Source organism: Spermophilus citellus (assembly GCF_964194105.1).
Source record: "Spermophilus citellus genome assembly, chromosome: 10".
Classification (NCBI taxonomy): Eukaryota; Metazoa; Chordata; class Mammalia; order Rodentia; family Sciuridae; genus Spermophilus; species Spermophilus citellus.
The window spans coordinates 69,604,359-69,675,917 of record NC_138197.1 but is presented as its reverse complement, the minus strand read 5'-3'; the positions used below and the strand labels follow the sequence as shown (position 1 = coordinate 69,675,917).

At 46.9% G+C, this 71,559-nt stretch overlaps 1 protein-coding gene across 1 annotated transcript; it reads left to right on the top strand.

Annotated features, from left to right (window-relative positions):
* Positions 1-35,526: 35,526 nt before the first annotated feature.
* Positions 35,527-65,289, top strand: FAIM2 (Fas apoptotic inhibitory molecule 2). The gene is made up of 12 exons (XM_081310330.1): positions 35,527-35,649; positions 38,070-38,265; positions 41,767-41,870; positions 42,244-42,308; positions 42,687-42,740; positions 48,204-48,254; positions 48,540-48,579; positions 49,048-49,085; positions 49,617-49,704; positions 49,925-50,020; positions 51,630-51,683; positions 63,922-65,289. The coding sequence occupies exons 1-12, from the start codon at positions 35,635-35,637 to the stop codon at positions 64,069-64,071; spliced, it is 951 nt and encodes a 316-aa protein (XP_081166456.1). The 5' UTR covers positions 35,527-35,634; the 3' UTR covers positions 64,072-65,289.
* The last annotated feature ends 6,270 nt before the right edge of the window (positions 65,290-71,559 follow it).

The following is a 71,559-nucleotide window of genomic DNA, read 5'->3' as shown; positions in this document are numbered from 1 at the left end:
AATAGAAGCATTCTTTGGTGATGAAAAGGTAAAAAACTATTATTTACCCCAACACTACAAAGGATGCAACTGAAGTCCAGAGAGGGAAAGAGATTTTCCCAAGGTCATATAGTAAACTGTGGATGGATGTCAAATTTGAGGACAAGTCTTTAATTCCTGGACCACAGCACTTTCCACTAGTCTACCTGCCTTCTCTCCCCTCCAGGGACTGCAGACATCCCCCCCCCCCCCCCCGTTCTTACATGAGTTACTCCATTTTACATTTGTAGGTCCCCATTCCTCATGAGAGCCTCTGGTTACACAGTTGTGTTCAGTTGGTAAAAATGCATCACTAAATACATGCATTATAATGTATGTTTGTATACTTCAATTGAAAATTTAAATTCTAAATTTCGTGTGTGTGTATATAGTGCTGGGGATTGAACTCAGGGCCTTGTGCATGTGAGGCAAGCACTCTACCAACTGAGCTATATCCCCAGCCCCTTAAATTCTAAATTTAAGGGATTAATAAACACTTGTCTTGATGAATGGAAAAAAACACACTGGGGCTACTTCTAAGTAAAGCGTTAGATATTGGTGAGCAATCTGCAGTGCTGGAGAGACCCTTCCTCTCCATAGTTTGGCCTAAAGGCCAGCAGGGCAGATGGAAAATCCTTCATGTGGCAATCCCCAAGCTTCATCAGGACCAGTACCCTCTGGCCTGGTTCATGAGGGGCCTCCTGGGATTTGGGCTGCAGTGAATTTGCAGTGGGTCAGGACCTTGAGGGGAACACAGGGGCTGGCGACAGGGAGGTAGCAGGCAGACAGGAGGCAGCTGACGGTAAAGGCCCTCCTGAGGAAAGGACAGCTGGAACCCAGGCCTGGTGGACCTGTGAGTTGTGGGCTGACTCAGGTGAACACCATGACATCTTTCAGTTTCTGCCTTGCCCAGATCTTGGGAGGAGAATGTGTCCATTGGTACAAGCACGTTCCTGTGAACTCGCCCTTCCTCCAGGTGTTCCCTCTGCCAGGAACACCTTGTCTACTGTCCGAAAGCCTCATTTTTGTCTCTTCCTGTCAAAAATCTAGGCAAGCTTGAAACTCAGTTTAAAAATGTGGTGTGGGTTGACACCTCCCTGCCTCCCAGGCCAAAAGAATCCCTCCCCTTGGCCCATCGTGTGACCTAGCTCTCGCCCTACTGATTCCAAAAGTGGTCACCACTTCTGGACTGGTTGCTCCTGGTCGCAGGGGCTCTGTAACCCTAGCTCTTTCCTCAGGATTGCTTAAGGGTCAAATCCGTGCCTAGAGCTCTGGGAGCACATATTAGAATGGACTAGGACCTATCCCTCTGAACAAAGAAAATCATTAGCAGATTAATTGAGAGTCCTGTTTGGAGTGCTAATTCGAAGGCTAATAATCTTTTAGCTTAAGCAAGATCCAATGCTTTGATAAGAACTATCATTGGGTTAAAGTATTGATTGAACCTGGGCCCTGGCTGTTGAATGCCTGAGTGTGCAATTCATACATAATTCCTCAAGTAATTTGGGCACATTTTTCTCTTATTGACAAGCATTATAATGACTATAATAAACTAAGGAAACCTCAGGTGAAACAACACATGATTACACTAGTCAATAGAGGTGTAACCATGAATTTAATGATTGCATTTCCTAAGTCCTTCTTTGTTATGAATGTTTGCCCAGGTTCTGATCAGAATGTGTACCGTGTGAATGACTCAGTAGCATTCATTTATTTATCCACTCACTCATTCATTTGGCACATCCTCAGCCCCACCACGGTCCTGGGCTCCATGCCAGGGGCCATGGGAAATACTTTCAAGTAAATGAGCCATGATCCTGCCCTCAGAGGGCTCATGTTCCAGTAAGACAGATGATCCCCACAGCCTCACTTGAAGAATAGACCCTGTCAGAGAGGCACTAAAAAGATGTCCAGAGGAAGGCAGAGCCCCAAAGGAGAGTCTGGGGAAAGTTGCCTAGAAGGAATAGCACCTGGGTTGGAATGAGTTGAATATGTCAGACTTTGTTAATAGTAACATATTTTTTTTCCTTCTTTGAAAGTAAGTCATGCCAGTAGAAAGAGACTTACATTATTACCTGTATACAGGTATGATTACACTACTGGAGTGACTCTGAACCATGTATAGCCAGAGGAATGAGAAGCTGTGCTCCATTTGTATACTGTATGTCAAAATGCATCCAACTACAAAATTAATCAATTAATTAAAAAAAAAAGAAAGAAAGTCATGCTTCAGAATGACCAGAACAATCATGAAAAAGAACTAAGTTGTAGGAATCACATTTTCTTATTTTAAAACTCACTATAAAGCTTCGGTGAGACTCTATATCAAGCACCAAGATTATAGTACTGCATAAGGCTATAATATAATAGATCTATTGATGGAATAGAATTGACAGAAATAAACCCAGATATTTATGAGCAATTTTCAACAAAGATTTTCAACAAAGGTGCCAGGACAATGAAGAAATTAGTACAAGTACAAAAAAACTTTTCAACAAATGATGCTCGGACAACTGGATATCTACATGCAAAATAATTAGTGTGGACTTCTAAACAAAAATTAGCTAAACATGATCAAAGACCTAAATAGAAGACTCTCAGAAGAAAATATGGAGGATTCTCTTTGACCTTGAATTATGCAAATTGGCAATTTAGATATCTACAGCATAAATTTTTTAAAAAAAGATAAATTTCACCAAAATTAAAACCTTTTGAGGACTGGGGATGTAGCTCAGTGGTAGAGCACTTGCCTAGTGTGTGCAAAACCCTAGATTTAATCTTAGCACCACACAAAACAAAAAATAAAAAACTTTCGTGCTTTGAAGGACACCATACAGAAAAAAATTTTAAAAAGAACCCATAGAATAGGAGATAATATTTGCAAATCATATATCTGGTATCCAAAGATATATATAAAAAACTTACAACTCAATAAGAAAGACAAAACAATTTAATTTTTAAATGGGCAAATAATTTTTTGTTTTTGTATTAAGGATTTTTGTACTTGTATCCCAGTGTTCAAATAGGGCTACATCCCAGCCCTATTTGTTTTTTTTTTAACTTTCATTTTGAGAAAGGTCTCACTAAGCTACTCACACTGGCCTCGAACTTGCAATCCTCCCACCTCAGCCTCCTAAATAACTGGAATTATAGGCTTGTGCCACCATGACTGACTCAAGCAAATGATTCAAATAGACATTTCTCTAAAATACACATGCATATGGCCAATGAACATATGAAAACATGCTCGATATTATTAGACATTGGGAACACGTAAATCAAAACCACAGTGGGATATGACTTTACACCCATTACGATGGCTATAATAAAAAATACAAAAAAATAACAAGTGTTAGCAAGAACACAGAAAAATTGTACTCCTCATTCATTGCTGGTGAGAATGTAAAATGGTGCAGCCACTGTGAAAAACAGTGTGGTGGTTTCTCAACAAATGAAACAGAATTACCATATAATTCAGCATTTCCACTTCTAGGCATATACCCCAAAGAACTGCAAACAGGGATTCAAACAGGTACTTGTATCCCAGTGTTCATAGCACCATTATTCTCAACAGCCAAAAGGTGGAAGCAACCCTAGGTCCATCAACAAATGAACGGATAGATGCAGTGGTATATCCATGCAAGTTAGCCTTAGAAAGGAAGGAAATTTTGAGACATGCTACAATATAAATGAATCTCAATGACAGACGACCAAGTGAAATGAGCTAATCATAAAAGGCCACATGTTTTGTGATTCCATTTATAATATAAAATATCCTAAGTAGGCAAATCCACAGAAATAGTAAGTAGGTTAGTTGTACCCAGGGGTCAGGGAAAGGGAGACTAGGGAGGGACTTCCAATGGATATGGAGTTTCTTTCTTTCTTTCTTTCTTTTTTAATAATCAGTAAGCACTGTGCCACTTCCCCAGCTCTCTCTTTTTTAAAAATATTTTATTTAGAGACAGAGTCTCACTGAATTGGTTAGGACCTTGCTAAGTTGCTAAGGCTGGCTTTGAACTCTTTCTTTCTTTCTTTCTTTTTTAATTATGGTACCTTACTTTCTTTTACCTTTGAGAACAAGTCTACAATGTTTAGCTTCTTCTTTTTTTTTTTTTTAGAGAGAGAGAGAGAGATAGAGAGAGAATTTTTTTAATATTTATTTTTTAGTTTTAGGCGGACACAACATCTTTGTTTGTATGTGGTGCTGAGGATTGAACCCGGGCTGCACGCATGCCAGGCGAGTGTGCTACCGCTTGACCCACATCCCCAGCCCTCTTTCTTTTTTTTTTTTGTTTTAACATTTATTTTTTAGAAGTAGTTGGACACAAACCTTTATTCTATTTATTTATTTTTATGTGGTGCTGAGTATCGAACTCAGAGCCTCACACGTGCTAGACAAGCGATCCATCTACCTCTGAGCCACAATCCCAGACCTGGGCTTTGAACTCTTGATCTTCCTGTCCCAGCCTCCCAAGCTGTTGGGATTACAGTGCCACTATGCACCACTGTGCCCAGCTTGGAGTTTCTTTCAAGGGTAATGTAAATGTTCTGGAATTAGATAGTGGGGATGGTTGCACAAAAACCACTAAATGGTACACTTTTAGAAAATGGTGAATTTTAGATTATATTAATTACATTACATTACAAAGGATAATTTGTGGGCTGAGGTTGTAGTTCAGTGGTAGAGCATTTGTCTAGCATATATGAGGCACTGGGTTCCATTCTCAGCACTCTGTATAAATAAATAAAATAAAGGACCATCAATAATTTTAAAAATATTTTTAAAGAAAGGGTAATTCATGTTAAATAAATCATGCTAAATTTGGAAACAATTATTTCATAAAAGAAGAGAAAGCTTTCCTCACATTCTCACCTGAAGGATATTATGGTGGGAGGAAGGATGGGGTGAGTGTAGCTGGTGTGGGGTGAAGTGTATCACCGTGGAAGGCCTGAGGCCAGCTCAGCAGTCGGGCTGACACTGTTAGGAGGTCATTACCATGAGAATGTGAGCAAGATCCTGGCCAAGCTAGGACTTGATTTATAATAAATCTATCTGTCCAAAAGCAAAGTTACCTGCCTAATACAGTTGGTAATAGCGAACATTTATCAAATGTTCCTACATGCCAGGTGTCAGATGCCTATGGAGTCCTCTGAACAACCCTCTGAGGTAGTTACCAGCATAATTACTCCCTATGTAGGTTAGCAACTTACCCAGGCTTCTGATTTGGAATTGATGGTACCTCCATCAATAAGTTGGCTTCCCAAGCTCAGGTCATGACCACCTTTATCAGCACAGCCATGAGGTATGTGCTTACCTCCTTGACACTTGGTGAGTTGTGGGCCAGGCACTGGGCCAAGCACTAGGGATGCAGTGGTGACTAATGTAGGGTCCGCCCTCAAGTAATGCACAGAACTGAAGTGGGATGTACAGATGGATGTTGTTCTCATTGCACAAGAGCAAAAACTGAAGCTTTTGAGTGTTTGAGAAGCATTTCTGAATTTTACACATGATAAAGCATGTCCAAGTCTTAGAAGAGTGCCTGACACATAGTAAAATTTAATAACATCAGCTGCTGTTATTATTTCTAAGGTTGCACTAGTCCTCAGACCCAGCTCTTCTGCTAGGTGCAGTGGTGCACACCTGTAATCCCAGTGACTCAGGAGGCCAAGGCTGCAGGATTTCAAGTTCAAGTCTAGCCTCAGCGACTTAACAAGACCTTAAGCAACTTAGAGAGACCCTGTCTCAAAATAAAAAATTAAAAGGGCTGGGGGTGTGGCTCTATTCCCAGTAGAAATAAAAAGAATCCAGCTCTCCTGGCTCAAAATCCTACTTTCTTTCAGAGAAGAGCCTGAGCAGGGGGAAGCCCCATTCTGTAGAGGTGAGCCCAGGTTGTGTGGGTCTTGAAGCTTGTACATCTGAGAGGAGGTCTTTAAGAAATACAATACGAGTTACAAAATTTACAAAAATATATGACCTCACAAACACATTGCTAGCGTCTCTTGCAAGGTCCCAGAAGGGCCTAACCAAGTCAGAGGCACTGGAGCATCAGCTTCATGAGCTCCATGATCAGCTGCCCCTGCTAGGGTATGTGGAAGATCCGCGGCTGAGTGGTGCACCACCCAGGAGCCACTGAGGTCCTTCTGAGACGGAATTTGTGATTCTGTATCTTATTGTCCATGCAGAAGCACTGCACTTAAACTCAGACAAGCCAGAATCCCACTTTTAGGGTCCTGCCACATCACAAATCAATTAAGGAGCAGGACACTCAGGATGCAGCATGGCCCTGAACCTAGGCATCTACCTCATGACCAACCGCAGTCAGGCCCCAGGGAAATACTTCTCCACGTCTCTTACCCTGAGTCCCAAAGCAAAAAGAGGCAGAATCCTAATGATAGGAAGGTCTGTGGGTCATGCTCCTGCCAAGCGGGAGACAGACACTTCTCTCAGGGTGGAGCACAGGAAGGATTTGAGCACAGAACTTATTACTAAAGGAACAGTTCTGGCTGAGGCTGTGGCTCAGTGGTTGAGTGCCTGCCTAGCATGTATGAGACACTGAGTTCGATGCTCAGCACCACATATAAATAAATGAATAAAATAAAGGTCCATCCATCTAAAAAAATATTTAAAAAAAGAGAAAGTTCTGTGGGGAACAGTGGTGCCTGCCTGTCATCCACCTACTCCGTTAAGCAGGAGAATCACTTAAGCCCAGGAGTTCAGGAGCTGCCTGGGCAATGTAGTAAGACTGTCTCAATTAAAAATAATATTAATTTAATTAAATAAAAATATAATTCACCATGCAAGCCTTTGTCCCAGAGCACATGAATGTCATAGACTTCTAGCAAACAAAGTATTATTCTCAGAAATGCCAAATGTTCACATTCTTCTCTTCATGTTCCAATGTGTAGTCCTGGCTGTATTCATGATTTAGAGCAGTATTCATAAAAGTTGTAGTTGAGTAATGTTTCATAAGAGGAATTCTTATAACTCTTTTATTTGTATGCTTATAGTTCTAGATAAAACCCATAGCACCATACCAGTCCTTTACAGTGCTCTATGGCACTAGTTCTCAAAGAATGGTCTGAGAACTCCTGGGTTTCCTGAATCCTTCTAGCGGGTCTGAGAACCCTCTGGAAATGTCAAACCCATTTTTCTAATAATAACCGAGGTAATTTGCCCTTTTCACACTAATCCTCTCAAGAGTGTACAATGGAGTTTTCCAGAAGCTACTTGATGTGTGATGTCACCACTGCTCTGATGACTGATAAAGCATGTGCTTTGGTGTTTGTTTTGTTTTGTTTCCTGGTGCTGGGGATGGAACTCAGGACCTCGAAAATGCTAGCAAGCACTCTACCTCTGAGCTACGTTCCCAGCCCTCGTGTTGTGTTTTAAAAGTAATCAGTTTGACTTTCTAATATGGTAAATATTGATAATGTTGTGTTTTAAAAGTAATCAGGTTGACTTTCTAGTATGGTAAATATTGATAATCATAATTTACATAACAAAACTCCTTGTGTTTCTCAATAACTTTTAAGGCATTCTGACTTCAAAAAGTTTGAGTGCTCACTTCAGTTGCACATACTACAGTTGGAGCAATACAGAGAAGATCAGCATGATCCCTGTGCAAGGATAACACATATTTGTGAAGCGTTCCATGTTAATAAAAAAAAAAAGTTGGGAGAGCTACTGATCTATAGATACAGTTATTCCCTTAAGAATTTTTCTTTTTCTTTCTTTCTTTCTTTTTTTTTTTTTTTTTAATTCTGGGGATTGAACTTGGGCTCTACCACTAAGCTACACCCCTAATCCTTTTAATTTTTATTTAGAGATAGTGTCTTGCTAAATTGCTTAAGATCTTTTTAAGTTGCTGAGGCTGGCCTTGAACTTGTAATCCTGCTGCCTCTGCCTCCTGAGTCACTGAGATTACAGTCATGTGCCTGACTTGCTCTAAGAAACTTTCATGATGTAAGGAATAGCAGTTTAGGGGCTGGGTTGTGGCTCAGTGGTAGAGTGCTCACCTAGCATGTATGAGGCACTGGGTTTGATTCTCAGCATCACATAAATGTAAAAGATTGTGTCCACCTAAAACTAAAAAATAAATATTTAAAAAAAAAAGAAATAGCAGTTTATGGAATGAAATAAAAACACTGTAATTTTTTTGTGTGTGACACAATAATTTATCATATGCTTTCCCGTTAGTGTATTTTACATGATACATAAAATCAATGGTTTAATTCTACATCCAACTATTGCTTCAAAAATTATGTTGATAATAATCTGAAATTCACTTAAAAAATCGAAACTTATGACTCAAGAAAGATTGTCTAATTTGGCTTGACTGTCAACCAGAATTTAAATTGTATAAAAATATTGATTATGTACATGTGGGAAAAATAAGAATTCATACCCCATTTGAACAAATGTATGATATATGATATGTCAAGATCAATGTAATGTTTTGAGCAACCAATAAAAAAAAATATTGATTATGGGGCTGGGGTTGTGGCTCAGTGGTAGAGCACTCAGTTTGATCCTCAGCACCACATAAAGATAAATAAAGGTATAAAGGTATTGTGTCCATCTACAACTAAAAATATTGATTATAATTATATAATTAGTAATTTTGTAACAAAAGCAAGAAAAATAATTTTATTGAATATGCAAGCATGTAGTAGTTTTCAAATTATGTATACATTTATTATTCAACTGAATATTTCCAGCCCATCATGTAAATAATAATTAAATTTAGTCTTTTGATGTTTTGTCACCTCTCAGCTATATAAAAACTATAACAACTTTATACATTTAAAAAAAAATTGGGGGCTGGGGATGTGGCTCAAGCGGTAGCGCGCTCACCTGGCATGCGTGCGGCCCGGGTTCGATCCTCAGCACCACATACAAACAAAGATGTTGTGTCCGCCGAAAACTAAAAAAAAATAAATATTAAAATTCTCTCTCTGTCTTAAAAAAATTTTTTTTTAGTTTGTAGATGGAAACAATACATTTACTTATTTATTTATTTATATTTCTATGTGGTGTTGAGGTTCAAACCCAATGCCCCACGCATGCTAGGCAAGCGCTCTGCCACTGAGCCACAACCTCAGCCCCAACTTTATACATTTTTAAGTTTTGTCAATATAAAAGTATGTTGTCAAGGTAGGCATATAAGACTTGTTTTAGTTAACATTTTGTTTGTATAATTGATAATATTTTAAATGTGAAGTCACATAGTAGGAGAACTTGCCTGGGTCCTACAGGAGTTAAGCTGGGCCTGGTACTGTGCATAGGGTCATCATTCCTCACAGAAGTAGGCAAGAGTTTGTAGAATGTTCAGATCCCAGGTAGGCTACCTCTTACTCAAGCTGGGAGTTCTGCCACCCCAGAGAGAGAGGAAGATACAAATCAAGACCTCAGCTAGAGTCATGGGGCTCTGGAATTGTCTGAGAAATGTGAAAATTCACCACCTGGACACATGGGAACCCCTTGGAGCACACAGTGTAGGCAAACACTTCCCATTTGCAGAGACCAGGGCAGGGACCTTCCATGGAAACACCTCCCATCCTGCAGCATCGCCACGTAGGTTCTGAAGTCCTGGGTGAGAAGGAAGGGCAAAGCCTCTTGCTCAGGCAGGATGATCCTCAGGGGTGGTTGACCCAAATCCTAGCAGGAGGTTAAAGTCTGAGGCCGTGACTAGCGCCGAGAAGCCCCAGGCCTGAGGTTTCCTGTGGCTTGGCAGGTGTGGTCCCTGAAGTTTGGCTTGCCCTGTCAGTTTCCCAGCCCAGGTTGTCCATCAAGCCAGGAAATCTGGGTCAGAGGACTTGCCCAGACATCAGCTCTCTTTCTAGAAATTGCCCAGAAGAAGAGCAAGATGGAGAGTGGAGAGTAGAGGGCACAGAGTAACAGTCCCTGGGAAGCCAGCTTGTGTCTACGTCACAGGAAGGCATGTAGAGGAAGCCCCATCCCACTTATATTTCCAGCTTGACTTCACTGTCTACATTTTACTCTTTTCCCTCCTGGCACAGGATGGGAAAAGTGGGAAAGAGTGATCGCATCAACCTCTGCTGGCCCCTCTGCCCACAAGGAGCATGGGAACATGACTCAGCAGAGGGTCACAGGACAGAGAAAGCCATGACTATGGACCCTCCTTCTCCTCCTTACCAGTTACTACTAATGAGCAGCCCACACTGGGTACTGCACAGGGGTCAAAAGTTGATGCCATTCCCTAACCTCCAGGCGTCACAGGGCCCAGAGACTTGGAGAACATGTGCTGTCCCCACCCACTGTGAAACTCCAAAATATTTGGGAACTGATTGGACCAAGAAGAGGCCCAAGACGGAAGGGTGGAGGAAAAGGCAGAGTGGTTATGCTGGGCCTAACCCTGAGAGTGCTGGGTAATGGTGGGGCTCGGGTGTGGTGAGGCTCGGCCCAAGGCTGAGTCCATACCCTGTCGCTAATTCAGTTCTCATGGACAGCTACTACCTACAAGACCTTATTCCAAGAAAATGTGTCCCTTTCCTCTTAATGTATACAAAGTTTTCAGCCAATATACATTTATTGAACACCTATTGCATACTGGCTCAGAGCCTGCTACCAGTAATCTCAGAGACTAATACAATTCTTTTTTTTTTTTAAACAGTACTGGGGATTGAACCCAGGTGTGCTCAGCCACTGAGCTACATCCCCAGCCCTTTTTATTTTTATTTTTTTTAATTATCAGACAGGGTCTCACTAAGTTGTTGAAACTGGCCTCAAACTTGTGATCCTCCTGCTTCAGCCTCCTGAGTAGCTGGGATTATAGGCATGTGTCCCCTGACCCCCTGTGCCCAAATCTAATTCTAAGGAGTTTACAATAAAGTGTGAGAGTCACATGTGTACACAGATTAAGTACTAATTGCAGATTGGAGTAAGTCATTAACTTTGAGAGGACCTGAATTTTCTCATCCATAAAACGAGGGGATTGGGGCTGGGGTTTGTGGCTCATTGGTGAAGCGTTCGCCTAGAGCCTGCGGGGCGCTGGGTTTGATCCTCAGCACCACATAAAAATAAATAAAATGAAGGTATTGTGTCCAACTACAAATAAAAAAATATTTAAACAATAACAACCACACAAAACCGAGGGGATTAACTGTCTATAACTTATACCTTACCTGCTTCCAAAAGATTTTGAAATAGTTTCCCAAAAAAACACACATTTACATAATTTTGTTAAACTAAAATTAGAAAACTAAAAAAGAAATGAAAGGAGAGAAGCCAGCTAAAGCAAAGAGGAGAAAAAGGAAAGAGTTAAGATGTGGTTATGGGCTGGGGATGTGGCTCAAGCGGTAGCGCGCTCGCCTGGCATGCGTGAGGCCCGGGTTCGATCCTCAGCACCACATACCAACAAAGATGTTGTGACCACCAAAAACTGAAAAATGGATATCAAAAGTTTCTCTCTCTCTCTCTCTCTCTCTCTCTTTAAAAAAAAAAAAAAAAAAAAAAAAGATGTGGTTAGATTGGGCTGAGAAGTCAGATGCCAACTATCCTATTTATGTCATTAATTGTCATGGATCACCAAATATGGTTCTGAGCTTTCTGGCAGGAGAAAAGGGAAACAGAATCGTTTATATAATTATCACTATGTGGTAAAATGAAACATTTCAGATCTTCAGCAGAGAAAAGATTTTCTTGATAGTAAATGTTAAAGATATTATACTGTGCAGGTTCTTCATACGTAAGTAACACCGACTGCCATAGTAGACAATGCCTTTGGTGGTAATTTTTTCAGGACAAATAAAGAGAGGGTTTTTTATGTGGTCATTTCTTCTGCCAAACATCAAGAGACTTCAAAGGTAATATTAAAATGAAACTTGCTGAAGGCATTTTTGTTGGGTTGCTTAGTTAATGTGGTTCAAATATGGTTTTCTGGGGCTGGGGTTGTAGCTCAGTGGCAGAGCGCTTGCCTAGCATGTGTAAGGCACTGGGTTCGATCCTGAGCACAGCATAAAAAACTAAACAAATAAAGGCATGCTGTCCATCTACAACTATAAAATATAAATTAAAAAATATATAGTTTTCTGGTGATTTGAGCTAATACAAAGATAGAACTCAGAATATGAGAGGATCAGCTAATAAACAGGCTTTCATATTGCCAGTCCTCGGTATCAACAAGTGTTTTCATTTTTGATAAACAGAAGTAAAAAAGTGATGTCAAAATTCCAGTTTTATGGGCTGGGGATGTGGCTCAAGCGGTAGCGCGCTTGCCTGGCATGCGTGCAGCCTGGGTTCGATCCTCAGCACCACATACCAACAAAGATGTTGTGTCTGCCGAGAACTAAAAAATAAATAAATATTTTAAAAAATTCTCTCTCTCTCTCTCTCCTCTCTCACTCTCTCTTTAAAAAGAAAATTCCAGTTTTATTTTGCATTTCTAGAATAATGAGTGATATCAAACATCTTTTTGTATCTTTATTGAACATTTATATTTCTTTTTCTACAAACTACTTATACATATTCTTTGATTATTTTTTAAACTGCATCACTGTCCTCCTCTATTAAATGGAGATAATAATGCCTAATTTATAGAGTTAGTTACTGTAAGAATTAAATAATATATGTATACTTAAAATTGTGTCTAGCATGTAGGAAATCATCATTAAATATTAGCAGTTACAATCATTAAACTCTTTTCTTATGCATTAGAATGAGTTTATTTGTAAATTAAGGAAATATCCCTTTGTTGTGTGTTTTCTGTTATTGGGAAAAAATTTTTTTTGTAGTGTTAGAGATGGAACCCAGTGCCTTGCTCATGTTAGGCAAATTCTCTTGGAAAAATAGCCCCTTGATAAAACACTTATATGGTAGCTTTTCACATAGAAATTTTAAAATAAAATTTTTATGTGATCTTCTGTATCAATCTTTTTCTTTTATTTTCCCATCCTGATTAGAAAACTCTTCCCATTCCAAAATTATAATCTATAATTATATAGATTATAGAACTTAATCTATAGTCCTTATAGAACTTACCTGGCTTTATTATACTTAACTCTTTGCTCTGGATGGAATTTGCTTTGACTTCAGTTTTATTATCCCCCCACCCCAGCAAAAATCCAGGTATCCCAACACCTTCTATTGAATACTCTCTTTTCCCATGAGTTAAATGAAAATGTCTAAATCTTCCACTAGATTCTTCTAGCCCTTTCCTTAGCTTTCTTTCTGTTTCTTTGGACTCTAATATGTCAGGAAGAATGCCAACCCACTGGATGACACAGGCATAATTTCATAATGGTGGACAGAGCCCTGGATTGGGAGATTCTAAGCCTCTGTATTATTTGATCAACATGTGGTCTTAAGTCATTTATGCTTGCTGGGTCTTTGTTTCTTCTCCATAAACAGAGGAGATAAAACTAGATTTTTCCCAAGGCCCTTTCCAGCTTTAATATGATTTGACCCTAGAGATCATAAAGCGAGACTCTGGAGGCTGAGGCAGGAGGATCACAAATTGGAGGCCAACAAATTATCAAGATCCTGTCTGAACAAACAAACAAACTCCTGTGAGATTCATTATCTGGGTGACTCTTACCTTGCAGAGGTTGCCCAAGTTAAGTGGTAGAGCAAGCCTTTGAACCCAGGTCTGTCCCACCTCAAAATTTAAGAAATTTTCCCTCCTTCATGTGTCTGTGTTGTGGAAAGCTGAGTGTGTGTACATTTTCTCAGTTTTGTCCTGACTTTGGAGAGGGCTTTGCAGCCCAATCCAAGTCCTCTTCTCTTGGATGGGTCTGGGCCCCGGAGACAGTGCTCACACAGGGCCGGACTCTCCCGGTGGGGGGCCTGAGCCAACTGCTTCTCTCCCTTAATTAGCAACTTCTCTTGGACTTGGCCTCCCCTGCCAGGACCAGGATCTCTTAGGATGGAAGGCAACTGGTTCCCAGGCCCTAGGGCTTTGGGCTGGGGAGTGTGGTCATGCTGAGAGGGTATGACTGTCAAGAAAGGGACTGACAGCTGGGTGTGATGATGCACGCCTGTAGTCTCAGCAACCTGGAAGACTGAGGCAGGAGGATCCAAAGTTGAAAGCCAACCTTAGCAACTTTTAAAAAAAAATTTTTATTATTGGTTGTTCAAAACATTACATAGTTCTTGACATATCATATTTCATACATTTGATTCAAGTGGGTTATGAACTCCCATTTTTACCCCGTATACAGATTGCAGAATCACATCGGTTACACATCCACTGTTTTACATATTGCCATACTAGTGACTGTTGTATTCTGTTGCCTTTCCTATCCTCTACTATCCCCCCTCCCCTCCCCAAACCTCAGCAACTTAATGAGACCCTAAGCAACTCAGCAAGACCCTGTCTTAAAATATAATAATAATAAAAAAAAAAAGGGCTGGGAATGTGGCTTAGTGACTAAGCACCCTGGTACCAAAGGGTGAGGGGACAAAGAAAGGGACTGCTTCCATTCTCCATTCCCACTCCCACACTCCTGCATCCATTCTATAATCTTTTCTCTTTCTTTTTTTTTCTTTTCAGTATTAGAGATTGAACATAGGGGTGCTCTACCACTGAACTACATCCCCAACATCCCCAGTCCTTTCTTATTTTGAGAGAGGGTCTTGCTAAGTTGCCCAGGCTGGCCTTGAACCTGTGTTCCTCCTGCCTCAGCCTCTGGAGTAGCTGGGATTACAGTCCTGTGCCCCTGCACCTGGCTCACTCTAGTTCATTCTTAGTAAGCCCGTCCTATTTAGTAAGCCTAGTTGGACATGTGTTCAGACATTGAGGGAAGAAAGCCTGATTCTGATGGACTCACTAGCAAATAAAGGCTTAGCACTGTCTTGTGTGCTCATGATCCCACAGCCCCGGTGGGAGTCTTAACAGTGACTCATCCTTTCCTTCCTTGATTCTGTTCCAGACAGCCTCCGCAGAGCCCTTTCTTGGCTTCACAACCCCGTAATCCTCAGCCAATCAATAAGCTGCCATCAATAAGGTTGCCGGATGAAATCTAGGACACACAGTTAAATTTGAACTTCAGGTACACAACAACTGCTTTTCTAGTAGGAGTATGTCCCAAATGTTGCATAGAGCATACTTATTCTTAAAAAAAAAAAAAGTTTCTTGTCTGAAATTCAAATTTAACTGTGTATCCTGTATTTTTATTTGCTAAAGTTGGCAATCATAACTATTGATCACCCATCCCAATAAAAGCAACAGCTAATGTTTGTGAAACACTTAAATTATCATTACATCAGCTGTGTGCTGCCCTTGGTAGGCAAGGTCACATCCATTAGCTGGTATGCTCTTCCTTTCAACAGGTATGACCAGGTAGCATGCTTGACACCACAGTGAGAGAATGTACAGACACTGCTGAGGGGAGGGTCCAAAGATGAGGAGGGGTGGGGGCCAGGCTTGTTGGAAGTGGGCTACAGCCTGGCTCTGGGGAGCTCTCAGTCAACAATAGAATTATTATTACCCCCATTTAACATGCAAAGAAACTGAAGTGCATTCCTTTAATAGGTATGTATTGAGTCAGTGCTTTTCAGAGCCTGAAGGAGAGGTTAACTGATTTGTACAGGGTCCCCCAGCCGGTAGACAGTGGCCAGCTGAATTTTGCAACCTTGAAGGGAGTGGTCACATTCCCCCTCTCCACAATTCGCCTGGTGAATCCCAACAGTACACCGTGTATGAATTAGAATTTTCTGGGTTTGTGTTTGTTTCTTCCCTTACCCAGCTCCATTCCTCCCACCTCACCCCAGCAGGGAGCCCCAGAGGTCAAGGGTATTCTTGTTCACCATGGAGTTCCCAAGGAAAGCTCAGAGAAGATGCCCCCAATTACAGAGAAAGCTATTGATGGATCCTCCCTCTTCCCAGATGCTTCATCCTAAACTATTGCTTCCCTGGGACCATGCAATGATACAGCCACACATTCTCAGGAGGCCTGTTCCCCTGCCTCCAGGTCACACATACTTGGAATGCCTGGAAGGAATCAGGAAGGGCAGGGCGGATACCTTGGTGGGACGGGAGAGGCTGAAGACTCTGAGACTAAAGGAGCTAAAATACACACATACCTAGTCAAATAACATTGCGTTGGTATGGCAGTTCTGGCATTTACTGTGATGGGTAGGTCCTTAAAATTAAAGATGAGTGGAGAGGGGTCAGGGCAGGGTCAGGCCCAGGGTCAAGAGCAGGGTCAAGACACTCAGAACAGTGCTTGACATGTCTTAGAATGTCGGTACGTAGAAACAGCATTCCACGGCTGTCCCTGTCTCACCCTGACTCTGAGCCACACAGTTCCAGCCACATTGGACACTTGCAAGCGTGCTCCTTTGTCAGGACCCTTGTCTTTGTCCTCCACGATCTCCCCCATACACTCACTCAGTGGCCTCCCTTGCTTCCTTTCAGTGCCCTTTTCAATGAGGCCAGCCCTGCCCGTCACCTGTGTCCTGTAACTGTCCCCACCCTGCACTCCTCATCAACTTGCCCCAAACCACTTTCCTCTTTCCATGGCACCTCTCATCACCAGAAACTTTATTTACTTATCTTTCTGTTTGTTTGCTGATCATTCCCCGAGACTTTAGAACCACACCTGGCATAGTGAGTGCTCAATAAACACATGTCGTATTGAACTTACTGAACAATCTTGGTAATCTAGTTATTTCCAAGCAGGTATGCTTTCAGAGGTTCCTGTGGAGCTTGTTAAGACACGTGAGCCAGAGTCCCTTCCCTAGACCTCCTAAGTCAGCTTGAGAAGCTCCCCTTTGAAAACTAAAACACTGGTCCCCTAACTGAGCAACTGGCTTGCCAGAGACTCCCAGAACAGCCTGCCCTGTTCAAGGTCACAGGGGAGTTAGGGGCTGAGCCAGTTCTGCAGTTCTCTCAAATGGTAGCCTTTTCTAGCTCTTTGGGCTGAGGAGGGGGCATCTCCTGATCAGGCCTGGGGCACACTCGGTTCAGAATATTGGTTATGAGAGAGAGAGTGCTTGGTGCTATTGTTCTCTGTCTAGTTTTCTCCATGGTTGGAGCTCATGAATGGTCCTTCTATTACTTACAGTCATATTCTTGGTGAGTAGAAATGCCTGGGGCCTGGGCATCATCTTCATCTCCCACTCCCCGTGAGGCTGAGCAGGAGTAGGGCTGGAGCAGTCAGAACTGAAAGATGCCCCTAACTCTTTCATGAGGCCCTGATTTTTAGAACAATGTCCTGGGGTCACTGCGGCAACTTTTTATTGCAACTGAGCAGATCTCATTCTGAATCTGTTTCCTGATGTATAAAATGAGCTAACTAGCTCGGTTCCGGGGGCGCATGCCTATAATCCCAGCAGCTTGGGAGACTGAGGCAAGAGGGTTGCAAGTTCAAGTTTGGCCTCAGCAACTCAGCGAGATCCTGTCTCTAAATAAAATTTTAAAAAGGGCTGAGTCTGGACACGGTGGCATACTCCTATAATCCCAGTGGTTTGGGAGGCTGAGACAGGAAGATTGAGAGTTCAGAGCCAGCCTCAGCAAAGGCAAGGCACTAAGTAACCCAATGAGACCCTGTCTCTAAATAAAAAATACAAAATAGGGCTGGGGGTCTGGCTCAGAGGTTAAGCGCCCCTGGGTTGAATCCACAGTACCAAAAAAAAAAAAAAAAAAAAAAAAAGAGCTATCTCCCAGGACTCCATGAGGATTCCTCCAATAACGTATCTTTGGAAGTTCTTCGTAAACCAAGCTCATCAAACAAACCTGTCACACAGTCATGGCCCATGTAACACCTCCAGCGATGCCCTCTACCTGGTACAAAGCTCCAGATCCCTGGCCTGGAACCCAGGGTTCTTCCTCCTTGGCCCCAGCCCCTAATCCCTCCCCACATTTGCGCCACTCCTCTGTCCACACCCTTCACTGCAGCCACAGTGTTAGTCACCAACCTGCATCCCACACTGCCTCACACCTCACTCTTTGCACAATCTGTTCCCTCTGCCGGGAATGCCCCCCTCCCCTGCCTGGAGAATTCCCGCATCACAGGCCTCCCTCCCTTTGCAGACCCTGTGTTTGATGTGGAGTTGGGCAGCTGGGTTAGACTGCTGCTAGCCACCTCCTGGCTGAGTGACCTCAGGCAAAATTGCTTAACCACCCTTAGCCTCAGTTTTCTCATCTACAAAATGGAGAGGATAACCAGCCACACCTCCCATTGTGAGGGTGAGCTAAGAAAGGGCAGGGCCCTGCTGGGCATGTGGCAGGGACTTGGGAAATAGTGTCGGCCACTGCTGCTCTTATCCATAGCTCACCCTCCCCACTGCACCACTCAACCCCCACCCCCACTACTGCCACCACCACCAACTAACTCTGGAGAACCAGAGGGAAATTCCCTGCAGTCAACCCTGATCCATGGAGCCATAATGGCCGTGGCAATGGAGCTCGCCAGGAACAGGTATGCTCTCAGGCAAGGGTCTGGGTCACAGCAGGTGAGGTGGGGAATCTGGGGAGGCAGGGAGGATATAGCTGCAATAAGGGTTTCACCCGCCCCCCATGTGCCAGGCCTGACTGTGCTCTACTCCTGAGGGGCTCTGAGTACTGCCCTGCTCTCCCCCTCTGTCACCTCTTTTGCCCCATCCCTTACTCCCATGGTGGTTCTTTCTATGACCACTGGTGACTCTCGCTAATGAGCAGCCACTACAGGCCAGTGCTATGATGATCACAGGCCCGCTCCACAGCGCTGGCCTAGGGTGTGGGCTGTGGAGCCAGGGCACGTGCTTGGCATGGTGCCCAGGGTGCTACAGCATGTGATGAGTGGTCACCATCACCCTCCCACACCACAGTCCCCTAGAGAACAGTGGGCTTCAGAGGCAGACCACCCTGGGTTCAAGTCTCTGCTCCATAACTTTCTAAGTGCATAACATTGGGGAAATCACTCAATTACTCTGGCTCCCACTTCTTCCTTGTCTTTAATAAGGAGATGATAATAATAGCTCCAACCTCATTGAGCTGATAAGAGGATTAAAAATGTCTTCATGTCTTTAAGGCATTTAAGTGTAAGGCTTAGAAGACAGCAAGCATTCAGTAAATGTTAGTTATTATTAACTGTTTCCCTATGTGGGGGATGAGGAAATAGAAGAAAAGAAAAGTTAAGTAACTTGTATAAGGTCACTCAGTTCATAAGTGGCAGAGCCAGGATTCCACCGTTGGGCTGCTTCACTCCAAAATCAGAGTATTCTCAAGCCCCTTATTCCATGCTGCCTCTTATCTTTATTACCCTTATTCCCTAAAATTAAGCCAGAAAAACTTGTTTATTTAATCTTAAAAATTTTTTTTTGTAGCTGAGATTGAACCCCAAGCGCTTTTTCTTGCTAAGTTGCTTAGGGCCTCGTTAAATTGCTGAAGCTGGCTTTGATCTCTCGATCCTCCTGCCTCAGCCTCCCAAGCTGCTGGGATTACAGGAGTGCAACACCATACCTGGCTCAGAAAAACTTCATTTCCTTTTAGTTTTACTTGATTTTTAAATTTTTTAAAATTTTTATTTCTTTTTAGTTGTACATAATAATAGAATGTATTTTGACATATCATACATACATAGAGTATAACTTCACATTCTTGTATTTGTACATGATATGGACTTCCACTGGTTGTGTATACATGTATGAACATAGGAAAGTTATGTATGATTCATTGTACCATTTTTCCTATTCCCATCTCCCATTTCTTCCCCCCACACCCCCTGACAAATCGGTGAACCTCCACTACTCTCTTCCCATCCCCCTATTGTAAGTTAGCATCTGCATATCAGACAAAACATTTACCTTTTGGTTTTGGGGGCTTGGCTTATTTCACTTAGCATGATAGTCTACAGTTCCATCCATTTACTGGAAAATGCCAGAATTTCATTCTTCTTTATGGCTGAGATTACTCATTCCATTGTGTATATATACCACATTTTCTTTATCCATATATCTACTGAATGGCACCTAGGCTGGTTCCATAGCTTAGCTATTGTGAATTGAGCTGCTATGAATATTGATGTGGCCACATCACTATAGTATGCTGATTTTAAGTCTTTTGGGTATATGCCAAGGAGTAGGATAACTTCGTCAAATGGTGATTCTATTCCAAGTAGAGAAACTTTTTTTTTAAATTCACTAATTACATTGGAAATGGGTTGAAACATTTCATATACATTTGAACCCATGAATTCATTTTTAAAATTTTTTTCTAGTTGTAGTAGGACACAATATCTTTATTTTATTTATTTTTATATGGTGCCAAGGATTGAACCCAGCACCTCGAACGTGCTAGGTGAGCACTCTACTGCTAAACCACAACCCCAGCCCTGAATCCATGAGTTCTTGATAAGAAAAATAAAACATTGATTATTTTAAGAGATGGTAGGAAACTAGCTCATTATTTTGAAACTATAAATAAAGGGAAAGAAACATTGATTCTACCTTTCTAGTACAATTTATAAAAGTTGACTCATACTGCCAAGTTCACGCCTATAATTCCAGCAACATGGAAGGCTGAGACAGGAGGATCAAAAGGCCAAGGTCAGCTTCAGCAACTTAGCAAGATCCTGTCTCAAAATGAAAAAATAAAATGGGCTGGGGATGAAGCTCAGTGGTAAAGCTCCCCTGGGTTCAATGCCTAGTACAAGAAAGAAAGAATGTAAAAACAATTAGATAGTTGAGAAAGGAAGGGTCTATTGGTAAAAGTGTTTCAGCTTACTAAATGCAAGAGGAGTGATAGAGCCCCAATACTTTGGAACCCCTAATAAAATGATGGGTCCAAGCATTAATCCCCAGCAGCTGCTCAACCATGTCTCCTGCCGGAAGAACACCAACCCAGATGGAGGAATTGACCCCACGCCTGAACCTAATCCCATCCAGCTCAGGGACCAGTCAAACCTTAGGCTGGGAGAAACACTACTGGAAAATGATCTGGTTCCATCAGTAAATAAATTGCAAGGGAGTGGGAAAAGAAAAAAAGGGAACCTATTTTAAAAAGACTTAAAGAGGTATTAATCATTAGCAACATACAGACTTTACTTAGATGCTGATTTACACAAATTATTTTAGAAATGAAGAAATTGGAGGGCTTGGGTCATAGTTCAGTGGTAGAACACTCGCCTAGTACATTCGAGACCCTGGGTGTGATCCTCAGCACCACATAAAAATAAATAAATAAAATACAGGTATTGACAACTACAACTAAAAAATAAATAAATATATTGTGTTCATGTACAACTTTAAAAATAAATTTAAAAAAAAAGAAATGAAGGAATTGGAGAATTAGAACAGTGGCTGGGTATTTGATTTTTTTTTTTTTTTTTTTTTTTTTGTACTGGAGATTGAACTCAGGGGCACTTGGCCACTGAGCCACATCCCCTGCCCTATTTTGTACTGTATTTAGAGACAGGAGCTCACTGAGTTGCTTAGCTCCTCGCTTTTGCTGAGGCTGGCTTTGAACTCTCAGTCCTCCTGCCTCAGCCTCCTAAGACGCTGGGATTACAGGTGTGCGCCACTGTGTCCCGCAGGATTTTTTTTTATATTTATTTTTTAGTTATAGGTGGACACAATATCTTTATTTTATTTTTATGCGGTACTGAAGATCGAACCCAGTGCCTCACACATTCGAGGCGAATGCTCTCTCTCTGAGCCATAATCCCAGCTCCAGGATATTTGATATTAATAAATTATTGTTCATTTGGGGGAGTGTAATAATAGTGTGATTATTTTTTAAAGTATTCTTCTCTTAGAAATTATATGCTGAAATATTTACAGTCGAAATGTATGATGTTTGAGACTTGTTTCAACAGAACCCAGAGGGGCTGGGGTTGTGGCTCAGTGGTACGGTGCTTGCCTAGCACAAGTGAGGCACTGGGTTCGATCCTCAGCACCACATAAAAACAAATAAATAAAATAAAGGCTAAATTCTTTATTAAGAAGAAGAAGAAGAAGAAGAAGAAGAAGGGGGCTGAGGTTGTGGCTCAGTGGTACAGTGCTCGCCTCATATGTGTGAGATACTGTGTTTGATCCTCAGCACCACATAAATATAAAAAAAAATTGTGTCCACCTAAAATTAAAATAAATAAATAAATAATAAAAAGAAGAAGAAGAAGAAGAAGAAGAAGAAGAAGAACAACAACAACAACAACAACAACAACAACAACCACCACCGCCGCCACCACCACCCAGAGGTGTAGCAGGGCTTGATGAACCTCTACTGACTGAGCTGATTGTTACTGAAGTGGGGAGATGAGTACGTGGGGGTTATTGTGTTATTCTCTTCACTGTTGTATATGTTGGAGATATTCCATAATGGAAACAAAAAGTCAGAATAATATAAAACTATGTTGTATTTAGAAGTGTGTTCAGGAGCTGCTCCTTAATGAGTCTCACTTGGTGCTGCCAAGGAACCTAACCCCCCGCCAGAGGCAAACCGCTGTCACTGAATGCTCACATGCGCCAAGCGCTATTCTAAGCACTTGACTTGTTTTCAGTCACCAAATCATGGGCAGAGGACTTGTATTGTGCCTGTTTTAGAAGATTTTTAAGTTAATTAGGCTAGGATTACAGGCCTGTAATACCAACGACATGGGAGGCTGAGGGAGGAGCTTTGGTAATTTAAGACCAGCCTGAGAAATTTAGCAAGGCACTGTCTCAAATTTTAAAAAAGGGGCTGGGGATGTAGCTCAGTGGTAGAGTCTTGCTTGGCATGTGTGAAGCCCTGAGTCCAATCCTTCAGAGTTCTAGCAATATGCTACGACAGTATGCAGTGGGCTACTTCTAAACATGCAAAGCCAAACATCCCCCCCCCCCCCCACAGCCACTTTGGTGTTCTTTTTGTATTCAGAGGCCCTCCCTGATCCTGCTGCATCTGTGCCTTGTCCGATATGGGGCCAGGAAAGGCTGATTGAGCGTGGGAACTATGGAACTTGGCTGGCAGGACCCCACCTCAAGAGCCAAGGTGTGTGAACAGCGTGACCCTGAAAGTCACTGACCCATGAAGTGGGCAAGGGTGGGGCAGTGCCAAACTGGGACAGCTGAACGTTTCCTCTTTCTCCCCACTGCAGGAGCAGACTTTACCACTAGGGCTGTCTCTGGAGAGACCTGCTGAACATTCTCCCTGGTGTGTGTGTGTACACACGCTTGCATGTGCCCTCACACTGAGGGAAATCGCAGGCTGACTGCGGGAGGGGGAGAATCTCCTCCTTTAAAGGGGGCAGAGAGCTGGAGGCTGGACCCGATGACTTCGATGACTTCTGGATTCCTCGCTACCTGTTTCTGGTTGTCTTCTAGCCACCCAGAAGCATGTATGTGGGTGTAGAGTTTGGCTTCCCTGCTTTCTGGGAGATTATAACCTAAAGGATTTAAGGATTAAAATCTCCAAATACTCTTAGCCCTGGAGCCATCCAGGCAGGCCTGGCACCATCTCAGCACAGTTCTTTGCTGTATGATTCTCTCCCCATCCTATCCCTCACCACATCATTCATTACAGGCTTGCTCTTAGCACTTCCTCCATGGCAGGCCCTATGCTTGGTCCTGAGGATGCAAAGATGAGTGAAGCATAGCTCTGTTTCTCTCAGGTTGTTCACAGCCTAGTAGGGAGGAGGACACATGAACAGAGAAATATGAGGGTGAAAGTGAAAATCCCTGTACTATACACCCTTCTTCTTGGCGGCCTCCTAGGGATTAGCTGTGCACCCCCTTCACATCCCTCCCCATCCATCAGCTCTAAGTTCAATGCATCATAGGCCCTCTCCTGACCCTCCCTATGACATCTCCTTGGGGGGGTTTCCTTAAAAGAGTGGGGAATTGGGAACAGTACACTTTAGATCAGCTCTGTTCAATAGAAAGCAATAGAACATGAGACACAAATGCTAATCACATAAGTAATTCAAATTGTTTTACTAGCCACAGTTTTTAAAAAGTAAAAAGAACAGGTAAAATCAATTTTAGTAATATATTTTATTTAATTCAATATGCCTGAAATATTATTCCTTCAATGTATAATCAATATAAAAAATATGAATAAAGTATTTTGCATTGGCTTTTCACAGTGTCTTTGATCCCAGTGTGTATTTTACATTTTAGTACATTTCCATTTGGACCAACCACTTATTAAATGCTCAATAGCCACGTGTGGCTAGTGGCTGTCGTATCAGAACAGTATAGATATTCATTATCCTGGGATTTGGTCTGCTTTACTGAGTTTTGAAGCTGGAAACTCAACTCTAGGCTCCATCTCCCCCTAAGATGATGCCAGGAAGAAGAGTGACCACAGTCTCCTGTCCTTGCCTGGAATCCCAGCCTGGGGTACCAGGCATGAAACAGGCTGAGAGTGTGGCCTATCAGACAATCAGAGAGCCTAGGGGCTGGTGGCCCTCTGGGGAGTTGCTGAGTCTTGCCCGCCTATGGGCTCCATTGCCCTGATGTGGGCTCACACAGAGCCCAGAGATGCCCTTGCTCTGTTGTCTCCTTCAACTGCATCTGCCAAAATGCTACCCTTCAAAATGCCTCAGCTACAAAATTTAGAATAAAGAAGGCAATGCAACAGAGAAAAGATCAGAAAAAAAGCACACCAATATTTTAATACACCTATATTTTAACCAAGCTTTTCTCTGGGCTTTGAATCTAGGTAACTAGTTTTTTCTTTCTGTTTTTCTACATTTTCTTGTAAGTTCTTTTGACACCCCCCACCCCCTGTATTGGGGATGAAACCCAGGTCCTTGCACACGATTTGCAAGTAGGCAAGTGCTCTGCTACATAGCTACACCTCAAGACCTTTAATATGTTTTTTTTTAAAGAGAGAGAATTTTAATATTTATTTTTTAGTTTTCGGCGGCACAACATCTTTGTTTGTATGTGGTGCTGAGGATCGAACCCAGGCCGCATGCATACCAGGCGAGCGCGCTACCGCTTGAGCCACATCCCCAGCCCACCTCAAGACCTTTAAAAGTCTTAAAATTATAAGCTTGTGGGCTGGGGTTGTGGCTCAGTGGCAGAGCACTTGCCAAGCATGCATGAGGCACTGGGTTCGATCCTGGCACCACATAAAAATCAACAAAAATAAAGGTATTGTGTCCATCTACAACTAAAAAATATTTTAAAAATTATAAGCTTGTATTAACTACTTTTATAATTTGAAAAAATTATATATATAATTCTACTTGATCTCCAGAGACCAAAGTGCCAGCAACCCTGGAGGACTTCTTGGGCCTCCATCTGCATTGCTGTTCTCTGTTGTGGCTCTTATACCACCCTCTTGAGTTTGCTGTGGTCCTGTCTTACCTCTTCCCCAGCATCTTGAGCGTGGAGTCTGCATCTCCACAATATCACAGAGCCTGGCATACCGTCTGCCATCAAGTAGGGGCTCACAGTGTGGGCCAGGTGACTGAAGCCAGCTACAGCCCAAAGCCTTCCACTGGTCTGGATATCTTGGGACTCTACATTCTTTTTCTTTAATTAATTAACTAATTAGTCAATCAATCAATCAATCTATTTATCTATCTATTTATTTATTTATAATGAAGATTGAACCCAGGGATGCTTAACCATGAGCCATAACCCCAGCCTCTCTTTTCTCTTCCCTTTCTTTAAGGAAAACACACATACACACCCTCAAATATATATATATATATAATTTTTTTTGGTTGTAGATGGATGCTGAGGGTCAAACCAGTGCCTCACATGTGCCAGGCAAGGGCTCTACCACTGAGCCACACCCCAGCCCCTTTCTTTCTTTTTTGAGACAGTCTCACTAGGTTGCTTAGGGCCTTGATAAATTGCTCACGCTGGCTTTGAGCTTGTGATATTCTCTTACCTCATTTTCCCAAATCACTGGGGGTACAAGCATGCTCCACTGCACCTGGCTTCTTTCTTTTTTAATTAATTATTTTTACTTTTTAAACTGATACATAGATGTTCCCTTTTCTTGATGACCCAGTCTAGTAACTCTACTCCTCCAATATCTAAAAATCAAAATCCTTAAGTGACAGGACATCTCAAGAGGTCACACTGTCCAAATTCCTCCCTGCCTCTGGTTAGGTTATGTGCTTCCTCCAGCTGGGTTCGACCTGGGGAGGCTATAGGGAGTTCAAAGTTTCCCAGAGACAGAGTCAGATCAACCTGCCCTGGATTCTGGCCTCAGTTCCTGTTGTGGGACACCACCTGTTCCTTTGTTTTTCTTTTCTGGGTTCTCTGCGGCCCTTCCTGGACCGCTAGTGTGACAGAGCCCTTGACATGGTGCACAGTCTGGGCTTGAGTTACAGGTGGAAGAGCCTATGATGGCTGCTGGGCTCTGGCAGTGGCCTTGTTTGGAAAATGGGACCCTTGGCCAACTCATGCTCTGGCCTCTCACTAGAAAAAGTCTGTAAATCTGTCTCAGGACAGCAACTGTCAGCTGATCCACAGAAAAGTCTTTTCTTGAAAATGCACTGATCAAACACTTGCAACAGGCCCCAAGACGTCTCCCAGATCTCACTCGTCAAGTGCTGTTGAGAACAGGCTTCACAGCCTCCGCCACACACACCACTGAAATATTTACGAGGCTCCTGGCTCACAAAACAGCACTTTCAGCTCAGAAGAAAGGGAGGAGACTTAGTACTTGTTGAGTGCTTACATCACCTCACACCGTGCAGAGAGCCTCCCGGTTCATGAAGGAGCTGCCACTAACTAACCCCATTCAACTGGTGGAGCCCTGAGTCCCTGAGGTACCTCTGCATGGTGGCTGAGAGCTGGGCTCTGGTATCTGCCGGGACTGGGAAGCTGGCTCCATTCCCTGCCAACTGTGAGTGACCTTGGGCAAGTTACTTAACCTCTCCAACTCTTGGTTTGGTGTCTGTAAAATGGAGATGATAAGAAAGACTAACACTGTTGTGAGGCCTAAGCAGAACCATTTGTGTAGCACACTAGCAGTGCCTAGCCTGTGTGACGTGCCCCCTCGACATTAGCTGTTGTAACTAATAGGCATAATCACATCACACAGCTGGAGAGTGAAGGGGATGGCACCCAGGTCACTTCCTACCAATGGCAACACTCAAGAACTGGCCAGGCCTCCTAGCCCTTCTCATGTCCAGCTACCCGGGTGCTCAACCCCAAAACCTCTTCCTTTTACTCACCTTCTAATGCCAGGCAGCCCTTCACCAACTCCTGACCATTTTACCTTAAATAACTTGTGCATGAGAATCTGTGAATTTCCTGCATCTTCACTGCCCCACCTACGCCCAGGACCCTGGCCATGGTTACCTCCCCTGAAGGCATTCACGGTATCCTCAGTCTCTTCTTTGTCTGCCCCCTTGTAAAATCTGAATCTTCATGGGTCACTTCTGCCTTCAACCCCTCCTCATAACTCTCCAAATTCCTCCTCAGCCCACAAGTCCTCCGCATCTCAGAGCTTCTGCACATGGAGCTCCTGCTCTTCTGAACCCTCTTCCACCAGTTCACTCCCACTGTCCTTCAGGTCTCTTGGAGGCCTTCCCTGAATGCAGCCCTCCCCCATCTAAACCACCGCCCTCTCCCTCTCCCTCCAGGCAGCTGGGCTTTTGCTTCAGGGATTGGCCACATGTGATTAGACATGGGTACAGGCTCTTTAAGGTCTGCTTCCCCCTCCATATTTCAAGCTCCAGAAGAGCAGGGGTGGAGGTCTCTTGCTCATTACTACCTTCCCAGCTCATTGCAGGGCACTCAGGCCACAGTGAATCCAAGTGATTCAATGAACAAGTGCTGGTCCTCACCCAAGCACAGGAAGGGCTACCCACAATGCTGCAAGGCCAAACCGCACTGAGAAATGGCCTTGCCAAGTGAACTGGGCACCTCCCACTTCCCATAGTAGTCACAGTGGGAAAGGCTGAGGAGCCCTGGCTGAGTTGTGGGGGCAGTGCATGGGAACAGAACTGACATCTACTCATCCTTCCCTAGTGACCAGCCTCTCACAGCCAGGCAGTTGGCCTTTACAGTTGAGGTCACATACAAGGCCTGGCAGGCCAAAGGCTCTGGCCCTCACTAGCTCTCTACTGTTCCCAGGTCTCTTTTCCTCACCACTTCCTCTTTGACCCAGCCATCCTTCATCCTTCAAGGTTAACCAATGAAGGTAATGGTTTGTCTCCTACCAGGGCCTCTTGGAGCCTGCTAAATGGTTACCCAAGAATTTCTAATGGTAGAATTTTGAGCCTGGGGTAGTCCTGGAAGTCTTACCCCTCCAAGAGTGAGGACAGGGAAAGGGGTCCCTCAAACCCCACCTGTGGGTATGAATATAGCTGCCTTGCCTAGATCAGCCTCCAGTCTCTCCTTGGGATAAGTGCTCTTCCTCCTGGAATTAAGCACAAAGTTGGTGCCTCATGTTTTTCTTCTTCTGGGCTCTTCTTTGTGCACCATTTTGGTCCCCTAAAGTGTCTCCTTCTCTTTCCTCTTCCACCCCTGTCTCTGTTGTATTCTATTATTTTCTTCAAGATTCTTTCATGCCAGGTACAGTGCCTGTAATCCTAGCAGCTTGTGAGACTAAAACAGGAGGATCTCAAGTTTAAGGACAGCCTCAGCAACTTAGCAAGGCCCTCAGCAACTTAGTGAGACCCTATCTCAAAAATAAAATAAAACATAAAAAAAGTGCTGGGGATGTAGCTCAGTGGTAAAGCACCCAGTACCAAAAAAAAAAAAAAAAAAAAAAACAAAACAACAAAAAAAAACTGTTCAAAAGTCACCCCTCTTTCCCTCCAGTTCTTCCTGATCTCCCAACCGGATATAACATATAACCTCTCCTTTTCTCTGAACACCCCCAAAAGCCCAATGCTGATAATTGTCAATCATGTATGACTTTGTCTGAAAGATACTGGGGAATAAATAGTGTTTTTGCTTATCTGGCATTCTAGAATTTTATGATTCTTTGCAGCGTGCACAACAAGTTGGTGCTGGTTATAAGTTTCTGAGCCATGATAGTGCCCATTTGACAATGGCAGGTACACTGCACTGTGGGTTCCTTGAGGGAGTGGATGGTCTCTCACATCTTTGATTCCCTAGCACCTAACATGGTGCTGCTGCATGGTCCATTTCTGATAAATGGTTCTCAATGATGTTTACAACAACAGCTCTAATTTGTTTGGCTTACAGTGTGCCAGGCACTTTGCTGAGCCCTGTAGATATGTCACTGGGCCCTCACAATCACAGGCACTAATAGCCCCCACTAAAAAGTAAGCCCCACAGGCAGAGATTTCTGTCTGATGTGGTCACTGTTGTGTGTATATATCAATGTTTGACATGAAGTAGGCCCTCAATAAATATTCATTGAATTAATTAATGAATATCCACTTTATAGATGAGGAGACTGAACTTCTGAGAGCTTTAATGACTTGCCCAATGTCACTCATCTCATTAGCAAAGAACCAGAATTTGCACCCAGATTGATCTGATTCCAAAGCCTCTATTCTTCACTATTGAACTCTTCCAGGTGCAAGGGATAGGGCAGGGACTGGAAGGATCAAGGATCGAGATCCACAGCCTGTACCTTTAAGAAGCTTTCCATCTGGTAGGCGATTGGAAATGCATGCACAAAACAGGCCAGGAATTGGGAAGGGCAGACACCAAGATGCAAAGGAAAGAAACGACTTCTCTAGGGCCTCCTGCAAGTGAATGGTCAAATCTGGACTAGTACACCAATTGTTTTTTGTGTTTTTTTTTTGTTTGTTTGTTTGTTTGTTTGTTTGTTTTTTCCCATGACTTTATTTTCTAAGGGGCCTGAACCAGGTCTATGAAGAAATATTCTAACACTGCTGGATCACAGGGGACACACTGTGAGGCTGAGAATTAGGAGCCCAGGGATTGTCCTCCTATATTCAGCGAGAGCCTGCTTCAGCCTCAGCCCCTTGTCTAGCTCCCAGCAAAGCCCAGGCATGGGAGAGCAGAAAGAAAGGGGAGGGAGGGAACATGGTTCACTGAGCAATCCCTGCAGCTGAATAGCTCAGGATGTTGACACCTGCCAAGGCCTGGGCGTTGTGTCTTGTTTTGGAGACTGTATCTGGGGAGGTGCAAGGTGTCTTGGGGTGAGGGGGTGGGGGGCCAGGAATAGAAATCCCAGCAAAGAAGGGTTGTGCAACCAAGCTACAGTTGACTAGGAGAGGAGTGTCAGTTTGGGGCTGTAGGGCTGCTGGGGGGGAAGGAGGGAGGGAGGGTCCCTGTGAGGGAGGGTCCCTGTGAATAACAGTGAAAAAGGGGGGGATCTACAGAAGAATGACAGGCTTTGACATTTGTGGGGGGAAGGGAAGCCATGGGTTTAGCCAGGAGGATGGTCAGTCAGAATAGCCTGATGCCTGAGCTGGCCTGGCCTGCCCAACATCCTGTGGCCCACCCTGAGACACCTGGCCCCTGTGAAGAGCTGGGTTCTGCCCTGCCCCTGTCTCCCATCACTGGTCTCACTTGCTCTCTCTTCACCCAAAGGGGGTGGAGAACGTGCAAATTGTGCACGTGTGTGTGTGTGTGTGTGTGTGTGTACGCACATGTGTGCCTGGAGAGCTCTCTGCCTGGAGAGCCTGAGGTCTGAGAACCCCCAACTCCTTCCCTACCCCAATCTGCATGTGAGCATCAAAACCCCCATGTGCTGAGGGCCCCAGAGTTGGGGTCAAATGCTCTCTTCCCACCCTGGCCTTCAGCAGGTCATGTAACTTTGGGTTAGTCACTCAACTTCTTTGGCTTTGTGTTTCAACATCTGTAAAATGAGAAGTGTCCACACCTTCAGCCCCCTCCACTGCCACCAAACAGATCTGGCTGGCAACCAGAGCAGAACCAGGTGGGATGGGCTGCCACGGTGTGGGCCTGAATGAAGGAGAGAAGAAATGACTGGGGTGCCCGCCTCTCCTGATCTGACACCTACCACCTCCTCATCCTCTAAGAAAGACCTAAAAATACACTTGGCCTTGGAATCTCTCCACTCTAGCCTGGTTGTTGAAGACAGTGAGGGGGACTGCAGAAGAAGAAAAGAATTCCCCTCTGTCTCCCTGGACCCAGCTGCTGCCCTGGGCTTGTTCTGCCCCTCGTTCTTGACCTCACTTTTTGAGGATGGCCAGGTTCAGCTACTGTCCATACACTAATGAGCCAGAGTTGGCTTCTCACTGCCTAATTCCATAAAAACCTGAGCTGAGCTCCAGAGCAAGACGGGTACAGCCTTCCCTGCAATATACTGCATCCTGGGGCTGTTCAGGAGGCCCAACCTGGACCTCTCTCCTGGCTCTAGGAGGCCCCTTCCAGCTGCCTGTGGACACTACCTATAGACACCCCCACAACTCAAACTCAGCCTGAACACAGCAGCTCCTCCTTCCTTTTAATAGTGCCACCAGTCTCCCAGGGCCTTGGCCTCCAAACTTCCATCCCTTCTGACTCTCCTTTTCCTTTAGTTCCACACCCAGTTCTTCCCAAGTCCTGTCAATCCTGTCCCAAGCTTTTTGCTTCTTTTCATTTTTCTGCCCACTGGTTCATTTTTTTTTAATTATGAAAGATGCATAGAACATAGTTGCTCGACTCTGTCCTAAGTGCTTTAAAGATCCTACCTTCTTTCGCTCTCATGACCTTGGCATAGAGATGAGGAAACTGAATTACAGAAAAATTCGAGCATCTTGCCTAGGGCCAGGATTTGGGCCCAAGCAGACTACTCCAGAGCCTGGATTTTGAGCTCTCACACAAGAACTGTGAGAGAGTCTGAAGGCTTGTCCTGCACTTTTAACCTCTTCCTCTTTCAGCTTCTCACACATGATACTCACTGATGAAACCTTCTTCCTTTCCTATTTAAGAAAATGTTGGGGGCTGGGGATGTGGCTCAAGCAGTAGCGTGCTCACCTGGCATGTGTACGGCCTGGGTTCGATCCTCAGCACCACATACAAACAAAGATGTTGTGTCCGCCGAGAACTAGAAAATAAATATTAAAAAATTCTCTCTCTCTCTCTCTCTCTCTCTCTCTTTAAAAAAAAATGCTGGATTGCGGTTGTTGCTCAGTGGTAGAGCATTTGCCTACCTGTGTGAGGCGCAGGGTTTGATCCTTAGCATTACATAAAATAAATAAATAAATTATAAAGATTTTATGTCCATCTACACCTAAAATATTTTTTTTAAAAAAAGAAAAATGTTTAACAACAAGTATTATTACAATGCTTCATCTTTCTGAAGCATGTCTTTGAACATGTCATTACTCTGCTCAAAAAACCTTGAAACTCCTCAGACTTCCACATATCATGCAAACAGAATGAAGTCCATCCCTGGGCTGGGGATTCAAGAATATGACCCCACAACCTCCCCAGCTCCCCTGGGGACCCCTTCACCATTCCCAGCTCCCCTCAGGCCCTCATTCCTCTAGCACCATTCTGCCTGTGCCTGTGCCCCTCCAAGCCCCCCAGGCCTGCCCACCCTTCCCAGAGTGGAGTGGGAACAGAGCCCAAGGGGATCCGCATCTGCCTTGAAATGGTAAGCATGTGATTTCCCCCTTTTAAACCACCAAAGCTCCTACCAGCGTATGTCACACAGAGATAGGCACAACAAACACGATGAAGGAATGAACGTGTGGGTAACTATGGAACTGAGTTGCCTGATGAGGGTGGAAAGTAATTATTTCATTAACTAACATTTGTGCAACCCTTAAGGTTAACACTAACAGTTTATGCCAAAAGCTTACTGTGTGCTGGCCACAGTGTTATTTAACAGTGTTATTGAACAGTGTTATTTAATTCCATGAAGTCAGTTCCCCATTTTACAGATGGGGAATCTGAGGTTCAAAGAGGGGAACTCACTTGTCATACAGCTTCCAAGTGGGGGAGGTAGGATCTACTTCTGTGGGCCATGCTGTGACCACCATGCCTAACTGCGTCTAGATGCCAGAGGAGTGTCACACGATGTTCCAGCTTTTCAGTGTCTCTTACACTGACAACATAAAAATGTCTGAGGAATAAAGGATTTTGTTTAAAGAACTTATTCATCCTGATATTTGTTAATTTACTACATTCATTGGCAGGGCACTGTGGTGCATGCTTGTAATCCCAGCAACTCAGGAGGCTGAGGCATGAGGATTGAAAGTTTCATGCCAACCTCAGCAACTTAGCGAGACCCTGAGCAACTGAGTGAGTCCCTGTCTCAAAATAAAAAGGACTGGAGATATAGTTCCATGGTAGAGCACCTATGGGTTCAATCTCCAAGTACTGCAAAACAAAACAAAATTTAAAAAGCCTCAACCACATCTAAGTTTTAACCCAAGTGTAAACAGTGTAGCTGTTTTAACCTGGAAGTGTATAACAATGACAAGTTCTAATCTCCAGTAGCTGATATTCTTGTAGGAGATGCACAGAGTGTATGAGAGAAAAAGGAAACAAAAAATAAAAGTCAGGAGTAACAATTGCTATGGGAAAAACACAGGAGGTTAGGAAAAAGCAACAATCCAATGTTCTAGGTGGGGTATGCAGGTGGCACTTCTACTGTGCACAAGAAGACCTCCACGTGAAAGCAATGTTTGAGCAGAGCAGTGGGCCCAGGCTTACACTTGCATGTGACAAATCAGTTATGGAATGGAGGGTGAAGAGAGAAAAGTGGTAGAATAAAGACTTCCTTAATTTCCCTCACACAGAGGGTCCTCTTTTTCTATGGTCTTTAGAGGGGAGGTCTAGCTGTGAGGAAGGATCCATGCATCATTCCTAGTTAAGAATTGCTTGGCCCAGGCAAGGAGCAGTCAAGAGGCCCATGCAACTGGAGCACAGTGAATGGAAAGACAAGGAACAGGTGGATTTGCAAACATGCAAACACTGAGGCCTACATAAATTCAGGTTCTGCGCAATGCCACATGTCTGGGATATATTAATAGCTACAATTTATTGAGTGTGTTCCACACACCTGGCACTGTACTCAGTCCTGCCAACACAAAAACTGCAGGATCCTTAGAGTCTAATGGGGAGACAGACAAAGATTTCCATAGTGCCATGTGGTAGGCGCTACATCAGGCTGCTCTGAAACTACAAAACTGGAGCATCTAGCCTGGACTCCAGAGCAAAGAAGTTTCCTGAGGAGGTGGCACTTGAACCATCAAGTAAGAGAAGGAAACACCTCTGGAACACAGATGTAGAGAAGGAAGGCAGGTCAGACCTGGCCTGGCTAGGGAGCAACTCAAACAGCAGTGCTGGACCTAGGGATAGCTTGCTGGAGGAGGGGCTTGAGTGTGTGGGACTGTAAGTGCATCTGAAAGTGGGGGCCAAGGCTTACACATGCATGTGACAAATTGGTTATGGAATGGAGGATGAAGAGAGAAAAGTGGTAGAATAAAGACTTCCCTAATTTCCCTCACACAGAAGATCCTCTTTCTCTATGGTCTTTAGAGGGGAGGTCTAGCTAGGAGATGACAGGAGATCAGAAAGTAAGTGGGCACCCCCACTATATCTTGGTTTCTCACCCCATCTAGAAGGTTCAGACCCTTCTTTTAGTCTTCTCTGAGTCCTCACTTGAGGGCAGCCCAAGGCATGGGTAGGAGATTCCTCAGTAAATAAAAGGTTACCTACCAGCAGCACTTCCTGGTCTTCAATGTGTTGCCCTGACCTATGTATCTTACAGTCAAATTAGGAGGACAGAGCTCTTTTCCACCCTCTTTTCATAGGTGATGCTGCAGCTCAGAGAGGTCAAGGGCTTGCCAAGGTTAGACAACCAGTGGGTGACTAAATTGGAACTCCAGCCCAACTCTTGAGATTGCAAACCTCACAGTGACGCTGCAGCAACTGCAGCAAATGGGACCTGGTGATGACTGAGTCCCAAGGACAAGGCTGGAGAAGGGGGTGGATTGGGCTCTGGAGCAGGTATAGGATGGAGACTGGGTGATGGGGGCTGAGCAGAGGCAGGAAGACAGGAGAGGCTTTGAGACAGAACTAGCGGTGTCTCCAGAAAGACCTGGTTAAATGTCCTAACAGCATTGAAAAGACAGACGTTGCATCCTCCCAACCACTTCTCTGGGAGACAAGGGAGGCAGGGGCCTATCCTATTTCTCCCACCTTACAGGTGAGAAAACCAAAGCAAGGAGAGGTGGCTACATGGTTTGCCCAAGGGCCATAGGAATTTGGGGCCCAGAGGCCCTGTTAGAAGCAGGCAGAATGCACAAGACATCCAGGATTTCCCCCCTCTACCCTGGATGATGAAATAGATGACGGAGATAGAAATCAGGGCTGTGATCACACAGGGAGAGGGAACAAGGCAGGAGCCTGGCTGGAGCCTAATTGCGGTATTGATGGTGGAGAGATGAGGCCCCGGACACAGCTCTGGCTAAGGGCAGGCGGCAGGCGGCATCAGCTGGTCGGGTGTCACGGAGTCCCCGCGCCTCCTCCCTCCCCCTCGGACCCATCCACTTGGGCTTCTCCGCAGCACCGAGCTCCCTAATCCCGGGGGAAGGGGGAAGGTACTGAGGAGGGGAGGAGGAGGAGAGCGGAGGAGGGGGCGGCAAGCACCTCCTCCCTGAGCTCTCGAATCCGCAGCGTCCTCCGCAGCATCCTCCCAGGCCCGCCCCCCTGTCCCCAGTCCCCCCCCTCCTCGCGCGGATGGTACGCTCCGGTCCTCTTGGCCCGGCTGCAGTGGATGTTGCTAGAACCCACGCGGAGGAAGGAAGAGACGCAGGCAGGCTGTGGTGACCCAAGCGGCCGCCCCTGCCTCAGGGACCCCTTCCCCGAGAGACGGCACCATGACCCAGGGAAAGGTACCGGCATCTCCCCCGACCTGCACCATCCTCTATCCACCAGGCTCCCTGTCTCCCTGTCATTCTGAGTAAGCTCCCTTGGACCACTTTAAGCAGCTTTCCCTTGGCTCCAGGGCAAAGGTCCTCTGTGATCCTTGCTGAAGTCAGAGAACCAAAAGGCCCATCTCTAGAAATGGGTTGGCACCTCTCTGGACCCCTGGGCTCTCCTCCCTTCCCATCTCTTCCACCCCATACTTTGGTATCACAAGACTTTACAAGGCCATGGCCTCCATAACCAGCCAGCCTGGGTGTGCAGCATAACTGTATCTGTGTGTGTGTGTATTTCTATGCTAGGATGAACCTTGAGGGATAATATAATGCTTGTGGGCATCCCTCCACTTGCAGACCCAACCACTTTATAGTCATCTTTCACATCCTCAAAGAATCCTTCTCCCCACCATCACCCCTAACTCCTTGTCATTACTCCACATCTGGTTATCTGGATATCTGGATATTTGGATAAGTACATTATGGTTGGGGGTTACTATGGAAACCCTGCATCAGGATGCTCTGGTTTTTGTTTTTGTTTTGGCCAAGCATGAGACTGATAAAAATATATTCTTATTTTCTAGTTTTAGGCCTGAATTGTGGGGGAGGGCTGGGCAGAGACTTGGCTGGCCCAGTAGGGTTATGTAACATCAACAGCCTGTGGAATTATACAACCATTAGGGCCTAGGGCAAAGGGGGAGGGTCCTCCAGTCTGCTGTTTGGAGGGCTAAGGATTGGGCAGAGAAAACAGAAGGCCCTCCCCCACTCCCCTCCCCCTTCTTAGCTTTGAGATGAGCTTCTGAGCCAATGGCATCCCTCCCTGGGCCCTCAGATCCTCCTCTCCCTGTTTTTAGGTTCTTTGGGCCTCAAAATGATATCACTAGGTGGTACCACCTCCTGCCATTGGCCGGACATCACTTGGGAATGCCATATGTGTGTGTGTGTATTCTGGGGAGTGAGTGTCAAAGTGGAGCTGAGATAGGTTTTCCCAAGCTCGACCCCTGAGGTCTGCATGATGAAGGGATCTGGGAGGGGAAGAAATGCAGTCTCACAGGCCTGGGTTCCTGGATCCTTCCCCAGGGGCCTGGGGATGTTGAGCCTTCACTTCTTTTCCCCAACTCGCCCCCCCCCCCACCAGTCTCTCTGCAGGTACTATTTTCTGTCTTAGGGTGAACTTGCTACCTCCTGCCTCCTCAATCCCTTGCCTCAGTTCACCCACTGGGATAGACAAGACTCCTCCAGTCCAGTAGTCCTTTGAGCTAGCTAGGAACCAGGATTCTTCTGGTGTTCGCCCATCTCTGGGCCAGACAACCTGCTCAGGAGCCCTGCCGTCTTCCCTAGGACCTATCAACTTCAGCTTAGGTCAACTTGGAATCAGACCTAAATGCCACCTTCTGAGTCTGGTCTCTTTGTGGCTCTTGTTTTCACATCACCTCCTCCACACCAATCTTTCCTTCTCTGGCCACATCACTGAGACCCTCACAGCTCATAGCCTCCCAACAAAGCTAAATGTGGGCATGATGGGGCTGGGACATATCTGAGAATAAACAGATTTGAGTTCTCAACTTGCCATGGGCACATTTTCCCCGGGGCCTCCTTCCCTCATTCGTTAAGTGAAGGAAGGGGCTAAACTAGATGTCTTTTGAGGTCCCCTCCAGCAGTGGCATTCTGAAATTCTGTCTGTTTGGAGGAGAAGCCGAGGTTCCCATAGGATGAGGCCAGAACAGGGCCCCGACCAGGGGCTCGTGTCCTCCCTGTACCCGGCCCTCTCCATCCTCTTTTCTCTTTCCTCCCTTTCCTTTTCCCTTCTTGTGCCCTTCTCTCCCCTGTCCCCATTCTCCTCATGTCATTTCTAGCCCAGCAGAAAGAGACCAGTCCCAGTTTGTGGGACTTAGGCCCTGTGCCCCAGCAGGCCATGTGTGGCCCTGTGCCCGTGGATGAATCACTCCTCTGTGATCTTCAGTTCCTTGATTTTAAAACGGGGATCAAAATACAACCAGCAAGGCAGCAGGGAGATGAAATGAGAGAATCTTTCATCCAGTAATGCTTTTGAGTGCCTACTATGGGCCAGGCCCTTCTGTGGACCCCAGGGAAACAGTGGGACCACAGAGACCCAGGCCCTGCTCCCCAGGGACAGTGACCACCAATGCTGGATACTGCTAAGAATTTTCCCCTTTCCAAGTTCTTAGCGGGACTCCATGGTCCACCCATGGCTAGCCCCCATTCTCTTGGAGCTCAGTTCTGCCATCGATAAAATCGGGAGATTCTTGTCTACACACTGTCCTTCCTAGTACAGGTAAAAGCACCCAGGGAAGTTCCAGGAATTGGGATGATAAGGAGGGGTTGGAAGGCTCTCTTTCCCTGGTGACTGTCTTTCTGTCTCCACTTCACAGCTCTCCGTGGCTAACAAGGCCCCTGGGACCGAGGGGCAGCAGCAGGCCAATGGTGAGAAAAAGGAGGCTCCAGCAGTACCCTCGGCCCCACCCTCCTATGAGGAGGCCACCTCTGGGGAGGGGCTGAAGGCAGGAGCCTTCCCCCCAGCCCCCACGGCTGTGCCTCTCCATCCCAGCTGGGCCTTTGTGGACCCCAGTAAGTCACTCAGCTCCTGGAAAATGGAGCATGTGGGGAGCAGTGGGCCCACAAGGAAAACCTGGGTGGGAAGAAGTTGCCCAAATGCCAGATGCATTGTGTGGTTGTTGTATGCGGTTGCACTATCAAAGACTTTGAAGGGCTATGGCTGTGGCTCAGTGGCTGTGGCTGGGTGACAGAGCGCTTGCCTAGCATGTGTGAGGCACTGGGTTCAATCCTTAGCACCACATAAATAAACAAATCCAAAAAAGGAATTGTCCATCTACAACTACAAAATTAAAAAAAAAAAAAAGACTTAGAATTTGGAGGACTATTCTAAGGGTAGGTTGAAGAGGACTCCATGAAAAGGGAGAGGTGATGTCTGTAGTCAGGGTGCTCTCCGACAGGGAAAAGGGGATTTTTTTTTTCAAGTCATCACGCTAGAACAAGTAGAACAGACTGATGGAGGACAAAAGCCAGGATGTGGTCTAGAAAAGCCTTCCTAGAAGAAAGAGATGAAGCAAGGGATTGGTCATGACTTTAGCTGGATCTGGTTCCCTGTGAGTGGGGGTACAACATTTACACATCGATGGATCTGAAACCCTAGCAGGGAAGGTCCCCATGGAGACCCCATGGTTTGGGGGAGTTAGGGGCCTGGGGATCCACCTCATCAAGTACTTTCATTGTCTCCCTTCCCTTCCCCTAGCCAGACCAGACTGGACACGACTCACAGCCACACCTAAGGCCAGTGCCAGCTTCTTCTGGCCAAGGTTCCCTGCAGGAACTTCATCTCGGGGCTGGGAATAGGCAGCTTCCCACAGGCTGTAAGGAAGAGCCCCTCAAATACTCCTCAACCCCTTCTGCGTCCTCCCGCAGCCTCCCCTCCCCCATTTTGCCATCCCCACCTTCACCACCTGCAGAATTCTAGAAGGGACCCCAGGGACAATGCTCCAGACAGAGCCCCTGTTTACAGGAAGTGGCCACTATAGTCTACGGCTCCCACTACCAACCTCCTGGACCTGGAACCCAGATGTCTCATGGTTCACACTACTGGAAGGCCAAAGGTCTAGTGTTTGTGGGCGCCCTTTCCTCTGCCCCTGACACCCACAGATTTGCTTTCCCTCTCCTTTTCTCCCTGGCCATTTGGGTTGGCAAAGAAAATAGGCAGAATGTGAAGGAGGAGTGAAAGATAAGAGGGAGGCCCCAGGTTAGGTTTAGGTTTACAGTGGACCTGCCCCTCTGCCTCTTCTTCATTTCTCATGTTTTGGTTGCTAGAGTGAGCTGCTTTACCATATATATATATATATATATATATATATATATATATATTTTTTTTTTTTTCAGTTGTAGATGGACACAATTTCTTTCTTTCTTTCTTTCTTTCTTTCTTTCTTTCTTTCTTTCTTTCTTTTTCTTTCTTTCTTCTTTCTTTCTTCTTTCTTTCTTTCTTTTTTCTTCTTTCTTTCTTTTTTCTTCTTTCTTTCTTTCTTTTTTCTTCTTTCTTTCTTTCTTTTTTCTTCTTTCTTTCTTTCTTTCTTTCTTTCTTTCTTTCTTTCTTTCTTTCTTTCTTTCTTTCTTTCTTTCTTTCTTTCGCTGGGATTGAACCCAGGGGTGCTCAACCACCGAGCCACATCCCCAGCCCTGTTTTGTATTTTTTTTTTTAAGAGAGACTGAGAGAGGAGAGAGAGTGTGAGAGAGAGAATTTTTAATATTTATTTTTTAGTTCTCGGCGGACACAACATCTTTTTTGGTATGTGGTGCTGAGGATCGAACCCGGGCCGCACGCATGCCAGGCGAGCGCGCTACCGCTTGAGCCACATCCCCAGCCCCCCTGTTTTGTATTTTATTTAGAAACAGGATCTCACTGAGTTGCTTAGTGCCTCACTTTTTGCTGAGGCTGGCTTTGAACTTGTGTCCTCCTGCCTCAGCCTCCCTAGCCACTGGGATTACAGGCGTGCGCCACTGTACCCAGCTTTTTAAAATTTATTTTCATGTGGTGTGAGGATTGAACCCAGTGCCTCACATGTGCTAGGCAAGCACTCTACCACTGAGCTACAACCCCAGCTCCTGGGCTGCTTTACTTTAAGAAATGTGTTCCAAGGAACAATCCAGTCAGGAAGAGCACTCCTTTCAATTAGCGTGTGATACACATTTCCTAGGTGTATGCCAGGCAATGTCTGGCTCTGAGCTCATTTCAAAGGATACAGGAGACTGTGCAAGGAAATGATGACTACCACCCAGGAGCACAGATTGAGTGAGAGAGGCCTGGGCAGCTCATCTAACCCGTCTGCTGGGCACGGAAGCCTTCCTCGCGGAAGGGGTATCCACACTGAGTCCTGAAAGATGCCATGAGTTAGCCGAGGGAAGGGTAGAAAAATGAGTGTTTGAGGCAGAAAGAATAGAATGTGCATAGGTCCACAGGCAGGCCAGCATGTGACTGAAAAAATGTACTCAGGCCAAGAAAAGTGGGAGGGAGGGATGTGTAGGGGAGCTTGGAGGACCCTGCTCCTGAAGGGGATTGGAGTCTTTGTTAAGGAACTTGAACTTGAGTGATGGGCTGTGGGGAGCCATTGAAGAGCTTAAAGCAAGGCCATATCAGTTTTAAAGGACCAAGAAAGAGGTTATTGTTGGGGGGGGGCAGTGAGGGAGAGATTATGGAGACCTGGTGGGGCCAATGGAGAAAAACAGAGTGGACACATATGAAGACTTGGGAATGGCCCTGAGGAAGGACAGGGTATTGTAGTCCCCACACGAAGCACAGAGGACATAGGGTTTAATTTTTATCTTATTTGATCCACATAAAATGAGTATCACCAACCTATAGCAGAAGATACTCAGAGAAAGCTGGTGACTTGCTCAAGGTCACACAGCTAGTCAGTCCTAGAAAATGAATCTGCCTGTAGGTCTGTTTGATCACAGAGTACATGCTCTTCCCAGAATCTGAGTTCTGGGACCAAGCCCTGAACCTTTATCCTCACTTGACCTCCCACTTCTTGCCCTTGTCCTGGCTTTATTTCCCCTCCAGGATCCCACCCGGCTCTGATTTCTGGAACACCAGAAAGTCTGACCCATCAAACCACCAGTCCCCAGAGCCCATTCCAAGGGCCTCAGAGGAATCCAGGGTCAGAATCTTTGACCCTGGGATGTGCTGAGTGTCTTGGAGAATGGCTATCCTTTTCTGATCCTTGACCACAAGGAATCCAGGGTACCCAGGGAGGAGGATGGGGACACAAGACAGAAGGGACACTTGTGTGTGGCAGAGCTCAGCCCCCAGAGCCCCAATCAGGCTAAGTAGAGGGAAAGGGAGGAGAGATGACAATTCATTTCCAGGACCCAGAACAGGAAAGTTAAGAAGTGACCAGGGAGAGAGATCTAGGTGTGGGCTGGAGTGGGGTGTTTGATAATGGAACAGGAGAAAAAGACTTTGCTGAGTCCAGAGAGCCATCTTGACCAAGCAGAAGGCCATTAGGGACAGTGTTTTTGTGTACAGGAACCCTCATGACCCTCCACTTGCCCACACAGGCAACAGCTCCAGCTATGAAGGTGGTTATCCCTCGGGGCACCATGAGCTCTTCACCATCTACAGTTGGGATGACCAGAAAGTTAGGCGGGTCTTCATCAGAAAGGTAAGCGCCTTTCTCTGGCTCTCCAGAATTGGAGGCTTGCCTCTCAAAGTCCCTTGGCCTAACCTCTGCCTGCAGAAGCCACCTTCCCCCCTTTCTTGTGATTCCAGCTGATGGACATCCCTATTAGGAAGAGCTTTTTAGTTTCACCCAGGCCCCTGCTGCTCCCACCTCTGGGTTCCATGGTTGTTTTCCACTTGTCCTGGGTCTTTCCCAGTGATTCCTAAGAAGGAGGATGGAGTGCCCAGGAAGTGGGTCTGGAGATTCAAATGAGTCCCTGAGAGTCTGGGATCTCCCTGAGCCTTGCTGGAAGCCTGAGCCTGCCTGGCCCCAAACAGGGATCCTCAAACTGAGAAGAACCCCATTTATTCCCCAGGTCTACACCATCCTTCTGATTCAGTTGCTGGTGACCTTGGGAGTCGTGGCTCTCTTTACCTTTTGGTGAGTTGACAATGTGAACTGGCACCGTCCAGGGTGGTCATGGCCAATCCTGGGGCAGGGGAATTCCCAATCAGACCTCATTTGGAATGTTCACCAAGAGAGATTTGGGGGGACACCCGAGGAGTCCTCTATCCAGAGAGACTTGCTGCTCTCTAGGCCTGCAGGTGTCTAAGAGGCAGTCTTTCTTACAGATCCACCAGCTACAAACCCAGGAACCCCTGGTCCCAGCTTGGGCCTGGGCTGTAACTCCCTGAGTCTCCAAGGGCTGCATCCCTCCTTCTTCCTCCTTTTGGAGTCTTGTGAACTGTATGTGACGGGTGCAAATGTTGAACCAGAAATAGAGACCTATGGTAAATTTTGATCTTCTCTTCTTTGCAGTGACCCTGTTAAGGATTATGTCCAGGCCAACCCAGGATGGTACTGGGCTTCCTAGTGAGTATACCCCACCCCAGAAGCCCCCTCCCAGAGAAGATCCAATGGCAATAGGAGGGAATCTCTGTTGACAGATCCAAGCACTTGACTTCCCCATACCCCATGGAGACTGTCCTCCCAGATCCCTCTGCCTTACCCCATTCTGCTGGCTGCAGCACATGACCAGAAGGACTTTTCTGGAGTATTGAGGCCTGAACAGGGCAGACAGAAGATGCGGGTAGATTCTGGTACCTACATAACTTGGAAAGGGTGGGGCTCGGGTCATGGCTGGAGAGACCCCGTGCCTTGGCCCTAACAGAGGAGGGGGAACACCTTGACCCACACTAATGATAATGTTGCTATTCTTATTAGCATTGCTATTATTAATGCTTACGAAATTATTAATCATAATAGCTACCACTTAAAGAGTGCCTAATAAGGGCTGGGCATTCTTCTGGGTGCTTTATGTACAGTATTGCATTTGATCCTTGAATCTACTGGGCATGATTACCTCAGAAAACGAAGGCTCAGAGGGCTTGAGTAATTTGCCCAAGGTCACACAGCTAGTCAGTGATGACTGGAATACAAACCCAAGATTCAGGTTAAAACTTGTGACCTTTATCCTTCTATTTGGCAGTCTCTCTTTAACCCTCAAGTCACCTGGCTCATGCTAGTCCTATAATCTTTTAAAGAACATAGCTGGTAGCTTGGGAGAAGAGGTGTGAAGTTTTAGGCGATTCTGACCCTCCTTTCTGAGTAATTAAGGAGTAATTTTGGATAATTCCAGGCCAGAACCACTCTGGGACTCAGGGAAGAGCTGCTCTTTCCATAGGCTTTCTGAGTGCCCAGCCCTGTACGGAGGCTACCAGGGACGAGGCTTCTGCAGTGAAAGACAACGGTTTGATGAAGGAGAGACTGGACTGGCAAAGGGCTGAAAGGATTTCTCAGAGAGTCATGGGGCCCTAGGGGTCAAAGCTGTGATCACCCGACTAAGGAAGTTGCACACTGTGGCTGTCCCAGGGCGGTTCCTGGATAGGGATCTGGTGGGGATGATGTTAACCCAAAGCCCCCTGGACCACCTTGAGCCCAGAGCAGTCTCAGAGTTGGACCTAGAGTTGGCACAAACCGGCCAGAGACTGGCAGTAAAGAGACTCTTCCTGGCCTCGGGCTTCTTGAAGAAGCTGGGCAACCTCTTTAAAGTTGTGGGTCCAGGGGAAGAGATTTTCATACTTAAAGCCTGTCCTAGGTCACAGGAGAAGAGGCCCTGTCTGCAGAGCAAGCAGGGAGGCATGTGTCTTTGGAGAGGAGAGGCATTATTTGGTAAAGCTAATGAGGCCCCAGGGACTGCCACCCCAGCCAGCCCACACAGCAGGTTGGCATGGATCCCAACACATAGTCACCACTGCCTAGTAGCCTCAGCCCCCCTGAGAACTTGGGAATGGAGTCCTTAGGTCCCTGGGCCTTCTGTGAGAGGGTCTCCAGGACCCCATGCCCTGAGCACCTGGCAAGAGGACAGCCTCAGGAAGTGGGGCAGAGTCCACACCATGGTGTGTGTGTGTGTGTGTGTGTGTGTGTGTGTGTGTGTGTGGAGAATGGGGATCAGGGGAAGAGAGGTCAGGAGAATCTGGCCTCTGAGTGATGAGATTTGGAGTCCCTCCTCCTCACCATCTTCAGGCCTGGAGGGGAGTGGTACGGATAGAAAGAAATCAGAAGTGGGCATGGGCTATGTGCTTTTCATGGGGTGTCACAAAGCATGAAAGGTACTTAGGAGTTTCAACTGTCCTTTCCTCCAGAAAGCCCACCTGGGGTTCTGCCCTGCCCCTTCCTCACCCTCAACCCTTCCAATCCTGTGCCTGAGTCTGTTTCCTGATTCCAGAGGGTCTCACTTCCTCCAACACACCAAATGCTTTGAGGGCTCCATCACTGTCTCTTCCTTTTAGAGGAGAGTAATATCAGTGGGAACAAAACAGCTCTTTTTCTGTGCATGAGTACATATAATTTTCATTCATCCTTCCAGTAAGACTATCAGGTGGGTACTATTATTATCCCCATCCTACAGATGAGAAAATTGGAGTGGAGAGATCATTGCTTCCCAAGCAGCACAGCCAGGATAGAATCCCACACTTACCCTTTCTGCTGTGCTGCCTACAACACTGGATTCTAGAGCAGGACAAGTCGGGAGGGGCACTAGGTTTGGCTGGCCTTCCTCTGAGCCTCACTCCCTGTCGTTGAAACTCTGTAAACAGACTATCCCAGGCCCTGGGGCTCAGGCTCTGAAGTACAAATCAGCTGTTCTCTCTGCCTTCTCTAACTCATTCTCTGCCCCCTGGGACTCCAGCCTTGGCTTTCTCAAGGTCCCAGGTTCCCCTTCGTGGGTTCTCGCCTTATTGTCTGATTGCTCCCACTGAGCCATGGTGTCTGCAGCACAGCTGAGAAGGAAGACTTGAGGCTAGAGCTGGGGTGGAGGTGGGCCGTCCTGTCTGTCTGTCTATCCATCAGCCAGCTTCTAATTGCAATAATAGCAACTCCAGTGGAGGAGGAGTTCGAACTCTGCGCCAAACCCTGTACTGAGTGCTTCACCTGCATTCTCTCTTCTGGCTTCCCAGCAGCCTCCTGTTTTACGAAGGAGGGAACTGGGACTTAGCCATCAAGTAGCTCATCCAAGATACAGTGGTAGTGGCACATGAATGCCGAGTTGGACTCCAGAGCCGCACCATAGTCCTGGTCTCGGGTCCCTCTGCCCTTCCTTCTGACGTCTTGTCATGAGGGTTGAGGAGTAGGGATCAGAGAGAAAAGGAGACTGGACCCTTGCCCTCAGGGAGCTTCTAGTCTGGCCAGGAGCAGGACTTACCAAGGACACACGTAGACAAGGGTACTATTATCATTGTTGAGGTGACTGGCTAATGACTCAAGTGAGAGCAAAAGAGAGCAGAGGCCGGAATGTTTCTCAACTGGGGCAGGATGGGTGCTGCTGTCCCACATGGGCAGGGTGTTCAGCAGGTCTGGCACCTGGCACCAACTACCAGCAGAACCCCCCCACCAATTGCTGTGACCATAGCTGCACATTATTCAACATCCACTAAAGAATAGAAAAGGGTCAAGATGGAGGGATCTTGTTCACCAAATTCAATATGGCTTATCTTGACCCCTGCATTGCCTGTTTTTTATTTTTGCATTGCATTCAGAAATACTTAAAGAGCTCCTATCAGGTGCAAGGCCCTGGGTTAGATGGTGGGAGTGCAAAATGAATAAGTTGCAGGCTGGCCCCTGGATGCTCCATCTGCTTGGGGAGTCTGATGAGCTGTCCCATGAGGTGTGGGGGTACAGGCTTCAGCTGAGGTACACCCATGAGGCACAGAGGAAACCCCTCTGGAGGAGGAAGCCTCAGGTGTCCTTGCCAGTACTTTACAGCAGGAACAGTGTGGTGAGCACGTTTCCAGCGTGCAGAGCAGGTTGTGAGGAAGAGGGTGGAGTAGAGGGCCGAGTGAGGTGAGAGCAGGGCTGGAGAGGTGGGCGGGGAGGACCATATCCTTATTGCCAGGCCTTCGGGAATTTTATAGAGAGAAGTCACATGATCGGGTCTGTCAGTAGCTTGGAAGGTGGAAGCCAAGGCGGGAGGCAGGAGGACCAGACGGACTGCCATATAGATCAGGCCAGAGAGCGAAGAGAAAGAGGTGGCCCAACCTCAAAGGGTGGTGGTGGGGATGGAGGGAAGAGCGCAGATTTGAGAGCTACCAGAGTAGGAGGATAAACAGATCCAGGTGATTAATTGGGAGGGGCAGAGTGAGAGTCAAGGATGATGCCAGAGGCCTCTGGGTAGATGGCTTGGCGGGTACATGGTGTCCTCTGTAGCAGGGATACAGGAGAAGGAACAGAGAGGATAGAGAGATCAGCTCTACCCTGTTGAGTCTGACACATTTCTGAAAAACTACGTCTGCCTAATTGGTAGCTGGATGTTTCACACTGGAGTTGAGAAAGAAAATGTACTTCTGAAATATGGGGGTGCAAGTCCTGTAGGTTAGGAAGCCCACCTAGGGAGAGTATGAAGGGAGCAGAGTCTGTGTTAAAGGAATCAAGCACATTCAGAGACTCCCTGAAGGAGACTGAGAAGGAGTGGCCAGTGAGGGAGGAGGGAACCCAAAAGTGTGTCATTGTAGAACCAGAGAAACAATAGGAGTGATCAGACATAAGAGGTTAGGTAAGGACAGACAAGTGTCTTGGACTCAACAAGGTCACCCTGATGTAGCACAGCCATCTCTCATTAAGTAGGGTTGAGATGGGGCTTGCTGAGTTGGGGACACGAGAAGAGAATGAGTGGAAACCCCTTTTTTTTAGAAGCTGGGCTATGAGGCAGTTGGAATGGCTGTAACTAGAGATGGGAAGACAGGAGATAAAGATGGAGACTACCTGAGAAGGTTTATGTGGAAGGAGAGGTGCCAGCAGGAAGATTAAAGTGAGGGAGACCGGGCCTTTGAGGGGGTGGACCCCAGAGGCCAAGCCAGGGGAGATTGGCCTGGGATGGGAGGAGACACAGGAGGACCCATAGCGTGAGGTTGGCAGGTGGCAGGCAGGAAGCCAAGGGAGCCCCACCTTATTATCTTAGATCTTTCTGGAACACAACAGGTAGACTATGCTGGAGAGTGAGGCAGTCTGGGAGGTTTGGGAAGGAGGAGGAAGTCTGGAATTGCTGCTGTGGAGGGTGGGTGAGAAACTGAGGAAAGGATGGAGAAGGGACGGCAATGCCGAGCTGAAGCCTCGTGGGAGGTGGAGACCGTGCACTGGTGGTGGCACTAACCCCATTCTTGGGTCCTCATCTCCCTGCTCCTGGACTGGCCTTTGCCTTCACTGTTCCCCGCCAAAATGCTGAGCTCACAGCCTGGTAGGGCAGAGCAACAATAAAGTAACTGACAAGATCGTTACAGGCCATGATGGGCTGAAAGAAGCAGTGTGGGATGGTGGATGTAAGTGATCTCCCTGGAGCCAGAGTCTGGGCTCCAATCCTGCTTCTGCAAGAGGGTATGTGTGACAGTCAAGTCACCTGACCTCACTGTGCCTCAGCTTTAAAGTGAAGAACACATCTCAAAAGAAAAGATGCAAGGATCACATCAGTTAATATTTGTAAAGCTGTTTAAAAACTCTGCCTACCACATCAAAAATACTGCACATGAACTTTTAAAGTAACAAGGTGATATCTGGATGGTTCCTTTAGGTTGGCGGGTCAGGAGCAGCTGTCCCATGGCACCCAAGATTCAAAATTATTAGAAGCGGGTTTATCCTATCCTCCTTCCTCTCCTCTGGAATTAGACCTAGAACCTGCCCATTGCCAGGTTCTAGGACGACTGTGGCCTTCTCTCTGCTCCCTGCCCCCACCCCAACATCCTGCCTCACATTTTGTGGGCAGGGGTAGCCAAGTGAATGAGCTAGGAGACTAGGAAGAGCTTCAAGAGGGACTGGCTGACTTAGCCATCCGTCTGTCTCTTACAGTGCTGTGTTCTTTGCTACCTACCTGACCCTGGCTTGCTGTTCTGGACCCAGGTATGTTAATGGCTTGAGGATCAACTTGTTGAAATATGAGCAGAACTTTGATAGTCTGGACCCAGCCCTGCCCACCATCAGTGTACTGTGCACCCCTGAGAGGGTCCCAACCCTCTCTGGGCCTCTGTCAAGTAGCCTGCCCCTCTCTCCTTCACTTGGCACCTCTAATGTGTGGGGAAAGTTGATAGACAAGTGGCATATGAAGGGGTAGCTGAAGGAAGAGGTTTCAAGGAGTGGGGGGAGGGTAGCAGAGACCCCGTCCCCAACCTATGGCTTGCTTTACAGGAGGCACTTTCCCTGGAACCTGATTCTGCTGACCATCTTTGTAAGTTCTTGGGATGAACTGGGGTCAGATGCTGAGTGGAGATGAAGGAAAGGAAGCATGGGCTTTGAGGGCCAGGGAGTCTGGGTTGGGGACATCCAGTGTGAGGACCCTGGGGACATGAATGTTTTCACTCCATCTCTTCCACCAGAACATTCTACCTTCTCTTTCCAAGTGGGCCTAGCCTTCCCCTCTATGTCCACTGTCGCCTTATTGTGCTTTTGTCCTTAAGAGGTTCCTAAGGGGTGTCCTAGAGCTATGGATAATGAAGAAGAGAGGGCTCTTACTGGGGGAAGACAGGCTGCCTAAGAGAGAAAGGGACAGCTGGCCTGGGAGACACTGTATAGCTGGATTAGTCCTGTGTACTTGTCGAGGGGCATATGCACAGGGTAGAGGCCTGAGCTGGACCTTGAAGGTGCTTGGGCCCCCCAAATCTGAGTACTCTAACATTTCTTCTGCCTCTCTTTTCAGACCCTGTCCATGGCCTACCTCACTGGGATGTTGTCCAGGTAAAGGAGTCAGATGGTAGGAGAGGAGGGCCAGGCCTGAAGCCAGGGACTGGCCACACTTGAGGGGAGCTATCTTCAAAACACATCCTTCCTGGAAGCACTCAGGTGGGGGAGGGAGCTCAGGCCCGGATCCCTCTTCTCAGGCACCCCCTGGCCAGTGGTTCCAGGACCTGACCAGTTTGGTGGGGCAGAGGTGGGGGACCGTGGGGAACAAGGGGGCTTCTCTCAAGCTGTGATATAAAAGACCTCAGACTCATGTTCCTGAATTTACTTGTAAATTACCTCCAGGAATCTACAGAAACTCCTCTCATTCCTACTATCTCCTATTTAAGATCTTTCTAACATGATGAGTCTAAGCACAAGGGCCCAGGGGAGAGGCTGGAAAGCTGAGAGAGGGAGGGTCCTGGGAAAGGGAACAGGATTGGGGCCAGAGGTCATAAGATCAGGTCCTGGTGGAAGAGGGTGGCCTTCCTGGAGGGTTGGGGGAGAGTAGAGCCCTCTCGGGAGCTGACCCAGGTCCTCGGTCCTCAGTTACTACAACACCACATCTGTGCTGCTGTGCCTGGGCATCACGGCGCTGGTCTGCCTCTCAGTCACCATCTTCAGTTTCCAGACCAAGGTCAGCAGGCAGGGGAAGGCACATGGGGCAGGGCTCCAAGCGGAGCCAGGCTGGGAGAGGTAAAGGGGTGAGTTGGGGCTGGGGAGACCTGGGGGAAGGAGGGCAATGCTGGTTTCTAGGGGTGAGTTCAAGACCTCAGACTTCACCCTCTGGTCAGCGCACGGCCTGAGTGGCGCTCCGTGCTGCCCAGCCACGGTGCTGACAGCCCTCCTCTTTGCAGTTTGACTTCACCTCCTGTCAGGGTGTTCTCTTCGTGCTGCTCATGACCCTCTTCTTCAGTGGACTCATCCTAGCCATCCTTCTACCCTTCCAATATGTGAGTCTCCAGGCAGCAGTCCTTGGGGAGGCCAGGGAGGGACCTATGCTGGGGTGCTTTTCCCTCCTGGGATCCCTCCTGAGATTCCCTTCTGTGTCCCAGAGCCAAAGCCCCACAGCCTGCCATCCTGTCCAGCCCCTGCTGGCACCTGCTCAGGGCATGTTGGCAGTGTAAGCGAGCAAACAAGGAGGCTTTTCTTGACAGGCCCGGGCACCTGCCCAGCCCCATGACCTGCATCCGGCTTCACCTTTTCCATCCTCCACTGTAGGGTGGAGGGGAGGGTGAGGGGAGAGTGTGGAACAGGGGAGGACTCACTGGGGCTCCTTGGGACCCACCAGGCCTTCTGGGAGATCAACCAAGTCCAAAGAGGCAGAATTTTCCTGGCCCAGCCAGTGATAGATAGGGCAGGGGTCCCAGAACAGACCTCACCCCACATAGCATCCACTGGCTAGAGGTCAATTTTTAGCTCTTGTAGGGATTTCCAGTCTGCCCTGGGCATTGCCAACTAGACCCCACAGATTGGAGGCATCAGAGAGGAGGCCTTGAATTTTGAATCCTAGAAACCCAAGAGAGGAGGCAGTTTGGGTGCTGATGGGGACTCATTGCTCAGACCCCAGCCACATTTGGTACCATGTGGAAGTGGACAAAGACTTGAACTCAGGGTTCCTGGTCCTGCATTGCCCCTTGTCTGCCAGGGCTGGTGGGGTATTATTCCTCACTGCCCCCTTCCCGACCTCCATCCTGCCCAGCCCCAGCCTCGGGCATTTGGCTCCCATTCCCCAACCTCAAGATCGATTCTGGCATTTCCTTGGCTCTTCTCAGGATCCTGTTGACAAAGGGAGGAGCCGGAGCTGGCCTGGGGGCCTTCTATGTATCTAGGATCGAGAGGGAGGTGACAGGAAGGGGCCCCAGAACTTCAAAGAACCTTTTATTGACCCAGGTCTGGCTGATGGGATGCCTTTGTTTCCAGGAATCTTCTGGAAATTTCCCCCAGTAGGCCCCACAGAGAGCAGAGGCCAGTGTGGCACCTCCTGTGTGAATGATTTCCACATACAGATGGGTGTCCCTGAGACCTGGGAGAGAAGAGACAGACGGGGGCTGTTCTGGCCTCTGCAGGCAATGTCATGCACAGCTGGCAGTCTCCAGAGTCCCCACACACGCTGAGTTCAAGTCTCTGTCCCCTTCCACCTGAGTTCCTTACCCCCAAAGCAGAGTCAGGGAGCTCCCTGACAGAGGGACATACAAACTCCATATTGGACAGAAATGACAGGAAGGAGCAGCCTCAAGCCAGACCCAGGCTTGGAGGATGACGGGGCCCCAGCAGGATGACTTGTCCTTGTCCAGCCTGAGCCTGGGGCTGTGTGTTGAGGGAAGAAGTACCAGGTTGATTGGGAGCTCCCTGCCAGCTCTTCCATGTTTATCTTAGGGTCCCCACCCCCACCCATCAGAGCACTCAGAGAATCAAGGCCCCCCTCAGTCCTGGGGCTTCTTAGGGAGCACCAGGGAAGGCTACCCTACATCCTCCATTCTCTGGACTTAGCCCTCCTCCTGGCCCCTGTGCCTGCTGCTGCTCTGGCCATCCCTGAGCCATACTTCCTCTGCTCCACAGGTGCCCTGGCTGCATGCTGTCTATGCAGTGCTAGGAGCAGGCGTGTTTACGTTGGTGAGTTGGGCCCCGCTCCCTTGGGGCCACCTTTTCCACTTCGTGATTATCTCCCCAGACCCCTCTGCCACCCCTGACTTTCTCCCAGAACGCTTTTGGAATGCCTGTGGGTGGGACTAGCTCAGTGCTGCATGCTGGGAATTCTATCTGGTGTCCAAGACAGACCAGCTGACAGGGGAGGGAGGCTGGAAGATGGTAACCGTAGGATGGAAGCCGTAGAGAGAGGCAGATCTGGGAGAAGTTGCTCCTCCCTTCTAGAGAGTGCCAGCATTGCTTGTGGAGGTGGGAGTGTGGACTAAGTTAGTGTTGTTCCCCTAGGGATAATCTGGGAGCTAGAAAGATTCCAAGTATCCTGTGAAAGGGACACTGTCTGAATGAGCTTATTCTTTACAGTTCTCGCCAAACTGGGAGTGTTGAGGATGATGATGGTGGCTATGGTAATAATAATAGCTAGTGTTTATTGAGCACTTGCTTCCCCACAGCAAGCTTTCCATGTGTGCTAAATTCTTATCATAAGTCTATAATTTTACTGTTATTAAGATAAGGAAACCAAAGCCCAGAGATGTCAAAGAACATGCCCAAGGTTGTACAGCATCCTAGGACGTGGTAGGGCCAATCTGGGAACCTAGACTGTCTGGCTCCAGAGTTCTGCTCAGGGTCAAAACTAGGTGGGGAGTACCTGGAAGCAGATGCCCAGGAAACAAAAGATGACCAGGGACAGACACCTGCCCAGAGCAGCGCAATGCAGACCTTTTGCATAGGTGGGCTTCAAGCTGAATGAATGTGATAGTGCCCCAGGATCCAAATGGGCAAGCTCATGTGGGTGACATCTTCTTGGGAAGGCATCCAAGATAAACATCCACTGCCAATAAAAGTGGTGACCAGACTCCCCTCTCCCTCACTGGCATATTCAGCTCAACACAAGGGCCAGAGTTCCCAGCTTAGTCACAGGCTCTCGGGGCTCATGGGTGACAGGATCTCCACCACAGCTGGAGGAAGCACTGCCTTCCACATCTGAAGCCCTGGATGTTAAGGGGCTGTTATAGTCTCACTGCCAGTAAGGGAACATCTGGAACCGGATGTCCTGCATATACCCTAAAGGACACCTACCTATGGACACCCTCAAAGAGGGAAAGCTTCTTTTGACTTGGGGTTGGGGAGAGAATGAGTCCTCTCCATCAATCCCCAACCCCTTCTCTCTCAACACAGGGAGAAGGATGTGGGTCAGAACTGTGAGCAGATGTTAGAGAGGTTAGATGAAGATGAAGCCAGGAATTGGGATGTGGAGGTTCATGCATTCATCCTTTCTGTAGGTCTTTATTGAGCATCTACCATGTGTGGGGTGCTGGGCTGCATGCCTGGACACTAGTCAACAGGAAGAGCACGGTGTGTGGCACATAGTAGCACTAGATGAAGATTGTAGAATAAACCAGTGACCTCCAGTCTTTAAATTTGATGGCTGGAAGAACTTGGAACTCCACGCCCTCCTCTTCAGATGAGCAAACTAAATTTCAGTAATTAGTCCAAGGTCTTCTGGCAAGATAATGGTAAATCAATTAAGTGTGGCCTTGGTCAAGATTAGGCTGCCAGTTTTTCCCAGTCTACCTGGAATGTTCCTGGGCTCAGCACTTAAAGTCCCACTTCTTAAGAGAACCACCAAATCCTGAGCAAACTGGGATACCTGGTCATCCTAAAGACACCGCTTCTCCTGACTCTTGGGCCAGTGCCCTGCACTCCAGGTCATACCTTCTAAAGAAGAGGATGGGGTGGGGAACTGAGCTGGAAGGAAAGGAGGAGGACTGCATTTGGGAGAGCAAGCCTGAGCAGTAGTGTCTGGGGCTTCAGAGGATAGCATTTGCCAGGGACAGAAGAAAGGTCAAGCCAGGGAAAGTGGGGTTGGTGGAATTGGAGGGAGGGTGAGTGTCCATGGAGGGTCAGGGCATTGCTTGCTTGAGGAGGTTCAGTCACAGTGAGTTCGGAGCTAGGCAGGGAAGCCTCCCTGCACACCCAGGTAGGACTGGGTGAATGGTAAGCCCTTAAATCTTCTTAATAATCCCTTGTGTTATTAGAATAATAAAAATAATCCCAGTAATCTGTTCTACTCCTTATATTCTGCAAGACACTTTCACACCTATTAACTCATTGGATTGCCACCACAGTCCAGGGAGGGAGGAATCACTGATGTTATTGTAAGAATTGCCTTCCACATCAGAAGCCCTGTGGGTTATGGGGTTAGCACAGTCCCATGGCTGGTAAGGGACAAATCTGGGAGCAGGACCCAGATGTCCTGTGCCCAGCCTGGTAGTCATTCTCAAAGAGGACAGCTTCTATTGGCTTGGAGCTGGGGAGGAACTAGGAAGGGCTCTCCAGCTATTTTTCCTCTCTCTCATTGATACGGTCAGTATTGCCCTCTCTACAGAATTGTTCCCATCAGCATGATGGGCTATAATTTCTCCCATCTGAAGAAAAAACTCACATAACACTCTTGGCTCACATCTCCCTAAAGATCCTGCCCCATTCTTCTCCCTGTATATAGCAAAACTCTTTAGAAGGAAATTACACTCACTACTCTGAATCCTCTCCTCCTTCTCTCCCTCCTCTCTTCCCAATTCATGCCCTTAACCCTATGTGTGTGTGTGTGTACACGCCAACTAGGGATTGAATCCAGGACCTTATGCATGCTAAGTACGTGCTCTTCCACTGAGCTATGCTCTCAGCCCTTAACCCTCTTTAAAATGCTCTCATTCAGCAGGGTGCAGTGGCACATGCCTACAATCCCAGTGGCTCAGGAGGCTGAGGCAGGAGGATTGTGAGTTCAAAGCCAGCCTCTGCAACTTAGTGAGGTCCTAAAGCAACTCAGTGAGACTCTGTCTCTAAATAAAATTATAAAAAGGGGCTAGGGAATGACTCAGTGGTTAAGCACCCCTGGATTCAATCCCCAGTACAAAAAAAAAAAAAATGCTTTCATTCATATCACCAATGGCTTTCATGTTGCCAAATTTAGCTTTCAAGTTTCAGTGTTCCTATTGCCTGTCACTTAACACCATTTGATGCAGTCATTCATTCCCTTCCCTGGAAACATCATCTTTCCTTGGGAGTGTCCAGGCCAGGATCCTGCCCTGTTCCTTTTTTTCCTCCACCCCACCCTGGTTCCCTGACTCTTCTCTCTTGCCTCCCTCTCTAGGAGTCTTAGGTGCTTTAAATGCCATCTTTTATGCTGATGACAGTATATTTACATCTCCAGCCTGGATCTTTCTCTTGAATTCCAGATTAGAAAATCCAATTGCCTAGTTAGTGTCTCCATTTGAAATCTGACAGACATGTCTAACTCAGCATGTGCAAAACTGACCTACTGCTCTTTCCCTGGGTGCCTCCTTCTCCCACAGCCTTCCCCTTCTTCATGTTGCTCAGGACAGATGCCCTGGTGACAGCCTCAAGTGTTCACCTTTCCTTATACCTTGCATGGGCCCAGCCCCAAATCCCCTGGCTCTACTTTCTTTCCAAAACCTGACCATTTCTGTCCACCTTCATGGTTCTCCCTGATGCTAGTCACCATCATCTGCTTCTGAGCTTGTTGCAGTGGCCTCCTGCAGGCTACCCTGCTGGGCCCAGAGGCTGTGCACCAACACAGCAGTGAGCTAGACCAAGTCAGTCCTCTCCTTGACATCCCGAAGTTCTTCCTACAGGCCATCTCTGACCTCCCCCAGCCCACACTGCTACTGCCACCTTGCTGGCTGCCTGAGTACGACAGGTTCACCACGCCCAGCCCCCCCCCCCCCAGCCCCCCGCACCTGTGGCTTCCCTGTCCCCTTGTGTCTTCTCAACATTATTTTTCCGGTTAACTTCTTTTACAACGCTGAGTGCCTGAGCGCTCCTGTGTCGCTCCCTCCCACCCCCAAATTTAATTCTCTGTTTAGCACATATCTTCTTCAGACACACTATATTATTTTCTGTCGTTCATTGTTTTTGGTTTTTGTTTTTCTCTTCTAGCACAAATTAGTTCCTTGAGAGCAGGGGTTTTGTCTGGTTTGTTTATTGCTGTAGCCCCAGCACCTAGCACAGTGCCTAACACACAGCAGGCACCCATGAATGTTTCTGGGCTGAATGGATGCCTGAGAGGTGTGGCCAGGGTAGGGCTGGGTCCATGAGGTGCTAAGATGGCACGAGTTGCACAGTTGAATTAGGCATGGCCTCAGCACTCGCTGGTGAATCATGGGGGAGGAGAAGGAACTGCGGTGTCCAATTACCCGTTAATGTCTTATTTGATTAATACACCAGAGGAGCTTTGTTAGGATCATCCTACAGGTTGCATAAACCTGGCGGAGAGCACATGGGTGGATGCATCTGGTCAAAAGAGGGAAGACAGGGTCCCTGGGTCCCAGGATGCAGAAGAAAGCTGAGGTGAGGAGCCTCCAGGCTCATTCTACTCTCCTCTTCTTAGTTTCAAGTAGACAGGGACCCTCAGAGTTCACTCCACAGAACTAACTAAAATCCCCAAGCCTTTGCATTAACCTCAACTCAGAAGCACACACTGTGTGCTTGAAGCCTTGTGCTGATCCTGCTTCCAGCATCACTGTATCCTGTGGGATCTGTGGTCTTCTGGCTCCAATCCAGTGCCTGGTGTCCACCTGCCTTTACTATCATCCCCAAACTTAGCCTTTAGGGGGTGGATCTTCAGCACAATGGAGGGTTCTCTTAGCCCTGCAGCTAGATGAGAATTGCAGAAAGCGCTCAGTGTATCCTTGCCCTGTTTGCTGCCTCATCAAGGATATGCAAAAAAAGGATGAAGAGAAGTGTCAGAGGAGGCTGCAGATCCCCAGTGGGATGTTTCTTCCTGCTTCCCACCAGCCTGGACTTTAAAGGGGCTGGGAGAATCCAGTGATTTTTCTCTCCTAGAAACCTCAGTCTTTGCCCTGAGACATTCTGCCATTTTTGAGGGCAGGGTCAATCAGCTGAATTGTGTTGCAATTCAGGGGGTGGAGAGTCGAGGCTTCTTAGGGCTCTGGTTCAGCCTTGAGGAACAGGCCTCTCTTAGGTTCACCCACATCCATCCTTGGTACATGGTCAGGAAACCTTGAGTTTTCAGCAACTCCCACCCAGCCCCACTACTGGATGCCAGTACTCAAATGCCAGAAGTGGGTGAGTCAGCTGAAAGGCACTGGCCTCAGAGTGACTGCATTCTCCTCTCACCTCCTGGTGCCCTCTTCTTGAATGCTGCTTTTTTTTTTTTTTTTTTTTTTTGTAGAAACTCATGGCTGGTCTGGGACAATGGGACAGTATTGAGGGGCCTGAGTAGGAATTGAGAGGAATGGGGTCAAGGGCCTGATCAGCTGATTTCTAGCAACAGTGGGCTAATCTTCCAGGTCACATGACTCTGAAGGTTACTCCATCTTAGAGTTGTACCTTTTGCGGGGGGAAGCTAAGACCACTGAGCTACCTAAATCAGGAAGCCAAGTCTGAGAGACCTAGGGAAGAAGCTAGGCATAGGTATTTAGAAATCAAGTGATGGGCCCATTTGGATAGAACTCTCCCTCCGGACCAACCTAGTCAGTTTGAGAACTATGGGAGCCACTGAGAGTTGATTAAAAAAAATCCCAGTCACCATGCTTCAGGGAGAAACCAAGTGAATCAGTCAGAGGCTGGGAAACCAGAGACCAGATAGGAAACCAGATAGGAAACAGTGTCCCAGAGTCAGGGTAGCAGAGAGTATATGTATGGTCACAAGAAGATGCTTTGACGTCTGATAGAAGGCCAAAGCCAGTGTTAGGAAGATGCTTTGTAGAGGTGGTAGGCCTCTAGCACTGTGTGTAGACTCCTCACCCTGAGGTTAAAGCACAGCCATCTCTCCTCGGCCCAGAGAGAAAAGGTACACACACACACACACACACACACACAGTGTAAACAGCCACACTGGATGAAAGCCCAACTTTCCTATCAGCCTAGCATCTCTCTGTCCATTTCAAAGATGTGAAAAAGGAGTCCTAGAGAGATTCTCCAGACCAGAGAATCCTTCTCAATCCCTGTAACCTATAATGTGAGGCTTTTGGCAGTTATTTTCATCCAGTCCCAATAGAGAATCTGTATTCCCCACCCATGATCTGCTTAGGCCCGGCCCACAGCTTCTGGAAGATTTAAGAAAAACACTCCCATCTCCCGGGCCCTGGCCCTACCCCACCAGTGAGCTGTGATGTGCACCCGACCTCCTATGCAATTGGAACAACACTGCAGAAGTAATGATCACTGCACAAGTTCAAGGCCACAGAATAATCTTAGGCGTATCTCTTTCACTCAGAATTTAGAGGCTCCTTTGCCTCCAGGGTTTACATACGCCTAAAACATCAGTGAGAGCCACCCACCCTCATCACAGAAAGGAAATAGCACTGTGGCCTTACTGAGGCCTCACCTACATCACGGGGAGGTTGAGTGGATTCCTCAGGGGTGGGGGCTGGACTGACCTGGGTGCTGCATCCCCCTCCCAGGCCTCACCTCAGTCTCACCTTCTGATGGCTAATCCTCAGAACCAACGCCCTGCTCAAACCTGGATGGTCAGGACAGCCTGCTAGGGAGGAGGAAGTGAAAGAACTCCCCTCATCTCCAAGGATACAGGCTTGAGGGAGGGATGAGGCCCTGCGGGCAGCAGGCAGATAGCATCCAGGATGCAATCCTCCAGGGCAGAGCCAGAAGCAGTGCCATAGGTGGTGCCAGGGGGCTTGTGGAGTATCGGGAAGCTCTGCAGCTGGCCAAGGCACCCCCACCAAACTGTGTTCAAGGCCTCATTCATCCTTACCACTGTGTGACCTTGAACAAGTTTACTTGTTTTGTCTGTGCTTCAGTTTCATCATCTGTGAATGGGGATGATAATAGTATCCATTCCCTAGGAGGTTGTGATTTTTATGAGAACTGATATATATGAAGCACATGGGCAGTGCATGGCATACCATCAGTGATCAATGACTCTTACTTGTTCGGGGGAGTGAGTTGCCTAAAGTCAGAGCCAGGATTTGAACCCAGTTCTGCATGTTTCTCCAGCCTGTGTTCTTAACTATATCGTACCCATACCCCTTATGTGGCCACATAGGCTCTTTCATACACATTTGTACACTATACCATTTTCATCCTGGGCCAGGCTTTTGGGATCAAGTGCCTGCCAGACCTTGCCACTTCGGTGGTCTGCCTGAGGGTGCAAATGCTGTGTCAGGTCAACCAAGGAGAGAGAAGTACCTTCTATTGGCATCAAACAAAAAATGGAACCCAGGGCCTGGGGTTGTGATTCAGTAGTAGAGAATGGTTTGCTTAGCATGTGAGACACTGGGTTTGATTCTCAGCACTACATAAAAATAAATAAACAAAAAGGTTCGTTGACAACTAAAAAAATATTTTTTAAAAAAAATGGAACCCAGACTCCCACTCAGTAACCTCTCCTCACTCCCCTGCTTCCTCACACTGTCCTAAAGCCCAGACTGGGGCACCAGGACTTAAGGATGGTAGTGTCTTCTCTTAATATTACCCAGCTGGGCATTGTGGAACATGTCTGTAATCCCAGTGACTTGGAAGGCTGATGCAGAAGGAACACAAGTTCTAGGCCAGCCTGGGCAACTTAGAGGGACCCCATTTCAAAACACAAAGGGGAGGGGAGAGTGAGGCTTCATGGTACAGCCCTTGCCAAGTATGTTCAAAGTCATTGGTTCAATCCCCAGTACTGGAAACGGAAAAGAATCCTCAAGACCCAAGCCAACCCTCTAGTTGAAAACATGGGGGCAGGGTGGGCCCAGTATTCTGCATTGTCCATGAAGCCTGTGTTCTGGCCATGAACTCAGTTTGCTTCTCTTCCCAACTCTTCATTTTTTCTACATGCGCACACACACACACACACACACACACACACACACACACACACACACCATGCTTGCTTCTCTTGGGCTTCAGGGTCAGAAGACAGCTATTCTCTTGGCTGCATGAAGTGAGCTAGTCACTTACACTCTGTGCTTGAGTCTCCTCAGCCAATGCCAAAAAATGTCATGAAACACTTGGCACAGGGGTTTGTGATGAACATTGAACAATGGAGTTCATAAGCTCCTCCTTTTATTATTTTGTTGGGGGGGGTGGTTACCAAGGATTGAACTCAGGGGCACTCGACCACTGAGCCACATCCCAGCTCTATTTTGTATTCTATTTAGAGACAGGGTCTCACTGAGTTGTTTAGTGCCTCACCATTGCCGAGGCTGGCTTTGAACTCGTGCTCCTCCCTCAGGCTCCCAAGCTGCTGGGATTACAGGCTTGTGCCCCTGTACCTGGCTCCTCCTTTTATTTTTAGTTTCTAGTTTCATAATTATAAATACATCTTTTAAGATATTTTTAATCTTAAATATGGATAAAAGAAATGTCATTTTGACAGCATCTATCATTCCTTTCCCCTGGTGGTAACCACTGTGGGCAGTTGTCTCTCCTTCCAAACCTTTCTATGTAGATCATTTCTATATAGGTTCTTATGATGTGCATAGTTTTGTGAGATCATATAATATAGATTTTTTAAAATGGGGAAAAAATCAACTTGCATTTTTCTCATAGTAGTATATATCAGAGTTGTTTCCACCTCAGTACTCGTGCCAGTTTATTTAACTGTCCCCTGTTGATAGTTTGGGTTGTTGCCAGTGAATCACTGTTAGAACAAACACTGAGAGAGTGGCCTGGGGTGCGCCGCTCTGTGCACCATGCTGGCATTTCCGTAGGACGGATGCGGTCCACATGTTCCCTTTTTTGCTGACTCAACACACTGCAACCCCAGATCTTTGTATTCAGTGCCTGTCTCTTGGTGGCTCCGAGCAGGCCTTTTTATAGAGTGGTGCTCCTGGAATACCTCGGCCTCAGCTCTGAGGCTGTATTCCAGGTCAGGCCAGATGTGTGACCAGGGGGCTCTGAGCAGGTGCAGCCCTGGACGGTGGGGGAACCAGGGAAGTCTACCTTGGCCCTTCTGCTCCCTGTGTGGTCCTCTCTGTGTCTCCCTGCAGGCTCGCTCTTCCCCCAGCCCCACCAGAATAGAAAGTAGGTGATGTGGTTCCAGTGCTAGATAAGTGACTTGCCAACAGCAAGTCACTTGTCTTTCTGAGACTCCTTGCCTTATATATAAGGTAGTGACAATGCCTACCTTCCAGGGAAAATTGAGGGAGTAAGATATGATAGAGTATTAGCCCAGATGAGGACTATTCCTATTAATAGCATCCTAGCACCACTTGCCCCCTATGCCTCTTGCCTCATATCATGTAGTCCTTCTAAAAGTCTCATGTACAGTAGGGTCCTAACTCAGGCACCTGCTCTCCTTCTAGGTGTTTGTTAGCAGTCAACTCAGTTGTTAGTTCTCAACTAAAATTTTAGCTGCCAGCTAAGATGTTAACCAAAACCAAGATACCTGCTCTCAACTAAGACACTAGTTAACAGTGTCTTATATCACCCAGGAAGATACCAGCGGACTACGTTTCCCTCTAATGAATGTATACGCATAACAAAATCTCTGATCATGTCTTTTCCCCCATTAAACTGTCAGTTCTATCAGGGAAACTTCACCAGAACAAAATAGGTGCTCAGTAAATATTGTTGAGGATAAATGGGTGACAAGCCTTCAGTTGACTCACACGGATGAGGTTGTGGTGATGGGTGGTACCAGCAGAGGGTTGAAATTTGGGGCAGGCCATAGCAGATAGCACCAAGTAGATAAGCATCCATGGCCTCTGGCCAATGGCAGGGGCAGAAATGCTTCCATTCTTCTCTCCAAGAGAAAAACCAGTTGGCTGCAGAGACCTCCTTGGGTGGGTGCTCCTTGGAGGAGCCAGCCCCAGGCCTGATCAGGTCCAAGCCTTCTAGGTTGAGAGATTCAATTTCATTAGCTCACCCAGGGGTGACCAGGCTCTGGGAAGTCAACCAAGCAAGCTCCTGATTGATAAGGCAGATCAACAATTTATTAACTTATGCTGGCAACTGTGACTGCTAAACAGCCTGTAGCATTTGAGTTGGTCCCTCTGCTTGTTTGTTCTCTACAGAAGGAAAATTTAATTGGGAACCCAAATCAAATTCCACAGAGTGGAATAAGGTAAAATGAAGCTAAAGAGTAATCATAGTTGATAGCACTCTGTACTGTAATATACAGTGTCCCCTTGTCTCGTTACTGTCCCATTTTGTGGATGAGGACACTGAGGTCATACGAAGGCATTTCCACTGCAATTCCACAGTTGTGGGTGCTCTTCCCTCAATGCTGGGGGGCTCAGGAACCTGATGTACCCATGCAGGCTCCCTTCCATCCTGGCTGTGGTTCCCCATTTTCCTTCTGTTAACGCCACACGTCTTCCCCTAAGAACATTTCTGCCTCCCTGATGAGATGCAGAGCCACCTGGGTCTCATCAGCGGTGTCTACCTGTCCTCAAGAGGGCACCTCTCCTTATGCAGATAATAACAATAAAACCCGGGTCATAGCTATGGTTCATTGAGTGCTGTGTACAGGGGCCTTACATGCTCATCTTCCTCTCACGACAACCTCATGAGACAAGTTACTCTCATCTCCCTTTCACAGCTGGGGAATCAAGCTGATTGGGTATATTGCCCGGGTCCCCCAGCTAGTGAGTAGCAGGCTGACATTGGAGACTGAGCTCACAATTACCCTTACCACCTCACCTTCAAGTGTGTGACTCTGTGTCTCACATGCTAGAGTGCTCCCTGGCACCTGTGCACTGGGGACATCAGCATGGCTTCTCCCAGGATTCCATAGGGCTGTATCTAAAGCAACTCCAAGAAATCAGTCCTGGGAAGTCTAGGAACCTGGCTAGGGTGAAGGAAAGTGCCTCCAGAGCAAAGTTCAAGCTTCAAGGGCAGGCTCCAGCCCTTTTGTCCTCTTTCCCTACCCATATTGCTCCTGCCACATGGAGTTCCTCACAGGGTGCCTCAGGTCCTCAAGGCTACTCTGGGTCTTCTCAGTCTAGCAAACTTCTATTCATCCTTCAAACCCTAGGCAAAATGTCACCGCATCTTCCTCCTCCCCAATCAGGAGCTCTGATTATAGCATATACCAGATGTTCTTGTAGTTATCTGTATCCCCCTCTAAGCTGTGAGCTTCTCAAAGGCAAGCATAGCTTTGTGTCCCTTATTGTCTTTTCAGCTCTCCACAAGTCTCTGGCATGCAACTGTGTCTGTGAATAGTTTTTGTATAATGAATGACTTTCAGAGGGCTGTAGGAACACCAGTCTTCCATACACAAGTGATGGAAGAGCTGGGCACAGCCCAGTTAACAAGAATGTGAATGGATTTAAAGAATTCCAATCCCATGTGGACCAGTGCTTCTTATCCTTGGGACAATGCTGGACTTTTTTGGCCTTTCTTCCCAGAAAGGTGCACTGTGCTTACCAAATTCTATATCCTGTTACTGGGGAGTCCTACTGTGTAGGCTTGGACCCCAAGGATAGGTATGGAGGAGGAGAGGGAGTTGCTGGGAGCAGTGGCAAGGCCTGATAGGGGCAGCAGTGATAGAGAGGCACTGTCCCTTAGGAATCTGTTCAGTGTCCATGGGAGAGCATGTTTCCTGGGAGGAAATGCAGTAACCCTGGGTGCTACCAGTGCACAGCAGAGAAGAATGGTTAAGCCTAGGGGATCTGGAGCCTGCCTGTCTGGGTTCAAATCCTGGGCTTGCCACTTCCCAGATGGGTAAACTTGGACAAATTAACATCTCCGGCCTCGGTTTCCTCTAGGATGCTAAGTCCTACTGGAAGGGGATGTTAGTAGAAATAAATGGGCTATTGTGTGCAAATAACTTAAGAATGCTCAGTCTCTGCTTTTATTGCCAGAAGCATGAAGATCAGGCTCAGCTGGAAGGACCCCTCCTTCCCTAACTCCCTGCCACACCCACATAGGTCTTGTAAACCTTCTTAGTTACACTCATGGCATAGGCCCTTACTTCCTACTGGACACAGAGCTCTTCAAGGTCGGGAATACCGTCTGTCTTGCTCTCTGCTGTACTCCTGTGTCTGGAACATAGTTGTTGCTTGGTAAATAGGTATTGAATAGAATTAGGGGTGGAAGGTGTTGGAAAAGCAAGAGATTCTGTTCTGTCACAGGAGAGTCACTACACATCCAAACAGCAGTTGAAGGTAAAAAAAAAAAAAAAATCAGGGTGGCCTGAGTGTGGTAGCTAGGATGTCTTAGTGTCACATTGACTGGACCTCTGACCTCTCTCTCTCTCTCTCTCCTCCTTCCCCAGTTCCTGGCATTTGACACCCAGTTGCTGATGGGTAACCGACGCCACTCGCTGAGCCCAGAAGAGTATATTTTTGGAGCCCTCAACATTTACCTAGATATTATCTATATCTTCACCTTTTTCCTGCAGCTTTTTGGCACCAACCGGGAATGAAAAGCTCTCTCCACTCCCACCTTCCTCCAGAGAATGCCCTTCCCTGTCCTTTGACCCTCTCTGTGTTCCTGCAAAACCAGACATAAAACCTTGCTGCAGCCAGCCTGTGGCCAGCCGCTCCCTCCCTCAGCCAGCCCTCACCTGACCCTCTGCAGCTTGTACATATGCCATCCTTTGGGGCCTGAGGAACTAAGACCACATCATCCCCCGTGCTACCCTCCACCCTCCCCCGTTACATCTTCCAAACTGGAACAGTCGAGGATGAAGGCCTCTTTGGGTTTGAGAACCCAAGGGACAAGTGGGAGGAGCTCAGCAAAATCTCAGAGGCGGGAAGGAGACCCTAAGAAGCCTGACTGAGACTTGTATCCCTACCAGGATTCCTCCTAGGGCTGTCACAACCAGGTGACTCTGAGGGATACTGTTCTGTGTCCAGTCAACCTGCTGTTCTCTCTCTTACAGGTCAAGCATTGACACCTTATAAGCAAATGGGTGGGGAGCACCAAGGGAGATGAAAGGAAGGTGTCTCAGGCTGCCCATCTCTCAACTCCAGGACCAGTGGCTTGTTCTGAGAATGGGCCCCAGGGCTGAGGGCAATGGAAAAGGGTTAGGAAGCCCAAGGCCTCTGATATTTGCCTTGGTTTGTCCTCTTGGGAGTCCTGTGGAGCAAGAGATAGGGGTAGGAGGGCCTACTCCTGAGGGCCTGTCCTGGATTCCCAGGGAGGTAGGGGCAGAAAAGCCAACTGGGGAGACCGAACTGTGCAGCACGGGCAATCCATCTGACCTGGGTCCACTTGGGAGGTGTTAGGGTTATAATTCTAAGACCCACATCTTCTCACTGTCTTCTCTCCCCGCTTGCCCAGGACTGCTCCCACAGGCCTGAGAAGAGTGAGGTATGCTGGGGCCTTTCTGACTGGAGGTTCTGGAGAGCAGGCAGTTCTAGTTAATGGGTCAGCTCCATGTGGAGGGATCCTGCTCTGCCCCCAGCCCTAACCTGAGGCGATGCCCAAGTCCCTTCTGCACCTCTTATTTCCTACCTTATCTGCTGTTACTTTCTGCCTTATCCCCAGCCAGGCCACCTGAGGCCTTAGAAGTTGGCAGGCCCATATCCCTTCCCCCAGCTTCTCTGGCCACTCACTCAGCCCAGAGTCCCTGAACTCCTACCCCTCCCTATCTCCACATCTCTCCAATTTGGAAGCTGTCCAGCTGATGCTAACAGCCAGGACCAATAGCTCCAGCTGGTCCATGTGATGAGGCCAAAGTTTCTTATCAACCTCCAGGTGGCTGGGATCTCAGGCAGGGTGTGCGTCAACCACCTGGCCCCTGGCTGGGTACCTGCTAGGGAGAGCAACAAGGGGCCACACCTGGGGCAGTGTGCAGCCAACATGTGCCCAGGGCCAACTCAGAGCTAGTGGAAAGTTACTGGGTGGAGGTAAAGAGACTCTGAGTAGATATCAGGACCCTCCCTTGGCCTCTCTGTCTCCTGGGTTCTCTCCTCTTCTTCCTATTCTGGAGACCCCGTTAGCGCCTGGAAGAGGTGACTAAGTGTGTTGTCTATCCATTCCCAACCCCACCCCTCTCTGCCCTTCCTACTTCTAGCTTTCAAGAAATATAATAGAAGCATTTGAAGTTTTATTCCATCTTGGATATTTGAGAAAAGAATGAACCAAGAACCAGCAGGTAGTGTGTGTGAGGTAAAGGCAATCAGGGCAGGGGAAGGGGGTGCCCACTGTGTGCTGGTCTAAATTAAACCATTGCAGGAGTCCTACAAAGGCAGTCCTCTGCACGTCCCTACTGCAGAGGGCAAAGCCAAGATGATCAGAAAGGCTTGATAATGAGTCTAAGGTCACACAGCTAGCAGTGGTGAATCTGAAATTCAAATCCATGGCTGCCTCGCTCAAAAGGCATCAGTCTTTCCTTCCAGCTTGAGTGGGGAGGGGCTGGAATGAGACTGCATGAGAGCCCAGAAAGGTGGATGATCAAGCCCCAACATCTCTGGGGATAGTGCCACCCATTCCAATTCCCACTCCCCCCACCAGATAGGAAAATTCAGTTTTCCTATTTGCAAGATGGAAGTCTGCGGCCAGTGTGGAGCAGGGAGAAGCACCAGAACACTGATTTCCCTGATCTCCACACCCGGTTGACACCCCTCTTCCAAGGCCCCTTGGATTCCTCTCCTAATCTCTGGCCTTGGTACTAGAAGGGTTTAACCCCCTCTTCCCAGTCATTAACCTGCCACTCCCACACTGGCCAGCTTCCCAGAATTCACTTGTCCATGTCCTTCTCTTCCTGGGATAATTTATGCAGAAACTGGGGATTAAGAAGTTTTTCCAAGGTTGAGCTCCAAAAGATTGGGGGAAGGGCAAGCCCTTAGTCATTAATAATGTGTGTGACTCAAGCACAAATCACGCAAATCAATGATGGCTCCTCTGAGGAGGTGGGGAGGTCCAGCAGAAGATGCTGCAGTCTTCTACCCTGGGTCCTAAGGAGAGTCCAGGGCATTGCAGAGCTGACAGCAAGGCCAGAACTGAAGCCTGTGTGTACCACTCCCATCTGGGCAGTGAGGAGTCCCAGGAACACCTGGATGGGTCTTGAAAGGAGGACAGGCGGGGAACAGGAATGCCAGATTATGAGAAATTGAAGCTGGGCATTTGCCATAAGCTATAGAGGAGGAGGGACCCTGATGCTCTTCATATTTTTGGCCTGGGTGAGGCTGGACCTGGGAAAGGGTAGGTTTCATTTTATAAACTAGAGGAAGCCAGAAATCTAAACATCTGTGATGTGAGGTCAGAAGTATCCTGATGAGGGGTGACAGACAGAGATCCTTTCCTGGAGGCTGCAGATCAGAGCCAGGGAGGCACAGGGAAGTCCCTAAACCAATTGCTGGGTACATGCCTGGCTCCTTCTGTATAATTTCGGGAAGCCCAAGAGCTTGATTCTTCAATTTCCTACACTTCATCCTGGGGGATTCAGGATCAGACAGACCCCCTCATTCAGAAGGTTGTGCATCTCCTTCTCCAGCTTACCTGGGGACAAAGTGGCCTGTCTGCCAGGGATAGGATGAGATTTTACACAAGCACTTTGCTGCCCCCCAGTGGCTTCGAGAGAAGATGTGGGAAAGAAATAGGGCGGCTATGGCACAGGACCTGCCTGCTGGCCTTCCCAGTTCTCAGTCCTCCCAGACCTGTCTTCTCAGCAACCACCAGCTGTTCCCTTTTGACCAATGACTGTCACATCTCTCAGACACTGTTTACCTGTCTACTGAAAACCACCCCTATGCTGCTTCCAAGGCTCAGCACCAGGGATACTTGTCTGCCACAGCCCCAGACACAATTGCTGCCCTTCCGGCCTCAGTTCCTCCAAGGTCCCTGGCCTGTGCCCGTCCCCTTCCCTGGCCTCACTTTTCCAGGGTCTGTGATTAACTGGAGATAAGAATAAAAGCAGTTATGACATTTGAACTGTTTCCTTTGATTATCTTTTGCTTGCGTCCTCAGATGGCTCCTAGAGCGTGTGTAAGACTTAACTCAGAGCAATGGGAAAGCTCTCACATAGTGTGTTTCTCCATGCAGCTGCATTTGAATTAAGCCCCCACCTTTATTTACCTGTACAAAAAGGTGACTGGTCTTCTTCTCAATAAACCCTTTCTGGAGAACTTAGGTTCCCAGAGCTAGAAGGACTTCCTGAGCGGCTTCTCTGCACCAAGGCTCACCCCAAGTATGAAAACCTAATGTTTCGTGGGCAGTGCTGTTAGACTCTTATTTTCAGTGAAAATCTGTTTCCCTAAAAGGAAAGTCTGTGGTGCTCTTGGATAGATCCCTCATAGCAGCAGCTTTAAAACTATAAAACCTGAGCTCTTTGGAGCTCTCTTGGTCACCTAGAATCTATAGTATTTTAACACACAGTCTCAGCAAGCAACTCCACCCCCACGCCCCCCACCCCCCAGAAAACCGGGGATTGAATCCAGGGCATTTTACTACTGAGCTACACCACCAGACCTTCTGTTTTGTTTTGTTTTCAAGATGGCATCTCATTAAGTTGCTAAGAGTGTCTTCGAACTTGTGATCATTCTGCCTCAGCCTCCTGAGAAGCTCAAAGCAATTTTGAATGCAGGAAGGAAGGAATCTACTCCAACCCTTTTCTTTCTGTAGGAGGAAACTACAGAGCAGAAGCTGCAGTGACTTGTTCAAGTTTATGCACAAATTACTGACTGGGAGTAGGATTAGAAGACACATGAGTTAATGATTTCATCACCAGATTCCCATGGGGAACTTGGGGCTGGGGGCAGTATGTGGGAGGAGACACCATTATACTGGAACAGCAAGGGATATTATCCTTTGTCTCTGACAAGATTTTGGTATAAATTCAGCTACAACAAGGAAAGAAGCAGGAATAAGAGTGAAGGGACTAAAGAGAGAATACATGTTTTTGTTTTTTCTTTCTTTCTTTTTGGTAGCAGGGATTGAACCCAGAGGTACTTAACCACTAAGCCACATCCCCAGCCCTTTTTAATATTTTATATAGAGACAGGGTCTCACTGAGTTGCTAAGTGCCTTGCAAATTTGCTGAGGCTGGCTTTGAACTTGAGATCCTCCTGACTCAGCCTAATCTCAAATTGCTGGGATAACAGGTATGTGCCACCATCCAGCAGAGAGTAAATAACTTTTATTAAGCACCCAGTGTATACAAAGGACTTCCATAGATAGCAAGAGATAGGAGAGGATGCCAACCACATCACAGGACAGAAAACACAAGAACTTGAAACCACATAGCCTAGTATTCCAAGTGAACACTCTTCACTGTAGCCCCAGAGAGCAGTCAGTGCAGAAATGTTGAAATGGGGGAGAGGGAGGCCTCTGAATCAGGGCCTACTCTGAAAGGTGGAAATTGGGAGAGGGTGGAAGGGAAAGGAAGTTGCAGTGTAAATTGTGTGAAGGTGACACTGGGCTCCAGAGCCTTCTCCAACTTCTTGAGTCCCTTGGCCTCCCCTATCTCCTACCCAGTCTTAGTTTCTGGGGTCTGCCATAATAAATCACAGACTTGGTGGATTAAAACAACATGAATAGTTTATTCTACCACAGTTATGGAGGCTAGATGCCTGAAATCAAATTTTCAACAGAACTGGTTCCTTCTGGAGGCTCTGATGGAGAGTCCATGTGTTCTCCTAATTTCAGGCAGCTCTTGGCAATTCTTGGTGTTCCTTGGCTGTGGCACTCTTTGGGCTTGGCTTCCACATACATGAGGCCTTTCTCCCTGGGTCTCTGTCTCAAATCTCTTCTTTTTCTTAAAAGGAAAACTGGCTATGGATTTAAGCCCTGTGATAAATCCAGGCTGATGATTTATCTCAAGATCCTTATTTTATCTATTTTCCCAGTACTGGGTATTGAACCTGGGACCTCATGCACACTAGGCAAACAGTTTACCACTAGGATATATTCCCCAGCCCTTTTAATAAATTTTATTTTGAGCCAGGTGTGGTGGTATAATCCTGTAATTCCCCGCTACTGGCGAGGCTGAAGGAGGTGCATCACGCCCCTGGGTTCAATCCCCAGTACCATGAAATAAATAAATTTTATTTTGAGGCACCATCTCACCAAGTTGCTCAGACTGGCCCAAACTTGTGATCCTCCTAAGTGGCTGAAATCACAGGTATGCACTGTGGTGACAAGCTCCAAGATTCTTATTTCCAAAAGGTTATATTCATACGTAGAGGGGCTTAGAACTTTGGCATATCTCTTTGTGGAGCTACTATACAGCCCACTTCTCCATTCACTCCATTTAAGCAGCTACTACCCAAGCATGGCCTCCATGCACCCTTCTCCCTATCATTAGGATTGTGTTCACTCTTCATTCCCATTTCCTGACCCTCACTGAAGCTGGAGAAATTCCAGAGCTGAGCAACTCAATCCAGCTCACATATACCATCTGTCTTTACTCAAACCTGCTTTCTCTCTCATGGATAGTGCCCCCTCTCCCCTCCATACACACACCACAGATGGCTAAAATACTTTCTTCTCAGCCTACAACCCCAACTCCTCTCCAGGGTCTCTCTTTTTTTGGGAAAATCCTGTCAAAAACAATGAGACTGGGGCTGGGGTTGTGGCAGCGGTAGAGTGCTTGCTTGGCACGTGCAAGGCGCTGAGTTTGATCCTCAGCACCACATAAAAATTAATAAAATAAAGGTATTGTGTCCTAGTACAACTAAAAAAAATATTTTTTAAATGAGCCTTTCACTGTCCTTCATTACCTTAACTCCTCTTTGTTAGCTTATTTTTTCTCTTTTTTACACTATCATAAGATACAGACATTGTAAAAAGCAACAAAACAAAAACTCAAGAAGGAATGATTCTCTCCTTAATTTTTCTTTTCTCTCCAGCCCAAGTCCTCTGAGGCTGTCATGCTGGAGAAGCCACATGTAGGTGGCTGCCAAGAAACCCAGCTAAGCCTAGACTTCCAGCAATGCTCACCAATGTGGCCACCATATGAAGGAAAAGTCACCTTGGAAGTAGATTCTCTAGCTGTTCCTGTTAGGTTTGGATCTAGAATGTCCCCCAAAGGCTCATGTGTTGAAAGCACGGTTCCCAACGCAGCAAGGTTCAGAGGATGCAATTTAGGCAATTGGGTCATGAAGGCTCTAACCTCATCAGTGAATTAATCCATTTGGTGGATTCATACATTAACATCTGAATGAACTATTGCAGAGGTGGGACCCAGTTGGAGGAAACAGGTCACTATGGTCATGCCCTGAAAGGGTTTATCTTCTCCCTAGCTCCTTTATTTTTGCTTTCCAATTGCCATGAACTGAGCAGCTTTCCTCTGCCGTATCCCTTCCCTATTAATGTTCTGCCTCACCTCAGGCCCAAAGAAACGGAGCTTACTGACCTTGGACTCAAAACTCTGAAATCATGAACCAAAATAAATATTTCCTCTAGGTTTTTCTTGTAAGGTATTTTGGTCACAACAACGAAGAATTGACTATCACAAACCCTCAACCATTTGAGAATAACCAGTTTTCCCGTGGAGCATGGAAAAATCTCCCTTCAGTGCCCTGTCCAAATTCCTAGTCTATAGATATATGAACATAATAAAATGGTGTGGTTTTATGCCACTAAAAAGAAAGCTGGAACAGAATTTGGTCTATAGAATTTAGGTACTTCCATAATTATCTTAAAACCTATTGCACTGATTTTTGGGATCACGTGGTAGGAAATGCCCGAGAGGCTTCAAAGAGACCGGAAAAGCTGACAGCACCTTGAGGAGGCTGCAAGCAAAGGTTCAGGGAAACTCAAGGATAATGTTATTGGAACTTGAAGGAACAAAGTCTTGTTATACATTACTGGAATGTTTAGCAAAATTTTTATCTGCACTACTGTGAAAAACAAAAAAAAAATATATCTGATTGACTGAAGACTTGCTAGGATTTCCATGCAAAATGCTGAAAGTATCAGTTGGTTTATTTTGGCTTTGTGTCATAAGATACAGATAGTGTAAAAA

What these genes read in the sequence shown, in the direction of transcription:
- FAIM2 (XM_081310330.1), top strand. An exon ending in GTGGCTCTCTTTACCTTTTG is followed by an intron (nt 42,309 to 42,686) that starts GTGAGTTGACAA and finishes TCTTCTTTGCAG; the next exon opens with TGACCCTGTTAAGGATTATG. An exon ending in TCCTTCTACCCTTCCAATAT is followed by an intron (nt 50,021 to 51,629) that starts GTGAGTCTCCAG and finishes TCTGCTCCACAG; the next exon opens with GTGCCCTGGCTGCATGCTGT.